The 72,089-nt window shown below is 42.8% G+C and overlaps 3 protein-coding genes and 1 long non-coding RNA gene across 4 annotated transcripts in view; 1 reads left to right on the top strand and 3 right to left on the bottom strand.

Annotated features, from left to right (window-relative positions):
- Positions 1-5,272: 5,272 nt before the first annotated feature.
- On the bottom strand, positions 5,273-17,688 carry LOC308075299 (uncharacterized protein). The gene is made up of 12 exons (XM_080415079.1): positions 17,651-17,688; positions 16,118-16,212; positions 15,822-15,873; positions 15,095-15,205; positions 12,514-12,647; positions 11,538-11,737; positions 11,308-11,413; positions 10,519-10,880; positions 10,162-10,352; positions 9,806-9,965; positions 8,723-8,890; positions 5,273-5,720 (listed from the first exon to the last, which is right to left on the bottom strand). Exons 6-11 carry the CDS (start codon positions 11,722-11,724, stop codon positions 8,733-8,735), a joined length of 1,164 nt encoding a protein of 387 aa, XP_080271205.1. The 5' UTR covers positions 11,725-11,737; positions 12,514-12,647; positions 15,095-15,205; positions 15,822-15,873; positions 16,118-16,212; positions 17,651-17,688; the 3' UTR covers positions 5,273-5,720; positions 8,723-8,732.
- Positions 17,689-25,123: 7,435 nt separating this feature from the next.
- LOC308074749 (uncharacterized protein) lies at positions 25,124-28,082 on the bottom strand (the record flags this gene model as incomplete). The annotated part of the gene is made up of 7 exons (XM_080414250.1): positions 28,052-28,082; positions 27,463-27,761; positions 27,246-27,336; positions 27,010-27,126; positions 26,529-26,604; positions 26,143-26,400; positions 25,124-25,284 (listed from the first exon to the last, which is right to left on the bottom strand). Exons 2-7 carry the CDS (start codon positions 27,714-27,716, stop codon positions 25,124-25,126), a joined length of 957 nt encoding a protein of 318 aa, XP_080270376.1. The 5' UTR covers positions 27,717-27,761; positions 28,052-28,082.
- A 426-nt stretch (positions 28,083-28,508) lies between these two features.
- On the bottom strand, positions 28,509-32,904 carry LOC308074186. The gene is made up of 3 exons (XR_013932069.1): positions 32,848-32,904; positions 28,732-28,878; positions 28,509-28,638 (listed from the first exon to the last, which is right to left on the bottom strand). It is a non-coding gene; the product is annotated as an uncharacterized lncRNA (long non-coding RNA).
- Positions 32,905-61,603: 28,699 nt separating this feature from the next.
- fndc3ba (fibronectin type III domain containing 3Ba) overlaps positions 61,604-72,089 on the top strand; it is a 164,587-nt gene continuing 154,101 nt past the window's right edge. Inside the window, exon 1 of the mRNA XM_080414878.1 lies at positions 61,604-61,686. The gene's annotated coding sequence lies outside the window, so the exon portion shown is untranslated. The remainder of the gene's footprint in view (positions 61,687-72,089) is intronic.

Below are 72,089 nucleotides of genomic sequence, written 5' to 3' on the forward strand. Positions count from 1 at the left end.
ACCACAATCTATACTATAAAATCCTAACTCTGAGAGTGTACAAATGGAACCAAATGTGTTAACTGGACAGCGTGACAACTAATTGAGTGATAACATTTCATGTAAACATACAGGACAAAGGTGAGACAGTCAGCAGGGTACAGCACTGCAGGGACTTGCACCCTGAAACCAACATAAGCTAGAAGTACTAACTACCAGTGCTTGTTTGCTTTGTGACACCACCATGTCCCTACTTGCATGTGATACAGAAAATATTAAAAAGACCTGTGGTCAGGGGACCCCCAGGGGTTCTTAACTCATTCCCTGCCTGGAACGACTAAAACGACTTCTGTCCTTTAAAGGACAACTTTGTTTTTTTACAACCAAGGTTTATGTTTTAGCTTGTAATTAAAGTAAATAAAAGATGAGTGTTAAACTTTTTTTTTTACTGCTTTCTATAGTTTTAGCAATTGTCGCGATCTTTTTTACAGTGGGCGGGGGCATTCTGTCCGGTGGCTAAATATGTATTTTTTTACACAATAACCCGGTGTTTTCTTTATTATTATTTACAGTAGCTCTTCTAGCCTCCAATAACTCACATCTGGCCATCCAAGACCACAGGACCTTTTTTATTGTGTAAAAAAGGCATATTTAGCCACCGGACAGAATGCCCCCGCCCACTGTAAAAAATATCGCGAAAATTGCTAAAACTATAGAAAGCAGTAAATGAAAAGAAAAAAACACTCATCTTTTTTTTACTTTAATTACAAGCTAAAATATAAACCGTGGTTGTAAAAAAAACAAAGTTGTCCTTTAAGCCCTGTCTGCCAAGAACGACTAAAACGACTTTTAATAACAAAAAAAATATATATATATATCTTTTTTATTTATTTTTGTATTTATTTTTTAACCCAAAGACCAAGGAGATATGATTTTTTGAAGGTCTAGACTCCCATCCACTTCCTTGTTAACTTAAAACTTAAACATTTTGTATCTCGGCTCCTGAGTACTTTTTTTTTTCAATGAAAAATCTCTGGCAGTGGGCAAACGCAAAAAAAAAAAGTTCTGGCAGTGAATGAGTTAAGGCCCTTAACTCAGTCAACCCCCTTAACTTAAGGGGGTTCCAGGGGGTCTCCAGGAAAATGTGTTAATATAACATCAAAATCATCAATAAACCCTATAGTCAAATGCATATTCATTTGGGGGTCCTTCACATGAAAACGTTTGAGAACTACTGTAATAGCACACACATATTGGATGAACATTTTATTCACATAAACAGCTTTGAGTCTCTCTCTGTCCAAAGCCTCAACTCTATTACACTAGTGGGGAGCATAATGAACACACAACATCCACAATCATTATTGTAGACTATACATAAAGGCCTACACATAATTAAATATCTCAAATAATATGAACGCATAGTATGCGCTATCACAGAGACCCCTATTTGAACATTTTCTACCTCTGGGACCGCAATCTATACTATACAATCCTAACTCTTAAGAGTGTATAAATGGAACCATATGGACCCTCATGGGTCCATTTGATTCCATTTGTACACCCTCTCTTTGAGAACCACTGCCCTATCATATTATTAAAATAACTGTAGGCCTACTGATGAACTGTACTGGGGTCCCCAGAAAAAAATTGACATAAATAAACAGATCAGATACAGTGATTAGAATCAACATCTACAATACATTACATTGTCTGAAACAGTCAATCACTAATTTGATTTCTCCTCATTTAGCATGTGGGTTGTATAATATCATGCATGTTACACTGAGCAGTTTACAAAACCCACACACCCCAGATGGAGGTAAACATGTCTTGACCAACACACCTTGACCCATGACCACAAAACATTAAACTGTCATGTTAAATAACAGTACAAAAACGGAGCTAGAGCTCTTTCCCTCAAACTGCTATATAATAAACAAAGCTAAAAATATTTTAAATAATATGAAATATAAAATCGAGGCTTTAATGTTGATCAGTGATGTTCTATGAATAATGATATGTGTCTAGCATGGACTGTTTGTTAGCTTTAAGCAGCTCTCAGCCCACATTTAAAATCATATTCAATATAAAATCGGGTCTTCCTTAGGGACTAAGGGGTATAATGATCAATGATTATGTTCCATTAGCACAATTAGAGCCCTTAAACATCTGTTTACAAGGCACCTTACCTGTCTTCTGATGCTGCTGCTGTCTGACATATGCTCTCACCAATGTTTGCAGCCAGGTCTGCTTTATTATGTCCCCCAAGATTTATTTGAAAATAGCAGATCTACAAGCTCACAATCCGTCACGATGTGACACGTTGTGAGCTTGTAGATCTGCTATTTTCAAATTGACTATGTATACAGTAGGTTTAAAAGGGCTCACACCCAGTCACTCGTTTCTCTCACAGAACCTGGCAACGCTGGCTGTGACAGGAGTCTGTGACATAGATGTAAAAATCCACGCCTGGATGTCATCAAAAGCATATAAAACATCAAATATATACGTCATTGGGTTCCAACCAGCACAAAGAGACCATCCGTGGGGGCTCCTGTGGCCCATATAGTCGCTTCTTTTGGGCTTTGTTTTCATAGACCAGGTTGCTCGATTCTCTCGCAGAGTCTGGCAACTCTTACTGCTACAGGCTGGGAGAGAGAAGTCCAAATCCAGGCCTTAACGTCATCAAAAACATATAAAACATAAAATCGAAATGTTATTGGGTCCCAACCAGCACCAAGGGACCATCATTGTTTGGTTGTGGGGGTCTATAATGAATTAAAAAGCATAGAGTGTTCCTGTCCATCTAAATGCAAACAAAGATGGCTGCCGTTGAGAAACTCAGAGAGCAGTGAAGGGGGCGGGGACACGCAAACGAGAGAGATTTTCAGGAAGGTGGGGGCCTCTGGAGACTGGAGAGTGAATGGAGGTCTATGAGGGGGGCGACTGGAGACAAGGGGGCCCCCCCGACGCCTGGAGACCGACTGGAGACATGGCTGGAGACTGTCTCCAGTCACTTGCACCTCTGTAGACTCAAGCCCTGCGGCGGGTCCCTCACAAAAACATGTAGTAATCCTGGTCACTGTACTGCCTCCCCCTGGTCAGCCGGGGCGCCTGATGGAGGGGAAGGGAACTGGTTGGAATAACGTGTTCCTTCCACGCGCTACGTCCAACCAGGGAAACTCCCCCCTGTCAGGTGACAAGAAGGTCAGTTGGCTCTCATGCATTGAAGGAGGCATGAGCTCGGCCCTGGCCTCCCTAGGCTGGTGGGGGGAGTGTAGTGCCCAGGATCACTTAGCAAATTGGCACCGGGTGAAAAAAGGGTTGCAAAATCGAGGGATAAAAATTATAGAGATAATATACTTTTTTTTATGGCTACATTACAATGACAAATATTGTACTTTTTTGGTAGTTGAAAATGACAATTTCAACACACAAATGCCTTTTTTTCACCATTAGTATTGACAGTCCATATAATTGTGTAAAAGCTTTCTTCCAGATAACATTGTGGTTAAGGGAAACCTCAGATTTTGGGACCTAAATCTGTACGGAATGTACACCTAATGATGCAAATGTTTCATGTTAATCAGGCATACACTTCCATATTTTGTGTTGAATTACACAAGATATAGCATTTCCTCCTAAACTATATAATAACACATCAGAACGTGGCATTTTTCCATAGCATCATTCGATTGGCTCGGCAGTTGATTTGAACGGTTAACGCACATATAGGTGTCAATATTGTTACCCGTTTAAACCAGCATCCTTCTTCTGTCTGACAGCGTGGGCGAACCCTGAAGTTGAAGGCTGGGCTACCGAAGATGTTCCCTATGAGCTGCCTGGTGTATTTCCTGGTTCTGTGCAGTTCCCGATGATGTTCCTTCCCCAGCATCACAGTTCTGTAGAAAAATAAATATAAAATATAGTTACTGCATTAAAAAGCTATGACATTGATTAACATCCTCATCATTTTTATATATCTGTCAAAATAACACAAAGCTTGAGATCTTATTTCCATTGAGGTTTAGGCATTTAGCAGACGCTCTTAATCGAGAGCGATTTACAGTAAGCAAGGACACAAGATAATACATCAATAATACATCAAATGCATAGAAATAGTAATCTAGTAATAACTAATACATACGTAAACCAGGAACCTATCATCAGCCTACATTGAAACTATACCCAGGTAGCCAAAATTGTTTGGCCCAATTCCGGCCCAGTTCCGGCAGGCCGGAAGAAATCACTCGGCCCGGGTCCGGTTGCCGGACTTGGGCCAGACCTGTTTGGAATGACTCCCCAGAATCGGCCCGAGTACACTGGGCCGAGTCCGGCTGCCGAAACTGAACCAGCATTGCCAGCATTGGGCCGGAATCACCCCAATAATATTGCCAGAACTGGGCCGTGCAATTTTTGCCATAACTAGCCCATATGTAAGCCAGAGCTACTCCAATATCTGCCTATGGATAAGCTTGTTCCAAGCTCTGCCATAGGCAAATATTGAAGTAAACTCAAACATCAATAAAACAAGTGACACTCAACTATAACATTTAGTATCAGTTTATTACAAATAAACTTTTCAAATGACGCCTGCCAAAACGAGGCTTTCACAGCATTGACATTCATGCTGTTACTATACAGATACTGTAACATTATTAATACTTGGTATTAATGCCTGCCAAAACACATGTCACATAACCAAACAAATGTGTAACATTTAACAAGAACCAGAAACTCAGTTCCACCCGCCCAGAAAACATGAATGAATGTGCATGAAACACTTAAAGGGTAAGACCACTTTGGTAGAGGTTTGGGTTGTGTAGTTACCTTGCCATGATGTAACTCCAAAGGTGGGCAAGAAATCAAAAATAATTGCTCCATTGATTAGAAATTGGTAATTCAAAAATATGCTCCTCATTGACTTACATTGTACGGTAAAACAGCTCTCAAAGTCACTCTTTTAGCACATAAATGAACCGAAACATATTGATTCAGACAATATAGAGCATCACCAAACCCAGTCAACTTCCTGTTGATTTTACTATTTGAAGATCTGGATCCGGATCCGCGGATCCAGTCCAGGTTTTCTACTTATTAAAAATGGCAAAATCAACAGGAAGTTGACATTTTTATAAAAAAAAGAAAACAGTACTGGGTTTGGTGATGTTCTACATTGTCTGAATCAACTTAGTTTGCGTTCGTTTACGTGCTAAAAGAGTGACTTTGAGAGCTGTTTTACCGTACAATGTAAGTCAATGAGGAGCATATTTTGAATTATCAATTTCTAATCAATGGAGCAATTATTTGTTATTTCTTACCCACCTTTGGAGTTACATCATGGCAAGGTAACTACACAACCCAAACCTCTACCAAAGTGGTCTTGCCCTTTAAAGCGAACAATTACAAAGTGAATTGTACCACAGTCGACTTTGCAAGTCCTTCAACACAGCCTCCTCGTCTGGCTTTTTCTTTCTCGTCAGTCACAGTGCAAGATCCGGGAGGGTGGGGGAGAGCGGGGAAGGTCTGGGAGCTGTACCGCATCAAACATCACTTTAAACCCCGGATTTAAGCTTAGACAAATAAAGGTCATATTGTCTCAAATGTCAAATGAAGACAGCTTCAGAAATAAAAAAAAGTTCAGTTGAGGGCTCCAATATCCTCCATGCTCCTCCTTGCTGTTGCAGCTGTTTCACCAACGAATGCCTGTGTGGCACGAAGCCCCCTCCAATAGTGTCCTGTGAAATAAGACAGGTACAACTCGTCAGTTATTTGAATTTGGTCTATACACACAGACTCACAGATTTGCTAAAAAGTTACTATATCGATTTTAAATGATTGAATCGTATCGTCATGAATAAACCAATATCGTGCCCAACTGCCCACAACTACTGTGGACTAGTGTAGACTAGGACAGACTCTGTCCAACTGGATATCCCAGCTAAAATCAGGGGAATTATCTTTTAGTGTATCAGCTTTAGACGGTCCGACAGATACATAGTCAGATTGACAGACCGCCACATAGACAGACGGGCACTTCAGACAAGCACTTTTGGAACCAGGCATGCAAACAGCCCGAGGTGAAAAAGGTGACAACATGTTGTTTTCTTTCGGGTCAGGTGTCACACAATTGCCCTATTTGAGTTCAAAAAGGTGACTGTAGCTGAAAAGTGACACTTTTGCATGTCTGTATACAGGTGGACTATAGGTGGTCTATGGGTGGTATACGGGTGGTATACAGGTGGTATACAGGTGGACTATAGGTGGTCTCTAGGTGGTATACAGGTGGTCTATGGGTGGTATACGGGTGGCATACAGGTGGTATACGGGTGGTATACAGGTGGACTATAGGTGGTCTCTAGGTGGTATACAGGTGGTCTATAGGTGGTCTACAGGTGGTCTCTAGGTGGTCTCTAGGTGGTCTCTAGGTGGTATACGGGTGGTCTATAGGTGGTATACAGGTGGTATACAGGTGGTCTACAGGTGGACTATAGGTGGTCTACGGGTGGTCTACGGGTGGTGTATGGGTGGTATACAGGTGGTCTCTAGGTGGTCTCTAGGTGGTCTATGGGTGGTATACGGGTGGTCTATGGGTGGTCTCTGGGTGGTCTCTGGGTGGTCTCTGGGTGGTCTATGGGTGGTCTATGGGTGGTCTATGGGTGGTCTACGGGTGGTCTACGGGTGGTCTACGGGTGGTCTACGGGTGGTCTCTAGGTGGTCTATGGGTGGTCTCTAGGTGGTATACAGGTGGTATACAGGTGGACTCTAGGTGGTCTCTAGGTGGACTCTAGGTGGTATACAGGTGGTCTCTAGGTGGTATACGGGTGGACTATAGGTGGTCTCTAGGTGGTATACGGGTGGACTATAGGTGGTCTCTAGGTGGTCTCGAGGTGGTCTATGGGTGGTATACGGGTGGTCTATAGGTGGTATACAGGTGGACTATAGGTGGTCTATAGGTGGTATACAGGTGGTCTATAGGTGGTATACAGGTGGTCTCTAGGTGGTATACAGGTGGTCTCTAGGTGGTATACAGGTGGTATACAGGTGGTCTCTAGGTGGTCTATGGGTGGTATACGGGTGGTCTATGGGTGGTATACAGGTGGTCTCTAGGTGGTATACAGGTGGACTCTAGGTGGACTCTAGGTGGACTCTAGGTGGTCTCTAGGTGGTCTACAGGTGGTCTCTAGGTGGTATACGGGTGGTATACGGGTGGTCTATAGGTGGTCTCTAGGTGGTCTCTAGGTGGTCTCTAGGTGGTCTCTAGGTGGTCTATGGGTGGTATACAGGTGGTCTACAGGTGGACTATAGGTGGTCTCTAGGTGGTATACAGGTGGTCTCTAGGTGGTATACGGGTGGACTATAGGTGGTCTCTAGGTGGTCTATGGGTGGTATACGGGTGGTCTATAGGTGGTATACAGGTGGACTATAGGTGGTATACGGGTGGACTATAGGTGGTATACGGGTGGACTATAGGTGGTCTCGAGGTGGTCTATAGGTGGTATACAGGTGGTCTATAGGTGGTATACAGGTGGTATACAGGTGGTCTCTAGGTGGTATACAGGTGGTCTCTAGGTGGTATACAGGTGGTATACAGGTGGTATACAGGTGGTCTCTAGGTGGTCTATGGGTGGTATACGGGTGGTCTATGGGTGGTATACAGGTGGTCTCTAGGTGGTCTATGGGTGGTCTCTAGGTGGTATACAGGTGGTATACAGGTGGACTCTAGGTGGACTCTAGGTGGTCTCTAGGTGGTATACGGGTGGTATACGGGTGGTATACAGGTGGTCTATAGGTGGACTATAGGTGGTCTCTAGGTGGTCTCTAGGTGGTCTCTAGGTGGTCTATGGGTGGTATACAGGTGGTCTACAGGTGGACTATAGGTGGTCTCTAGGTGGTATACAGGTGGTCTCTAGGTGGTATACGGGTGGACTATAGGTGGTCTCTAGGTGGTATACGGGTGGACTATAGGTGGTATACAGGTGGACTATAGGTGGTATACGGGTGGACTATAGGTGGTATACGGGTGGACTATAGGTGGTCTCTAGGTGGTCTCGAGGTGGTCTATAGGTGGTATACAGGTGGTATACAGGTGGTCTATAGGTGGTATACAGGTGGTATACAGGTGGTCTCTAGGTGGTCTATGGGTGGTATACGGGTGGTCTATGGGTGGTATACGGGTGGTCTATGGGTGGTATACAGGTGGTCTCTAGGTGGTCTATGGGTGGTATACGGGTGGTCTATGGGTGGTATACGGGTGGTCTATGGGTGGTATACAGGTGGTCTCTAGGTGGTCTATGGGTGGTCTCTAGGTGGTATACAGGTGGTATACGGGTGGTATACAGGTGGTCTATAGGTGGACTCTAGGTGGACTCTAGGTGGACTCTAGGTGGTCTCTAGGTGGTCTACAGGTGGTCTCTAGGTGGTATACGGGTGGTATACGGGTGGTCTATAGGTGGTATACAGGTGGTCTATAGGTGGTCTATGGGTGGTATACGGGTGGTATATAGGTGGTATACAGGTGGACTATAGGTGGTATACGGGTGGTATACAGGTGGTCTATAGGTGGTCTATGGGTGGTATACAGGTGGTATACACAGGCATGCAAACAGCCCGAGGTGAAAAAGGTGACAACATGTTGTTTTCTTTCGGGTCAGGTGTCACACAATTGCCCTATTTGAGTTCAAAAAGGTGACTGTAGCTGAAAAGTGACACTTTTGCATGTCTGTGGAACACGACTTACTTAATTAGCGTCACTCGGCTTGTCTCTCGGCTTGTCTCTCGGCTTGTCTCTCGGCCCGGCGACTCCTTCCACCGTTTCGGTCTGGTGCAAGCTGCAGCCACCTTTTGACATACATCTCGATTTGGCCATCAGGTGCATTTGCGGTGCTTGTATTGCGGCGCACAGCTCCTTAAAGAACACACACACAAAAGAACAGGCAGGTTATGGCAATTCTCAAGAAAATCCTAATCTTATCGCTGCGAGCGTTTGTGTGCAGCCAGGGATGAAGTCAATTTGTGACCGGCGCAGATCAAAACATCTGACGCTTCCATGATGCACTGCATCAGATACGTTTCCTGTTGGCACCGTAACTCCCATGCTGGATGAGTGAGAACTTTCTCAAACTAAATGAGAATAAGACAGAGGTTCTCATAATCGGTTCTAGAGAGCAGAGAGAATCAATAATAAGTAGACTCGGTAACCTGGCTGAAGAAAGTAACACCTCAGTCAAGAACCTTGGGGTGATAATTGATTCTGAATTGAATATTAATACACACATTAATCATGTCACCAAGATTGCCTTCTTCCACCTTAAAAATATTGCGCAAATGAGACTATCTGTCGCTGAAAGATGCAAAAACACTGATCCACGCATTTGTCTTCTCTTTTTAACTACAACTAAGATGAGAGAACACATTACTCCAGTCTTAGCTTCACTACACTGGCTCCGAGTTGTTTTTAGGATTGATTTTAAAATTATTTTACTTGTTTATAAAGCTGTCAATGGTCTAGCACCTTCGTATCTCTATGACTGTGTCTAGATTTGTTCCAAACCGCACCCTCAGGTCTTCTAGTACTGACCTGCTCAATGTGCCTACAATGACATAAAAAATATGGTGAAGCAGCATTCTGCTTCTACGTACCGACGGCTTGGAATAAACTGTTTTCATGTTTTTCTGCTCTGTAAAGCACTTTGCGCTGCATTTTCATGTCATGAAAGGTGCTATACAAATAGTTTATTATTATTATATTATTAAGAAAGCAAATGCTTTAGAAAATTAATAAACTACTTTAATTACTATATTATATACTAAAACAACTTACTCAGGACAACATCCTTGATGGCAAGTGGCTCAAAGCCACTCTTCCCATTGATCCCTCTCCAGTTCATAGTCTTGGCCAGGTCATTGGTCAATAGTTTTGCCAGTATTCTCCACACGGTTTCCTTTACGGTCAAACCGCCAGCCAGCCCCAAAAACGTGATCTGAAAGACAAAATTGTTCATCGCAAATGTCACTATTGCAAATGTCGAACCGGGAACCTTTCGGGAACCCTCCATGTTCTGATGACGGCAACTCTACCCCTAAGGGAGGTCAATACTTTTTACAGGCATCCATATGACATCTTTAGTGAAATAGTAAAAAAAAAAAGAAGTGACATTGTGCGACAATTTCGCCTACCAGTCTTTCTTTGTTTTCCTGTGTAGCAATGCTCTCCTCAAGGTTCTTCAGATCATCCAGTGATTTCAAAGGAATGCCAAAAACCTCTGGCACCTCGGTTGGCTGATTAGAAGACCGTTGTAAATGTAGCAAAATCATTTGCTGGTTTTGCTTTATAATCTCAAGGGACGTTAAAACCTCACGTAGAACTGCTGTAAAATACAACACGACACACTTATCAAGTTAATATCTGAGATGTGGAAACACAGTGACATCACTACAATAAAAAAGCCTACAAAGCACTAAACACAAAGTTAAGGCTGGAGGTATTTGGTCACAGACAGAAATAATGGTCATAATTGCTTGTCAGACACTTACGATCACACACAGGCGGGGTAGCGGTTGGCATGGCAGAGTTAGGACGGCTAGGCGTAGTCATCCCCAGGTTAGGACGGCGAGGAGTTGTCATCCCCGGGTTAGGACGGCTAGGCACAGTCATCCCCGGGTTAGGTCTGCGGAAACCTGGAGAAATGTCAGACTGATGGAAGGGTCTGGTCACGGTGGCAGCCGGAGTAGACACACGGGTGGTGGCCAGAGCAGGGATGGCTTGTCTGATGGCGACTGGAGCAGCAATGACTGGTGCAGGTGCCAAAGGAGATTGACCTCTGGTAGCTCTCCCTCTGGGTTGCTCATGACTGCTGGGTTGCTCTTCTTCACTACTCGAGTCAAGGATTCTAGGTCTATTAACAAAAATAGTGTTTTCATTACTAGCTATACAAGCAAGCAGTACTAAGACAAGTCTCTACTTCAGAAATGTTTTATCCAATACACAGAAGTGCACAAATTCTAAGTTAAGTTATCCGTTATTTATCCCCACAGGGAAAATCATCCTCTGCATTTGACCCATCCTCTACTTAACCTCACGTAGCCTGGCTTACTCATCTGCAAAGAGAAAAGCCTGGTCACGACCTAAGGCAGAGAGTGGCTAGAGAGGTGGGGCTTCCGCCGTGTGAATTTCTCCAGAAGTTGTCTTTTTTCAAAGTGCGGTGTTCCTGCAAATGTATTCCCTGCTGAAAAAAAGATCTGTTCTACTTCTCCCACTCATTCGGTTGTGCTTGCAATAAACAATATCCAAACAAAACATGGATTCTGACAAAGTTAGATTACCTTCGCTTCCTTTTTTTATGGGCTGGGCGATCGTCGTGCTCATCGTCAGTGAGATCCGAAGTAAGAAGGGCCCTTGGGAGCAGCAGCCGTGCCTCGTTATATGTATCTGAAAATAAAAGTTAACATTTAATTTACTAAACGCTGAAATCAATACTTTTCTCTGTTTATGGTTACCCATAAATTGAATGTGATTTGTGGTTGCCAACCATGAAATTATAATTAAAGCATACCTTTTGACGCCCTGATCCTGACCCTGTAAGCTGTCCAAGATTCCTCTGGAGGGTCTTCTCTCACTATGGCCCGGTCGCATCTGTCCCTGGAATCGTAGGGAGGCCAAAAGCTTTTTCCATCTTGCACCCATGAGGCTGGCACAACCTCCGTCCCTCCCTCGTCCAGGAATTCCACAATGTACCACATTGTGGAATATTATCTTCAAATTGAAAGGGATAAAAAATACAGAAATTTAACGTTTACAGAAAACACATTTTGACAGTATTATTGTATATACTGGGAACTAGGGCTATATCGACAACCATATTGTATCAGCCCATGCTGGGGGGTGTCACGATTTAGATTCTCAATCGAAATTCGTTCGAAAGGAGCATTCGATTTCGAACGTTGTACTTAAAAACAGGATCGCGATTCTCCCAGACCAGTGTTATTTCTGCCTTTCCACCCCACTTACATGAAGCCGAAATCCAAACAAACACTTCTATATATATATTCCAAACAAACACGAATAGATATACAGTAAATAATCGATAATCGAGAATCGCAGTGACCTTAAAATGTAAAGTCAAATTGAATTTGGAGAATCGTGACACCCCTAGCCGATGTCAGTCATTTTAGCATTGGTGCTGCATTGTTAATATCGGTTATCGGTATCAGCCAAAATTTCCACAGCCCTGACATTGACATTTTCTGGGAAACTAAAGGTCAGATCATGATACCTATAAAGGACTATATATTTTCTTCACCCTGAATGCAACGCAGACACCCTTGAGTCTCTACGAGAATATAGAGCCATTTAACACTTATTGTAACACATATAAAATCCTAAAAATCGCCTACTGCAGTTTTAAGGCTTTAACATTTAAGCAGAAGGCTGAAACATCCGTTTTATACTGCTGGTGTCGGATTAAACCTTTTGAAACATTATCTATGTGTCCTGCCATTTCACCTGACTCTTCATGACAGGTAACTCACAGTTACTTGTCTTCTTGTTAACCTCCCGCTGCTTGGCGTGGGCGTTCAAGCTGAGATATGGGACACTCGCTCCACTCAGTTCTGTAGCGTGGCTTTCGGCTTGGAACACTTCAAGCTTGGTCCAGGTTCTGATTCTGCAGTTCAAAGGATATGCACGACTCCCATTTTCAGTGATGATAATAAGGTCTGATATCTTGTTATGGAAAATCCATCAGAGTCCAGGTCTAAATGTTCACTGTGGGCTTGTAACTAGTAACTAGCATTGTCCACCTAGCAATATCCAGGAAAAAGGTTAGGTGCCTCTTCGCTTTCTAACAGCTCCACACGTGTTACATATAATCCAGTGTATTCATCGTCCAGGCATCTGCATTAGTTCATGGCAGCTGTACCATGTTGGCTCAGTGTCTCTGTGAATTAGTCTCACCAGCTGTAGTCATTGGCAGCCAGACTATGCTAGCACTTGACAGAAATATATTTACAAATTTTTCAGATTTCATATGGCCCAAAAGGATTGAGGACGTGCTCAAATTAATATGTTATGACAAATGGAGAAATGGCATGCCCACAAATTTGTTTCTGAATGGAAGGAGTACATACTTTGTCACAGTCTCATCCATCCTAATGCATTTTAGTTCCTGAGACAGGTCTGCAAGAAGGAACACTCCCAGTTGGCATGAATTTATCGGGTAGTCAAAGAAGCTTGAACAATGGGTAAACTCATTATACACCAAATATGGATCCTCATCAACCACAAAGATATTCCGGACGATGCCAACTGTACCGTTAGAACATATGCAGTTATCACCCGTGAATACCTTGACACAAAATTGTGGAAGACGAATCTCTTTGTACTGCATGGCTGCACATGTGATGTGCGATGGCAGCGGACCCTCACTGTGTGGCTTTCTGAATTTGCTTTCATTTTTATCTGAATAACAAACTGCATTGTCAGACTCTGACATTCGCCTCACAACTTGCGCAACTGGGAACTGGGGGCTGCGGACCATTTTCTTTATTTGACCAAGATAATTCTCAAAGGGAAACCCGGATATGTTGTCCAAACATTCTCCATGCTCTTTTACATCATCGCTGAGATGTGTAAGGCCGTGCACATTGTACACAAGATTTTCCCTGCCATAAAGCTGTCCAAAGTGTTCTGCAAAAGACACAAGCAAAGTTTGAGCAAAATCACTGAAGAGCACACACAGCTTTGGACATGCCAATAGTGATATGGCAACATATAACAACATGAAATTGTTGTAGACTGGTGTGCTAACGACATCAAGTAGTGCAACTGGCCCAGTATACAATAGAAATTGTCTGTATTCAGTTGCCTTCCATCTATGTCTCTCTTCAACAGATCTGGGCTTTCGAGCAAATTCATTGGGCATGTGACATTTGAAAGACAAAAGTCTTTCTGACAACAGATTTACTTTCACGGATGGCAAGCGGTAACTAAGACGGCCCTTGCTGCCTGCCCACAGCTCTAAGAGCTTTCTTGTGACTCCGAGGCAGACAAGATGCATATAATCATGGGGAAACATAGAAACCATTCCGATGCCAGTCTCTGTAAGTGGGGAGATGCCTCTGTGATGTTCCTCATCCAATTGAAGTCTGAAACTTTCATCTGTTCTAGCAGAGCTTTTGGTGTCTGGAAAAGTCATTCTGCCATCTGCATGAAGCCCATGTATTGTGCACTTGTCACAGCCTGCATATCCAGTATGAGATTTTATAGCTTTTATATATGCTCGTGCAGGAGCATCACACATTACTGATGCAATTTTTATGAACAGTGTTTTTCCTTTAAATGTAAAGCCGGCTGCTACGATTTGTATCTCTGTCACTAGATCTCTCAAGTATTCTCTCAGAGGATGTGGTTTTGATCTTCCACTAAACAAGCCAATCAAGCAAGGTTTTTTTACACCAAATCCCTGCACTAACCCCAAAATTGGCCATAACTGGATACTTGAACTCTTAAAAAGAGGGAGCCCATCAAAATTTAGTTGTAGTTTGATTGTGTGCCGATCTGGAATTTTCGACCAAGTCTTGTTCAAGAAACATGACAGAGCATTTACAATCCCAAAGTAAAAGTAGGTACCACCCGCAACTTGTTTGATCACATAATTCCTGCTGGTACGGAGGAGTGTTTTAGCATCCTTAGGAAGGGATGGGTGGTGATGCCTCAACACTGACAACAAGGCAGTCAATGCAACCAGAGTGATACTATATTCCACGGCCCAGTTCATCAAGCTAGTAGCTAGAGTCGGCTGTTGAATTTCATCATCATCATCGCTCTCAACCCCATTTTCAAAGTCCCCCACTGTCTCAGGATAAACCTCTGCTGTGCATTCAGTGTCCATAAAATCCACTTCCTCTGAATCCTGACCACTGTGATCCCCATTTTCAACTTGATCACCACACTCAGCACCTTGTTCAACTAAATTAGGAAGTTGATGACCACTTTCCACAGGATCAGCACATTCAGCCGGTTCATCTATAGAGGTGTGAATATTTGCAGAATGTGGTTGTAGACGTGAATTGACTGCAGATCTCGCCTTTTTTCTCCGATTTGATGACTTACTGTACTCCGAGTAACGCTCAGTCATTATGGCCGACAGGTACAGAACAGACCCCGAATTTAAGACCCCGAAAATCTGCAGAAGTCCCTCAGATCACCACTCCCGGGAAAACACTGTAAACATGGAAAAATGGACTGACATACGTTGCAATGAAAACATTCAAATACACCACAAGTAGGTAACAATGGCTTTTTTTTAGGCATTCAAACTGGCCAGTGTGATCACCATTTCCATGCTTCGAAAACACCCCCTCATACAGACCAGTTTAAAATCTTTGTGAAACCAGTCCCACTGGGGTGAATTGTAGACTAGCACAAGATGGCTGCGACATGTACAGTCGGGGTCCACCTGCTGTACCGACAGCCTGCGGTGCCGACGGTTCACAATGCCGATGGGGTCCGCTTAGAGAGCCTGTGATGCAGGGTTAGGATCCACTCAAGACCGCTGCCTGTGAAGTTAGGTTTAGGCTGAGGGTAGGGGTTAGAGGTGAGGCTCTGCCACCTGGGAGGTTAGGTTTAGGATGAAGGGTTAGTCTGCCCAAGGTAGCGAGCCATCGGCACTGCAGACTGTCGGCACCGCGGCCCATTGGCACACAGATGCTGCCCCATGCAGTCACCGCTAGTATGAACAGTGCAAATCAGATAAAATCCATAGACCCTTCTCACTTCACTGCAAGAAAAATCTAAACCTAGGATCAAAGGGTACATTGAAATCTAAATGTGTACATACATACCAGCCAAAATGGGCCCAGGATCAGGTGCAGTCCCCACCAGAAGTGGACCTGGAAAGAGGGAGAGATTAGAACAAGCTAGGTTAACATTGATTAAACAGACAGAAAACCAAATTAACATGATTTTGCAAATGTATTTTAGTGAATTAATGAACTGTTGCATATCATTGGGTAAAGTAAATTTTGCCATGTTGGCTCGCATTTGAAAATGTCGCCTATGGGATTTAACATGGCCTTTTTGCTTAAATGCATAAAATAAGGTCTGTGGTTAATAAAAGAGCATGAACTTGCGAACCTGGATTCAGCAGGTTAACAAGGTTTTCCACAGTCACTTGGTAGGGTGGCGCTGTAAGCGGGCAAGGTTTTCCACAGTCACTTGGTAGGGTGGCGCTGGAAGCAGGCAAATTAAATTAGTGTTAGTGATATCACAAAATCACAGAAGTCAAACCTCATTTAGAGGCATTTTTTCCTTACTGCCAGCTGGAGTGGTTTTATCTGAGGACCATGTGCTTCACATGACGTCTCTATAACACGCCCCCCAAATACCTAGCAAGCATCTACAAGCTCACAACACTCACTAGCACACTGTAGATCTGCCATTAATAAAATAGAATTGATTCTATGACATTCAAAGTATACCATCTGTAAACATCTGAAGTCATCATTGTGAAGTCACCATATTATGGTGACTTCACAATGAACACATCAGCAATCAGCCTGGCTGCTGCAACCTGCTACCTCCAGCATTATATGCAATTTAGAAACAGGTGGTACACAGGACACTTCCAAACTAATCACTTCCAAACAAAATCACATGCACAGCATTTCATAGAAAGTAGCTCATTTTTTTCTTTTTCTTTTAATCGAAACACTTTGCAGATAGAAAGAGGACCATTTAAGCTTTCATACAGCTACAATGTTGTTTAATACAATAAGATAGGACTTTTCTGTTTGGATGTATGGGCTGTCAATGGTTGGTGTTGCAACTCTGTTCAACATTCAATCGTTTGTCACTACCAAAAGCAGGAGTTAAATTTAAGTCCTACACACTTCATGACAAATAGTAACCTCACAAAGCACTGTAAATCTGCTATTAAAAGAAAACAAAAAACGCAAGAAATAGCCATCTACAAGCTCACACTCTGATAGTTTGACATTGTAGGCTATAACACCAAATTATGCCATTAGGTTTAAACCATAAACACTGAGTGTATTAATATAAAGAGGAGAAACACTTACATATATGGGTCTAAAAGAGCCGATTTGCGAGCTCGTCAAACAACGTGGTTTGTGTTGGTGAAAAGCCTTGTGTCTATTCAACTTTTAATGCGTCCTATCCGGTCTAAAGCCCGCGTAATCAAGAACTGTATCCGGCCCCATTTTCACATACACATACACGCACGAACACATTCTATTTCCGTTTCCGATACTAGACAGGAAATAACCAAATAGGCCCCGTTTACAATACTTTGTACAGCGAACTAAACTATTAAACAAACAAAACTATCACAACACACAAGTTACGAGCCAACTCACGTCTACACCACTAAACCAATGTAATACACAAGTTCTCATTCACAACACGCACCGTGCCGTGCTACAGACAGAAATTCTGTGATTCGAGCTACCTATGCGACCAGCTATGCTAGCCAATGCTAGCGTTAGCATCATCCACGCAGCTGTAAATTTCAAACAAGTGAACCTTAAAATACTTTGCAAAAACTTCAGTAAATACTGGGGCATGCATATAAGATATCCGACGCTGCGGCCACAGTTCAGTTTAATTCTTAGAAGTTGTGTGAGTGATATGAATTATAGTCATTATTACCGTGCGAATGTCCGTCCGTCTTCTTAGCAGCAACCAACCAACACAGAATGCGCGCTCTGGGCTGACACGCTCTGACGTCATGACGCATGGATACGATACAAATCCCGCCTGTGTGTGTGTGTGTGTGTGTGATAATGATGATTATCACAATCATACTCATAACAATAATGATTATAATAACGATAAAAGTAGTATGAACAATATATAATAATATGAATAAATGATAAACAATAATGATGTTGATTATAATAAATTGAGAGTATGTTTGAAAAATATATTTTATTTTGCACATCAAAAATATAAATAGTTTACTAATATACAGTTTATTTTTATGTTGTCCCATTTTAAAATAAATATCACATATTGAAGGAAATATCAATTAGTTAATACAGAGAATGGAAATCAAGTCTATTTAAATCTATTATTTTTATGTGCCAATCTGCCAGAAGTTGACCAAAATCGGGCCGATTGCACACATCCAAAACTGGGCCAAATCTGGCAAACAGATCTGGCCCAGATCTGGTTCACTTATGGCAAACCGAAGCCGACAGTCAGCCAGAACTGCCATAACTCAGCCGGAATCGGGCCGAGTCGGCTGGCTACCTGGGTACACACTATAGGATGCCAGGTCAACAATGACCTGGCATCTATCTACATAACATGCTATCTAAGTTACATTTTAGCCGTTGCATAATCTTGCAAGGTCATCAAGGCTAGGGCAAGTGCTACGGGCTGAGGTGGAATCTGAAGAGGTGAGTCTTCAGATTACGACTGAAGATTGGGAGTGAGTCTGCAGTTCTAATTGCAATGGGGAGTTCATTCCATAGTTTGGGAGCCAGGAGGGAGAAGAGTCTGGGACGGGCGGAGCGTTGGCCCGGATGTTTTAGCGAAGGTTCTTACAGCTTCCCTGTGTTAGTTGATCTGAGAGAGCGGGAGGGCTTGTAGGAGGCTTTGAAGATACGGGGGTGCCATACCTTTGGTTGCTTTGTAGACCAACGTCAGTGTTTTGTACTCTGTGCGGGCAGTAACTGGGAGCCAATGGAGGGAGCAGAGAAGGGGTGACATCAGAGGTCGCGTTAGTCCGATAATTGCCGGTTTTGACCGTTTTTTTATGACAAAGACCGGAAAAAATAAATCTCTTCGGACATCCTGACCGGTTGATAATGACACGGCAGTTCATTAATTATCACTGCAAATTAGGCACATTTCAAATCCTCTGCTTTGCTCTCTCTCTCTCTCTCTCTCTTTCAACAGCGTGCGTGTGTTTCTGGGAGAGAGAGAGAGAGGTAGAAAGAAAGAGTTTGTCACACGCTGTTAATTTACACCTATTTCCTGTTAATAATAATCAGTGTAAAATGTGCTGCATTGGGCGGTAAATGGGAGAAGGTACAACAGGAAAAAGAGAGTTGTTGCTGCTGCTGCGTAGTTGTTGCTGCTGCTGCGTAGAGACTGCGGTCTCGGCAGTCAGACAGCGACCGCGGTCCGGTAACATTATATAAAGTTGTGTATTTAACAGTCAGTCACACACAAGTTGTATCATTACGAGTTAGAATATGTCACAGATACTAGGCTACTACAAGGGCACTTGTGAGTAAAGTTGGCAAGTTGCCCTACAGTTTAACAACAGTGCAGGTTGAAGATGAAATATCCAACACTGTAAATACTCTCCACAACAGCTATAGGCTACTGCAACTATGGCATCGAGGTGAAACACGACGTTAATCATAATAGTGGACCTATTTTTAACTCTATGAGGTGGACACGTTAAAAGTAAACGTTACCACTTTGAACTGAATAGCTCTATGAGGAGACCACAAGATTCTCACAACTCATCAACTTTCCCACGTCGGTCCTAATTAGACGCACGGACAGCATCCACTGTCTAACTATAAAGTAGCGCTAGCTATAACCTCCTGTGAGTGAGTAGTGGTCTATAATTTATTGCCCTAACAGGTCAGCTGAGCCACGTTATGAAGGATTAATCTGAAATGCCCAATTTTGTGCGGTGCCCTTTGATTAGAAAATGCATTCAAACGCAATTGATTATTGAGAAACCATTACGCATGCAGCATGCGCAAATGGTAATGTAGTTAATTAATGTGTTTGTGTAAGATGACCCTGCTATATAAAATGTGTATATTATGATGGTTCATGTTCAAATAGCTCAATCCAAAATATAATGCTGTAGGCCTAAGTGTTAGGCTGTATTTACACACCTGCTTGTCATTAATGCATACAAATTATTATGACCGTTATTTTTGTCAGATGTCCGATAAATTTGAATCCTTCCGGACATTGGGACCGGCAGATTAAAATCCTAGCGCGACCCCTGGGTGACATGTGAACATTTTGGCTGATTGAAGACCAAGCGTGCTGCTGCATTCTGGATCATTTGGAGAGGCTTAAGTGCACATGCCGGGAGGCCTGTAAGGATATGACTGATTCCTGGATAAGGAGCTGGGCTGAGGAAGGGTCTAATAATCCTTCGAATGTTATAGTGTGAACCTACAGGAACGAGTGACGGGGTCTTTTGACGTGTGTTAATGGTGGTATAGCAGAGGAATATTGCAGAATAATCTAAAACGTGTAACCTTGTGCCCAGTGATGTTTTAGGTTAAATGTGATGAGTGAGACCATTTTTATAAATGGAAATTACATATTTATGTCTTATTTTTCACAAATGTCAACATGGTCTTCCATCAGTGACATGGCAATTATCTCTGCACAATACACGCACTCCACAAATGGTTCCTTCCTGGTTCTGGTGATGTTCCTTGCCCCACGTCACAGTTCTGTGAGACATATAAATATCAAATATAATCAATTCATTAAAAATCTAGGATATTGATTAACCAATTAAAATAACTAAACCATAAAGTTTGAATTATTGATGGGTTGATTAAATCAACGTAATTGTAAAAAAAAGTAATAGAAATACAACCCAAGCGTAACAAATAGATTCCAGGAGTGCAAAGCAGGCCAAGCACATAGCCAAAGGTCAAGTTTACCAAGTATTGAGGGTTCAAGTAATTAAATGTCTGGAAATATACGTGAATCCAAAATATGAATAGATTATGTATAAACAAAAAAACACTGATGATAGTGCTGTCAAACAAGTCTATGAAACCATCGATGAAATCTATGAAAAAGTTTAATTTGCAACACATTTATACAATAGTGGGGGTCCCTGCTTCATCTCTTTCTCAGCTAAGGGGTTCTTGACCTGAAGACCCCTGGCATATGCCAATCTTATGGGGGTGTCTACAGTGGTGTTAAGTAACTAAGTACATTTACTCAAGTACTATACTTAAGAATACAATTTTGAGGTATTTTTTACTTCACTGGAGTATTTCCAATACTTTTACTTCTACTCCACAAACCCAGAGCGAGGGCATTAACGTGCTACTCTACGGGCGCTTTCGTTTAAATAGTTTCAGTTATTATAACTCTCCCGAGTTCCATTACTTCAACCTTTTATTTATTTATTTCCTATCCTCTCCATTTTCTCGCCACGAGGCGCGTAGCTACACGCTAAGCTAACTGCTAGGCTAGGTCGCTAACCTAGCCTTTTGTGTTTGCCTCGTGTAGGCGCCTCGCCCGTGTGCGATACGAGGATGCGACGTCCTCGTTGCTGCGGACGATGACCACCGCCTCTGCATCTCGTGCTTGGGGCCCAACCATGCCTGGCTCGCTCACTACCGACGCGAGGGCGAAGACGGAAGGCCTGGCGCAGCCCATGGAGCCAGCGAAGCTGTCCATCGGGGTCACCATACCGGGGTTCTAAGGCCTGACTCCCCTCCCCCCCCTCGAGAGATCGAGTCCAAGTTGCTTCCGGAGGCCAGCGGCTTCAAGATCGCCATCCAGTTCTCCTGGAAGGAAAGGAAGGAGCCGGACAAACTAGGGTTTGTTATCGACATCCTGACTGGGGCCGAGATGGGGGTTGCGGGCCTCCCGCCCATGGACAGAGAACTCGCCGCTGCCATCGAGAGGGCCAAAGTCGGGTCGGTGTCAGGAGTGGGCCACAGGAGTGGGCCCGTTATCACCGACCACGGTAAGAGGTCCAAAACCGCGACGCACGCCACGCTCTACAAGGCCTCGGCAACGGCTGCCAAGATCCTGAACATGGGGTCGCTGTTCCAGGGCTCAGCCGCAGTCAAGCTTAAGGAGCTGATGACTCGGCCCCTGGTGGAAACTAAATCAGTGGCGCAGATGCACTCCGACTCCGTCGCCGATGCCGTGGAGCTCACGAGGCTGGTCCAGCTCGCAATTCTCTGCTCCTGTAACGCCCTGATGTGGACGGGCCGGGCCATGGCTCTCACCGCAGACATGGAGAGACTCCAGTGGCTCGACCTCGCCTCCGGATGCAAGGCCATATTGACCACGGGTCTCAGGGGCCTTCCACTCACGGCGGACAACTTGTTCGACACCGCAGCCGACCTGATCACCAAGACCAAGGCAGCGGAGAAACAGCTCGAGGAGACAGCCACAGGCCTCCTCCCCCCCCCACCGCCCCCACTGTGGCCAGGCCGCGTCAGCAGGGGGCTACGGGCGACAAGCGCACCTCTGGACGCAAACGTGGCCGGGAATCCTTCAAAGGTCCTTCAAAGAGCCCATCAAATCAAATGCATAGTCTGAAGAGAAGAGAATATTATATTGAAACACACACATTATAAAAGTATAGCAGTATTTCCAAATATGCAAATTGTTGATAATTCCAAATAGTTATTGAACACACACCGTAAGATGGTTTGTCTTTGATGGGATGCACAACATGTTGCCCTTTACGGAACCTAGGGTAGGACACTGCGTAGCGTGGTTCTCCAGCACTAGTAGTGGCCACTGTTCTGTTCCCATTGTGGTTGTAATGCATAGCTGCTAAAAGGAGCCTATGGAAAGGAGAAACATTTTATGAGAATTAATTTTATGATAATTAATGTCAGAGATGAGGATGAAAACTGAAACGCTCGCACACTGTGGGCTCCAGTTGTAAGAACAGTGCTGCTGTGACGTTTCGAGAGCCCGAAACATCACAGCAGCACTCGGGTGTAATAAAATAAATCCTACAACTGGAGCCTGTAGTGTGCAAGCGTTCTCTTTCAGTTTTCATGTTACATTTTTTACCAGGTTGCCAAACCTGGTCTAACAAGAGGCAGACCTACTACTCATCATTCGACACCTTACAGATCATTCGACACCTTACAGATTTGCATTCGACAGATTCATTTGCATTCGACAGATTTGCGTCATTGGCTGTCCTTTAAGCCAATGGGGATATTTCCCCATTTTCCCATACTCTGCACGGGGCGGCCTCGTCCTCCCAAGCTATGGGACTAGACACGCCTCTCGCCTCTATGCCTACTCTGCACGGGGCGGCCTCGTCCTCCCAAGCTATGGGACTAGACATGCCTCTCGCCTCTACGCCTAGTACTACACACGCCTGCTGTCGGATGCGCGCTTATACAGTACTTGAGTAAATGTACTTAGTTACTTTACACCTCTGTGTGTGTTGTAGTGCGCGCGGGGGGGGGGCTGTGGACAAATAGATATTAATCTAACGGCGTTCTTCTATTTCGCCGACTGTGTTGTTGACGGACAATGGATGCACGCTTATACAGTACTTGAGTAAATGTACTTAGTTACTTTACACCTCCTCTGTGTTGTATGCACACAGACAGAACATTTATTTTTCGCCGACTTCACATCGCCCGTCCCCGCAGGGAAGGGGGTTCCCTGCCACAAAATAGATATGGGGGGGGGGGCCTGTTGACAAATACATATTAATCTGGGGGTCCATGAACATGTTTGAGCACGCGATCGGCGTTTTCCTTTCGCCTCCGAGGCACCTAACCCAGTAGAGACGCGCAAGGAGGTGGGGAGGGAGCCTGGCTGTGTTGTTGACGGACAACAGAAGCACGCTTTTATGCGAAACAACAAAAACACAACCTGGCGCAACAGTTGCGTGCATTAGCGCAAGATGAGGACAAAGGAAACGTATGAAAAGGCTACTACAGCAGGCTACAGTCAAGTTGGACTGAATGACTGAAACGGCTATGCCGTCGGTTTCAATCACCGTCACACAGAGTACTCACACGCGCATACTGAAATACTCTGAAAACAGCCGATCTACAAGCTCACAATCATTGTACAGTACTGGAGTAAATGTACTTAGTTACTTTACACCTCTTAACAGACGAGCATACGTGTTCAGGCTCCGAAAATCTGTACGAGCCACAACTCTGCGACCGTTTCACTATCTCTCGCCCCTAAACACGGTCGCCCCTGATCGCAACGGTCTGGGGTGAGCGATCAGCGCCGTTCTACCTCGCCCCTAAACACGGTCGCCCCGGATCGCAAAGAACGGTCTGGAGTGAGTGCTGCTCTGCCCTTCAGTGCATATTTGCATGCACATAATGATATTGTTGTTGTGGTTAAGTTGAAATAATAGTTGCACAACTTGTAACAACAGTGCGGTATCATTAATTTGTTGCAGTAATCAATTCATTATAATATACGTATAATGAATGACAGAATAGATTATATATATATATATATATATATATATATATATATATATATATATATATATATATATATATATATATATATATATATATATATAGATATAAATTGACTTTACCTGTAGTTCTTAATCTACTACATGTATAAGGGTACATTATTAATTAACCAGTTGAGGTACTTCTACTTTACTGGAGTATTTCCAATTATCAGTACTTTTACTTCTACTCAACTACATCTCACAGGCAAATATTGTACTTTTACTCCACTACAACTATTTGAAAACTTTAGTTACGTGTTACTTTGTAGATATACATTATTATAAAACATACATTTACCACTTTAGACCTCTTTCATACCTACAAGCTCACAACATGTTGTGAGCTTGTAGATCTGCTATTTTCAAACATTTTAGAACTTTTACTTTTGGTACTTTAAGTACATTTTGATACCAATACTTTTTTTGGTTGCATTGGAATGGCTGAGATTTCATTTTAAAGACCACTTTCACATTTTGTGCTGCAGATTGGGGCAAAAAAAACCTGCCGCAACCTGGTATATTATGACTTTGTCATTTCTTGTTTGCTTAGCACCTGCCCAAGTTTGGTTGTGGATTGCGCATGTCTCTCCTCCATTTAGAGATGAGGATGAAGGCACAGTTACCAAGGGTGCAAGTGCACACCAGTCCTTGCAAGGTGCCAGCCAACGAAATAAACACTGTGCGATAAGAGTCGCCACACCCTCGTAGCTGCCGATTGCAAAAACGTATTGTGTACACAGAGGAGTGTGCGGTGGTGACTCTTTATTCTACTGTAATGAGGATAAGATCTTTTCATTCAGAATACATTTACTTAATCATTCTGAAATTTCAATGTATTGAAATTTCTAATTTTGCATTTTTACTGCCAAAACCAAATTATCTTACGACACTGATCCTTAATAGTCTGACTGTACCTGCTATGCATTCCAAGGAAGGAGCTGCTTTGGGGCAAAGCGGATCACCAGGGAGTGGAACGCCTCGAGTGAGTAGGTTTGGTTCTGGGGAGATAGCTGCCGTACATCTTTGATGAACAGTTTTTGACTCACAAGAGCCTCCAGTTGAACAGCTGCTGATGAACCTGCACACACATACAACATAAGCATCAACTGATTTTCTCTCCCTGATCATATGCTTTTTTTATACAACAGGTAGTTCCGACCAATCTGATTGGTTGAAATAGCTATCTAGCCGTGCTTCAAACCAGCATGATAGCACAGGCCTAATCACATTAATAAATCACTCCGCACTGCAGTCCGCACCTGATTAGACCATATATGGCACAGCTGTGCTGTGACGTCACGCTGTCCCACGGTAGGAAAACAAACAGCACGGCGAAAATTGCCGATCTACAAGTTCACAACGCGTCGCCAGGTATCGCACAGCGAAAACAGCCGATCTACAAGTTCACAACGTGTCGCCATCGCGACGTGTTGTCAGCTTGTAGATCAGTTATTTTGGCCACGTGACACGGTCGTACGACGGAGCATATAGCCTACTGGAATTCATTCCACTGCGCAAGCATTGATAGCTCAGCTGTGTTGATGAGACGGTGCCTCAGAGCGCTGCTACAGGGACTATTTAATGTCTCAGTCAAATAAACTCTTCTCTTTACAGGGAAACGGATAATAGCGAAACATTTTTATTATGAATTGCCCCACAATATGAATACATTTGGATGTGTTTTGTTGGTAACTGTTGTATAATCGCAATATTACACTCGAGGGTGTGCTTTACCTTACATTATTGGCACTTCAGTGATGCTCGCGGAACTCGGCTTCGCCTTGTTCCTGACCGCATCACTGGCGTGCCAATAATGACGGTAAAGCACACCCTCTCGTGTAATATTGCTTAATTCACATGGATATTCATTCAGACCATCAACAAACTAACAGATCATGAAAAAGTGAACTTGTGCACATTCCTGAGCGATAGATACCTGGTTCAAGCCACTCCTTGTTTCTGTCCTCTCCTTCCAATGGCTCATGCTGACAGGCAGGGAATGCAGGAGTGTCATGCTCATGTATGTCTTGAGCATGATTGACCAGGCTTCTCCACTTTGCCTCCATCATGTCTGCATTGCCACTGGGAGTAGAACCGGCGGTCCAGTAGAGGTGGTTCACAAAAGACTGCTTCCAGAGCTTTATAACCTCACAGTCACGTTCTCTTGAAAGGGCATCCAACTTCTTGCCTACGGCTGTTATTGCACGCACACACACGCGCACACACACAAACACACACTTTAAAATCGCACTGACAAAATTGAACTACTGTGATTGGTCTTGCCTTCCATGTAGCCATGCATTTTCAAGGACAAATACTTACATTTGGCAATATGCCAGATATCAAAGAAGTGTTGTGTTCCTTCAGCGCACAGCACATCTCGCACCCATTTTGCTACCTGCAGAATTGGTTGAATTGTACAGATATATGCCAGAATTTATGAGTTAACTAACCCTTCAAGTAAACTTGAAATGCATTCACATTCAAATATTTCTATTTCTAAAGTGAAAAAAATACAAAAAGTAATCTATCACCACAGAGCCCCTCTCAGTTTCTTGATCGCCACAAGTTGATCGCCACATGAGACCCATTGTAACCAAATTGCCATCTTATAAACACAGGAGACTTTATTCAACAGCTTTCAGAGGTAAATATCCCCAATTCCATTGCCAACATTTATTTGGTTAGCCTTGACGTGGCCTCCCTTAGTTTACACCAATATCCCCCCATGATTTTTCTGCCAATTCAACTATCACCAGAGAAAGTGTGTGTTTGTTTGTGTGTGTCTGTCTGTCACTTGTACCTGGCGGTTTCTGTCGGTGACAAGGACTGCGACTTTCAAGTCCTGCTCCTTCAGTAACTTGATGCTGCGTTGCAGGCCCTCTATCTCACACCAGTTGCTGTTAGCAACTTCTGAACTCTGGAGCACAATCAGAGAAACAAAAAACAAACCTAAACAAATGGGAATCCCAAACACAAACAAAGTAGAATGTAGCCGCATAGATATGGCAGAAGGTACATGAGGCATGAATAACAGACCTGTACAAGCTGAAGGTCAATGACTTTATTCAGCCGGTCCTCAATAAGGGAGTATGTCCCGTATTTGGCACAGTGTCCTGGACTGTCCGATCTGTAAAAAGCACAAGGCAAGAGGAAAATTATGGATAGATGCCAAATGTCTTAATATACAAATTATTAATGTTGTACTTATGTGTATATTCTAATGATGAATATAACAATGAGCATGGTAACCAACCTGCAGTCTCCAGACAGAATCAATCCTCCTTCCATCTCTTTCAGCTCACTGAGGATACTGGCTTGCTGGCTCTGCCAGGCCTGGATGACGGTGGGAATGGTGTAGTAGCGCTGATGGCGGAAGTAGGTGTTCACGCTGGTGCACTGTAGGCCAAATAGCTGGAGCATTCTGAAAGTCTGCTGGGGCATACACCCTGAAAAGTGTACAGCTCCACTCAGCTGCAGGTTGCACTCAGGCATGTTTCTGTGCAGCATTGACTGGTTTCGCCAAACCCTCTTGAATCCACATGCTGAACAGACCTATGAAATATATTCAAATGATCAGTGGTGTACTGTCTGTGTGTACTTTCTTATGGCTGAGGAATAAAGTGAGAAAGTGTTTGAAGAAGAAAAAAACATTCAGCATAAGGTTTTAAGCTGAAATCAGATTGAAAGCACTAGCATAATGCAAAGTGATAACCTGCTTCAAACTGCACTAAGATCAGACAAAACACATGAAGTCCACTATGCAAAGTGAATGCATGACATTGACACATCCCAAGAGGGTACACACCACCAGAGCTTTCTACAGGTGCAGGATAAAATTTTACCTGTTGGATTTTCACAAATGTCCCCTCCTGTCTCTGTATACAGCTCCATGAGTTGGCTGTGACACACTATATACTTATCGATATAGCTGAGAAAAAATTAAGGAAAAAAAAAAAAGTTTGATTAAGACTGAACAGTCAGTATCGTGACATGAACAGATTAGTGTAACTGTGTAGTGTGTCTTACCAAGGGGCAGAGGATGCTTCAAGGTGTGGCGAGTCATCAGAGTTCTCAGAGAAGAGCTTGTCTTCAGCCTCTGGAACCCAATTGTCATCACCTTTCTTTGGTGCTGAAATGATTAGTCGATACATCGATTAGTTCATCAACATAATTAACACATTCTGATTTTAAAATCAATTAATATCATTCATTTGGTAGGGAAAAAAATGATGGCTTAATCAAATCAATAACGATTATAATTGGTTGCACGGCCCCTCACCTGACTGCTCGCTATCACTCTGAGAGATGGTGCATTGGCTTTGCATCGGACTGCCCTCAAAGCTTGAAATATCTGTCTGTGTTTCCACAGACACCATTTGGGGGACTGCCTGTGTCCCTAAGGACAACATCTGGGGGAAAACCTGGATGCCTGTAAAAAACAACAATTGATATAATTTAAGGGTAACCGTTCTCTATAAAAAGACTGTGTTGGCTAAAACGTGCAAAGCAAATTAAAACCTACCCAAAGAACGGTGTGGTGGTCTCCGGTAGCTATACTGAGTGGCTCAGAGGGTGGAAGAGAGGGTACAGATGATGGACCAGCTTCCTCCTCCTCCATCATCATAGGCTCCTCTGTCACGTCAGGAGTCGCAGAGTGATTTTGAAGCGTCTGTTGTTAAAAAAAAAAGGAGAATTCAGTGTTTACAGTGTGTCACTAGTGGTTCTCATAGTGGGTTCCAGGAGGTACCCATTACAATGAGAAAACGTTTTATTTCACCATGGCACAGTGGTTCGGACTGTGGACCTAGCTCACTGCTCAGTGGTTCTCAACCTTTTCAAATATTGGAAATAATTGTATATCTTCAACCCCTACACTACAGTAACAGAACTAAGGGATGCTCATATGCAATCTACTTGATCTGATCATAACCTTGCTTTCAATGAATCAATCTCACTCTGACCTGTGCTCTTAAACAGTGGTAAAAAACATTTGCTGCCTGCTCCAAAGAAACGCCATGAAAAACACCTATCATTACAGAGTTTACATACTTGTGTAGGAACCCTGATTGTACATGACAAGATAGTCTACAGTACAAAATATTTTCAAATGGGGTCTGCAGCCTAACATGTCATTGACATTACAATGAGAGCCACTGACTTAGGAAACAGCTTGCATTAGATAATGATATTCTTGTACCTCAAGCATTTGCATAACAATTTGTAACATTTTCATTTGCACATGAGCCTGCAAATAGATCACATACTACACATGATACTAAATGTACATAGGATATCAGACATTGAATAGCAGTGGTGTAAAGTAACTCAGTACATTTACTAAAGTACTGTACAAATAAAAATGTATGTAACAATTTGAGGTATTTTTTACTTTACTGAAGTATTTCCAATTTTCAGTACTTTTACTTCTACTCCACTACACCTCAGAGGCAAATATTGTACTTTTACTCCACTACAATTATTTGAAAACTTTAGATACTAGTTACTTCATAGATTTAGATTATTATACAAAACATACGCCACTTCACCCCTATGATTATTTGAAAATAGCCGATCTACAAGCTCACAACTTGTGACCTTGTATTGAACTGTACTTCCCTGTGCTTGTCTTTGCAAACTGTAATAAAGTATTCAATCAATCAAAGGTTGTAGATCTGCTATTTTCAATATATATATATATAATTAGAAATATGATAACGTGTGAAATGGGACATTCAGCATAATGAGTACTCTTACTTTTAGTACTTGTATAGTAAGTATATTTTGACGCCAATACTTTTGTACTTTTACTCAAGTAAATTTGAATTACCTGACTTTTACTTGTAACAGTATTTCTACATTGCAGTATTGATACTTTTACTTAGGTACAAAACTTGAGTACTTTTCCCACCACTGTTGAATAGCATTATAACTGCTCAGTTTCGCCTAGCTGAGGGCTCATATCACCAACATTTATACTACATACTATATGTGTATACTATATGTTCAGGGAAATGCTGGCAGCTTCTATCCTCCCCCTCCCCTTCTGTTTTGGCATCGCTACAGACTGCTTACCAGTGGTGTAAAGTAACTAAGTACATTTACTCAAGTACTGTACGCGTTGTGAGCTTGTGGATCGGCTATTTTCAAACATTTGCGTACTTTTACTCGCGGTGTACGGGCATGTACGGCTCTCCCGTGTTGCCTATCATGTGCGAGAAACAAGCGCTGGTGTTACCACATCTGAGCAAAACTAACCAACCATCATCGGGTCCAAAACACGAGCAGGACGGGGACACACACATCCCTAGGATTTTCGTGGCCCTAAGCATTTTTTTTGGGGTGCCCCCCCCCCCCCAAACACCCCCATTATAAAATCATTATGTCATTTTTTATTGCATACTAAAATAATAACGCTAGTTGTTGGATAGGAGATACATGACATAATTACAATATGAAAGTAAAAAAAAAATATATATATATATATATATATATATTTTTTTTTTTGTGGCCCTGTAGTGGTTGTGGCCCTAAGCGACCGCTTATATTGCTTATGGCAGCGGCCGGCCCTGGCGGGGGTCCTGGGACCACTAGGGGGTCCGGACACCACCAGGGGGTCCCGGGACCCCCACGAAAACATTACAAACAACGTCATATGGGCCGGATTAGCACTGTCACGGGGCAACCCGTGCCCTATACATAAAGACATGGGTTAAGGGCATTACACGCACACACACACCACACAGCTGCGTCCGATTCATAATCAAGACCACCAGCCGGTTTGGAAGCAACTGTTGGAAGTGTGGCAGATATGTCCTAACCAAATGTCAATACTATAAACTGTTGAATGCATTCATTCACAAATTCACAAGTAATTCACACAGACTTTACAGGGATAAAACATTCAGTTTATTGTGTAACCTGTGTTAAAAGGAGTTGCTCATTGTTGTAACTCCTCTGCGGTATTGGCACTGTGGGTTGAACTGCTAAACAGAGCATAGACCAAACCATGTAGCTTAAGTAGGGGAGGTCCCAGTGGAAGGTGCCATGTACTGTAGAGGAGGAGGGGTGTTTCACAATGTTTATGGGCAAAGTATTTTATGGTCTTCAGAAATGAATTCAAACACAAAATGGTGTTCAGTCTGAAAGTACAATATCTATTTATGTGTTGGGTTATTCATGATATATGTGTCAGCTTGTAGATAAGCTATTGTTGAAGGTTAATTGCTGCCTCTGTTGTGGTAGGATCCTCTCCTATAAAAAGGAGACAGCAGAGTCAGAGCTTCAGTGATGTTCGGGTAGGCAGAGAGCTAAGAGCCCAGTCAGAGCTGCCAGGGCCCCCTCATAGGGGTGTAGCCTATTGCGCTTTGTTTTGTTCTTTTTTGTTAAGTTTTGCATTAATTTCCTGAGTTCATTATGTTCGTATTTTTTGGCCAGTATTATTTTTGTTATTCTACGTCTGCACTGTAAAAAGCTACACGGACTTTGGTGGAGGAGAAGTGGGGAGAAATAAAAACCACAAAAGAGCAATTTCTGACTGTTTTTGGAGTCTCGACCTCATTCTGCATAATGAGTATCTTACTTTTAGTACTTGTATAGTAAGTATATTTTGACGCCAATACTTTTGTACTTTTACTCAAGTAAATTTGAATTACCGGACTTTTACTTGTAACAGAGTATTTCTACATTGCAGTATTGATACTTTTACTTAGGTACAACACTTGAGTACTTTTCCCACCACTGTTGAATAGCATTATAACTGCTCAGTTTCGCCTAGCTGAGGGCTCATATCACCAACATTTATACTACATACTATATGTGTATACTATATGTTCAGGGAAATGCTGGCAGCTTCTATCCTCCCCCTCCCCTTCTGTTTTGGCATCGCTACAGACTGCTTACCAGTGGTGTAAAGTAACTAAGTACATTTACTCAAGTACTGTACGCGTTGTGAGCTTGTAGATCGGCTATTTTCAAACATTTGCGTACTTTCACTCGCGGTGTACGGCTCTCCCGTGTTGCCCATCATGTGCGAGAAACAAGCGCTGGCGTTACCACATCCGAGCTAAACTAACCAACCATCATCGGGTCCAAAACACGAGCAGGACGGGGACACACACATCGCGGGGGTCAGGGCCGGCCCTAGGATTTTCGTGGCCCTAAGCAAGATTGCTCCCCCCCCCCCCCCAACACCCCCATTATAAAATCATTGTCATTTTATTTCGGTTTTAGGGTTAGGGTTATGTTAAGGTTATGTTATTAAATTCTTATTCAAAAAAAAAAAAAAACCCAACGGCCTATGGATAATCCGGCCCAAACAACAGTTCTGCATGTCGGTGTTGCCAGGTTTAGCGAGGAAAAAAAAGCAACCAGGTTTATGAAAACAAGCCCTTCACCCCGGTGGTCCCCCGACCCCCACTTCGGCAGTGGCACGTAGGTGTCGAATTCTTGTTCATTTTGATACCAATACTTTTATACTTGTACAAGTACATTTTTAATTCCGGACTTTTATTTGTAACAAGAGTACTTTTACTTTTACATTTGAGTACTTTTTCCACCGCTGCTGCTTACATGTACTTTTGATAGTCCTGCAAATCCTAACACATGTTAGCGTCAAAAAGATAGTTAGATCCACACTTACCCGAGACAAACCAAGTTTGTTTACTGCAGCAGCAGATCTTGCACCCACAGAAGCTTGTCACCTTCCATAAGTCTCACCCGGTCCAAAGTCCGGAATCCCAAACTATGGGAGATGAGATCCCCTTGGATATAATCCTCCTCTCTGAAATGCGCTCCACATATTACTGAGTGCCGGTCTTTCACCGACGACGCAGTAAAATCAGCCCTCTTTACCTGCACGAACCTCACCCATGATCTAAAGGCTGGCGTGCCTTTCTTTGGAAAAGCATGCACTTTATGTCCAGAAAGGGTGGAATTGGTACACCCACCACACGCACAAATATTTACCATTCTTGTTGCAACTAAAGTCAGGCTACAGAAGAAAAATAGCAGATCTACCAGCTCACAACGTGTTGCCTCATTTAGTCAACAAGTGCAACCAACCGGATGTTGTAGTAAGACGTAGCTGAGGGCATCTGTGTTCCGTTAGCCTCGGTCCCAGCCTCACTTATCTGTTCCGTGAGCAGAAATAACGGAGCAGAAATAAGACTTCCGGTTGACCATCTCTTCAGAATAAGAGTACCCTCTAGAGTAAAAAGAAACCATTGAAAACCATTGAAAAACGGTTCATTTGCACATTAAAACTATAAATTAAGCATTTAAACGAAGCAATATAACACATATTATGTTTCTGTGTAACAAAAACGGATTTAAAACATTAATAATAATTTATCTAAATGGATAAATGCTGTTCAAAGGAGTGCATAGCCTATACAAATTGGACACTGGACAGGAGACGGTGCTTAGTGCCGTCTCCTGTCCAGTGTCCAATTTGTATAGGCTATGCACTGAAAAAGGCCCTTTTCTGACCCCTGACCTCACTGGACGGCCCGCCACTTTTTTCTACACCTTAGTGCCGCTTAGCGGAGAGTGTGGCGGTGTAGAGGGGGTCTCCCTGAACGCGTGCGTACCTCGGAAGTTCCGGCACTAAGCACTGTCTCCTGTCCAGTGTCCAATTTGTATAGGCTATGCACTGAAAAAGGCCCTTTTCTGACCCCTGACCTCACTGGACGGCCCGCCACTTTTTTCTACACCTTAGTGCCGCTTAGCGGAGAGTGTGGCGGTGTAGAGGGGGTCTCCCCGAACGCGTGCGTACCTCGGAAGTTCCGGCACTAAGCACCGTCTCCTGTCCAGTGTCCAATTTGTATAGGCTATGCACTGAAAAAGGCCCTTTTCTGACCCCTGACCTCACTGGACGGCCCGCCACTTTTTTGTACACCTTAGTGCCGCTTAGCGGAGAGTGTGGCGGTGTAGAGGGGGTCTTTTTGATAACATTTAGATTGTCACATTTATAATATTTTTTTCATTTTACCTTCCTTCAGTGAATTTATATGATTTTGTTTTTGTTTCAAAGGTAGGGTAAGTGATTTGCAATTATTCAAATAATTGCAAAATGGGTCTATGTTCTGATAGTGCTCGTTACTATAGAGTGTCCTGTCCATATAAGGAGTCTCCAATGTCTCTCCAGCTCTTTATTAAACAGAAAATGCATTTTCAATGCTCTCTCCTGATTGGCTTAAAATGTGTCACCTACCTGAAAATGTACTATATTCTGTTTACTAAAGAGCTGGAGAGACCCCTGTGACCGAACAAACGCTCTGTAGCAATGATTACTATCATCAAAAATCACTTACCCTACCTTTAATGTATTTATTTATTCATTCATTTATTTTGTGCCGACCGAAATTGCGTTGCAATTGTGTTTAATTATTAATTATTTAATGAGATCGATAATGTAATTTGGGCCATCGTGTTTATTAAATGATACAAATCTTAACCCCCCCCCCCCTTTTGGTTTTTCCAATAATATATACTTACTTCCATTATGTGTTCTTCTATTCTATTTAATATTATCATACTCTTTTTTATTACTTTTATTACTAGGGTGGGACGAAAATGGGGGGGGGGGAAAGATAAATGGAAGTATAATCATGCACTAATTGTACAATAGCTTAAATTGACACTTGTATACCTTGTCTTTCCTAAATAAAATAAAATATATATTCACCTGTTTCCTAGGCTTTTCACTTCCTGTCGATTTGATCCAATGAAATCCAATGAAACTGGTCAGATGACTAATGATATCCAACAGGAAGTGTAAAACACACAGCCTAGGAAAAGGGTGAATATTTAAAAAAAATCACCCGGAAGAAGTTCAACGGGCGGAAGTTCCAGGAAGTGCCAGGATGAACGAGCTCCGTACCGTGGCGCTGAGCTCCGTTCCGGTAGCAAATATAACACATCCGGTTTCTGAGCTAGCAAATATAAGGTTTCCGGTTGCCTTCAAAGTAAGAGCATCGCATTTAATGTTTTATGAAAGACATACATGCATTTCGAAAAAGACATTTATACAGTGGTGGAAAGTAACTAAGTACATGTAATCAATTACTGTACTATGCATTTTGAAAAATACACGTATACAGTGGTGGAAAGTAACTAAGTACTACTCCACTACATTTCAGAGGCAGATATTATACTAGTTACTTGTTACTTTGTATATTTTTGATTATAATTACAAGACCACTTCAGCCCTATTTAAACTTTGGAAATTTGAAAATAGCCGATCTACAAGCAAAAGATTTTTATATTTATACAAGACCACTTCAGCCCTATTTAAACTTTGGCAATTTGAAAATAGCCGATCTACAAGCAAATATTTGTATATTTAATTACATTTTGATACCAGTACTTTTACTTAATTACATTTAGAATTCAGGACTTTTACTTTTGCAGAGTATTTCTACATTGCAGTATTGATACTTTTACTTAAGTAAAACAGGTCATACTAGTCCTGGGCAGTCCCCTGTACACAGGCGGTCACGGCAACTGTCAGTGGATAAACAGAAACTGATGGCCTTTGAGGTACAGTATGTTTGATCAATGTGATTCACTATAAGCGGATAATCATTATTATTATTTCTCATGCGGATTACCATCTAATTTAAATTTGTACTTGTATTACTATATATTTATATAGTGTCAGTTTCATCACTATATACAATATGTTTATGTACAGTATTCATGTAATATATAGTATAATTGGCTCATTTCTGAATGAATCGCTATAAGCAGATTTCACTCTACATACAGTATGTTAAGGCCTTTTATTTATTTTTTCTTTTAATTTTATGTTTATTTAAGGATGCTGTACACAAGGGCAGCATTGTGTATGTCCGTTCTGTTGCTGTCGTCTGTTCTCCTTCCTGCTACCGGGCCTCGACTGCACCAGTTCATGATGCTCCCACCATCCCTTCAATGCGCCAGAGGGTCAGATGGAGGAAGAAGAAGAAGACATCTCCGCTCACTGAAAAGCTAAGTGCCAGGGATTTGGATCAGGGCTGCCTTGGCTTAGTCTCAGTAGAAGTGCTGAACGAGGGAAATGTGGTTGAAGTTGTGCAGATGGGAGAGAGTAGGGGGGAAGTAGAAATAGGCAGAGCGAGGCAGGGGGAGAGAGGCAAAGCTTTAGAAGTGCTGAACGAGGGAAAGGTGGTTGAAGTGGCGCAGATGGGGGAGAGTAGGGGGAGAGAGGCAGAGAGAGGCAGAGAGAGGCAGGGGGAGAGAGGCAAAGCTTTTGGAGCTGGGGTTAGTGATATTAGTGATATTGCCAGTGATAAGAAGGACAAAGTCACAAATCGTACAGATAACAAGTTGAAATTATGTGGTGGCAGCAAAAACTTTGCTTTGAAACAGACAAATAGACAGAAAGACATTACGAATTATCTTCCCATTGCTAAAGCAATACACGCAATGCAAAAACAACACACAGACAGAGACAATGTCAGCTTCTGAGAGATGTTGCAATAGAACTTGGTTGGCCAATTAGTACACAAAAAAGAGAGATGCTTTCTGTTAAACATCTCCGTAAAATTTGGCAAGTAAATAGAGGTGATGTGAAAGGCCTTATTAATCTGTTTGATGAGGGAGACCAAACTACTCTTGCTTGTTCAGTTGATATTGGGAACATACAGGATATGGATGACAATAGTGGATGTCCAGATATTGGTGATACCTTGACCACAGAGAAGAAACATATTAGTGCATATTCAGATAAAGCTGACAAGATAGCTGCAGAGGGTCTACAAGCTAATACATCTGCTACACCCATGAAAATGCGTGTGGGCAAAAGACGTGCCAGAGATCCACTAGGAGGTGATGAGTGGGTGAAGCCAAATAAAAAAACAAAACAAAAAATGTCTATTGCATTTGTGAAACACCAAATGACCCAGAAAGACCAATGCTTCAATGTGATCTCTGTGGAGGCTGGTATCATATGGACTGTGTGGGAGTTTCACCGAGTCGAGACGTTGACACCCTTACGTATGCGTGTTTATCCACCACTTGCAATCATGAGACATTGATACAGGGGATTTTATATACAGACAAAAATAGCCGTGTTCAGGTGCAGCCAAAGCCAGTTGTTGTGCACCAGGAGGAAAAGTTTGTTGTGCAAGACAGCCCTGTAGTTGAACAGCCTTTTGTGGAACGTGAAATAGAAATCACAAATCACAATCACATCACAGAAATAGATCACCATTCCCCTGCACTTCTTGACGAAGACGAAGAGCCTTTTGTGGAAATAAATAACTCTCCTGCACTTCATGAGAGCCCTGTAGATGAAGTTCTTGTTGTGGAAATACCGGTAGATCACGCCTATGCACTTAGTGAGAGCCCTTTAGATGAACAGGATGACATACAAATGCAGACTCTAGATATTAGTACTGTTCAGAGTGTCATGGGACCTGGTGCAACATTAGGACCCTTCAAACACGATGCCCTTGAACCTGCTAGCTTTACTTTGCAGGCTTCTGATTGGAAAATGTTTCACTCCTACAGACCCAAAGGAAGTAAACATTTTACGAGGTTTGAATGGCAAGAGTTATTTGCCAGAAAGCTGAAGGAATCAAATCCTTACTGTATAATACGTTTTGCTAATCACAACTTTTCTATTGCTACCACCAGAAAAACATACAAGCCATGTCTCACGATCAATGGCTCCTGCCGGCATACTTCATGTGAGATGACTTTCAAAATACTTCTCCATTCAGTCGAAGAGGGCATATTTCATATAGTTTACACTGGCAACCTATATCACACAAAGGACAGATTGAGAAGTAGATATATTAGGGCCCAAGAACGTAAGGAGTTAGGGATATCAATGAAGGACAAATCGCCATATTGTGCTTACGTCGATGCAGTAGGAAAGGCAGATCCTAGGTCTTTAATAGCTGGTAATCGAAGTGGAGTGGGTAGAGACTCCGCTCCGTTTAGAAAGGTCAAACATGAACATCGCAAACTAAGCTGGATGCATGATGATGAGATTACAGCTCTGCGCCTACTGAAAGCTGACTGGGAAGATGAAGACACAGAAAGTGTAGTTGTAAAAGGATTCATTCAACTTATTAAAGTTAGTCCCCTTAAGGTTATATGTTTTAGTGAAGCAGGAGTGAGACTGTGGCACGATGTGATTAAGGACAGCGCTGCATCATGGGATGCCACTGGGGGAATCATTAAGAGTAAACTAACAAAGAAAAGGATTTTGTATTATGAGATTGTAGTAAGTTCATCCACTTCGTCCGCTTCAACTCCTGTAGCATTTATGATCAGTGAACAACACACCCAGACTGCTGTAGAGGAGCTCCTCACGGAATTGAGGAGCTTGAGAGAAGGAGATATTTGGTGCCAACACAACACCCATGCAGATTAATAGTGATAGGTCCATAGTGCTTTTGAAAGCCAGTATGCATATCTTCAATGGAGATAGCATGAAAATGTACTTGTTACGCTGCTGGAGAATAGTGAATGGAAAGGCAGATAGCAAAGATTTGAATTTTTGTACCATAAGAGCATGTAAGAGTCATCTGATGAAACAGGCAAGTCACATTTGCAAACAACAGTACAATACTAGAGATTATAGGTTTAAGTTGGCTATGTTCATCTTCAGCGCTTTAGTTAATGCCAAAACACTGAAACAAGCAGGTAATATAGTATCTGCTGCTTGTATTGTACTTGGTAGCAAAAGGAACTCCAGCGAGGTGGCAGCTAGTCTTGGCCGCATTGAGGATGAAACACAGAAGCTGCCAGGAATTGCAGGAATTATTGATAAAGAGCATGATCGACAAGACAATTCATATGACACTGCGGTTGATGATATATTTGACTTGACTGCTGATGTTTGTGAAGGTACATCTCCCTTCAAAGACTATTTTGAACAACTAAGGGCTACAGCCAATAATACAATTAAAACCAGCAATGACACAGGTGAAAATCAATACCATGGAGAAACTATTTTAAACAAACTGTTCTCAAACTTCCTCCCAACTATTCCAATATGGTCAGATCTACTCTCAGGTGATTTGCAGCGATTCTCTGGAGCCTATGCTGCACAAATAAACCATGGTAAGAAAAGCACAGCTATTAGTGAGGCCATGTTCAAAAACACAAAAGTGTTGCTTTTACGAAATGAGAAACACAGAATTGACGAATGTATACAGCGCATACGCTCACTATACAAGCAGTCAGCCATAGATTTCATTGCCAAAGTAGGCTACAGGATATCACAGGCATCACAGCGTCCACACCCACCACCTGTAGAAGAGTGGAACAAAAAGAGAACTCTGCCGCCACAGCTGAGACGCTCTTATCAAAATAAGCCACAAGCAAATTCAAAGATTTTCTTACAAAATGACAGCTCAGCAAGTGTGCCAGACAAAACAAAGGCACAAAACAGAGGCACAAATGAGGAAATATGCAATAGTATATGCAGGTTTGCAAATAATGAGAGTAATTGTTGGCTAAATGCAACCCTACAATCGATACTGCATCTGCAAGTAGTACAAGATAAATTGAAACAGTTGACACCTACTTATATGGTTGCGATGTCATCAATGCCAGGGAATTTAGCAGCTCTCATCCAAGCGTTTTTTCAAAATCCAGGGCACACATTTGATGCTAAAACAATCCATGGTGTCACTCAAGAATTAGTCAAGAGCATCCCAGCGTTGTCCTTGTCAATGCACAATGACCCACTAGATTTGATACACAAATTATTAATCTGGTTGCATGATTGTAGTGTCCAAACAACTGCTATGGCAAAACATACAGACAACTGTAAAAAATGTGCATCGAAAGTTGAAAGCATTTCATGCGCGCCTACTGTTTTTGCATTACCGCTGACACAGAAATGTGAGTCCCTCAATTCTCTTTTCGAACACACAATCATGGAAGGTGAAGGTCAACAGAGATGTACAGCATGTGGTTCAGAAATGAAGAGACAAATATGTTGGATTGATGCTCCTGATGTCATTACTCTTTCTGTGTCCCGTGTTGATAATGGTGGGACGGTGCTCCACACGCCTGTAGTCCCATCTGATATAATCGAAATTCCCATTCGTGACAGCAGTAAAATTAAGTATAAGTTGGGCTCAATCATTTGTCATGTAGGCTCAGTGGCCAAAGCCGGACACTTCTGGGCACATTTGCTTTATGACAATGTTGTAATTAGAGCAGATGATACAAATATAAACATCCTTCAACCAGCAAATGCATTGCAATTGGCAAAACCACATGGGTACATTTATTTCTATGTGAAATGTAATGATGCATCACTTAATGCTGTTATCACAATAGAGGACAATTTGGAAGATATTGGCCATGGTGTGGATGTGTTTTTTTGCAATGAAAGACCAAATCACAATATGTGTGAAGCCATACCATTACCAATACTAACATTTCTAAAACAGACATCTGCTTTCCAAAAATGTCACACACGGCTTGCAGCAGCAGCAGCAGCAGCGCAGTCCCCAGCATTGTTTAAAAGAGCGCTTGAGAAACTTGCCAACACTCAGGTGGTGTCATTAGTGTCTCGGCAATTTTCTATGACAGACGTGTACCACATATTAAACAGCTTTGTGAATGACACACTTGGGGCTCCTTTCCTTGGAAATGACCTGCTTTGCCTTAAAAGTCTTGGTCGCTATATTTGTACTCAATGTGGTGACCAGGCCGTACCATCTAGAAAGAACATATCAGAACTCATAGTGCAGCCACTTGAAGTGTCACAAAAAGGCATCTTGGACACAGTTGCCAAAATATGTTCTGCTCAACTTGACCAATGTGAAACATGTAAGCAGGACTTAAGCTTATCAACCTATCAAGTAATTCACAGCCCACAGACTTTACTTCTCCTGCTAAGATCTGGTGCAGAAATTCCCAAAACGTTCACTCTCTCCTGTCTGTACCACCAAAATGATTATGCTGTGTCCAGCATTTGTGCATTTTTTGACAAGTCACCATATGTGTCATTGTACACGTGTAAAGACCAGCAATGGCATATCATGACAAAAGCATCCAATGACACAGCAGGCTATACCTTTGAGCTGATGCTAAAAATACTGACCACAGCTAGTTGCTTTGTCGTGTCATACGAGAAAACTAATAGTGTGAAACTAATCAACTTTCAGCAGGTCGAACAAAAACATAAATGCACAGACAGATGCAAACAACACAAGCAGACAAGGGCTAGAAAAGGGAGATCCATTCCAACGGCAGCTGTGGAGAATAACGAGTGGCTGAGTGATAAGATGATCGATGAGTACCATAAGCTCTTGCTTTCGAGTGTTGAAAGAAAAAAAAATGCATTTATTTGTCCCAGCACTTTTGTAAGCCAACAGTTACAGAGTTTTTGGTGTGATGACATCAGTGTCCTCCCAGATGTACCACGAGCATCACGCAATTGGTGGAACTACGAGTTGGTGATATTGCCCGTCAACGCAAATAAGTCCCAATGGGGAGCCATCGCGGTAGATTTCACCAAAAAGACAGTGAATGGTGATGTTATAGTATTAGATGTTGTGATAATGGATTCACTACGTGTGCATGAGCAAGACCTGGTTAAGGCATTTTTTCCACTGCAAAGGTACTTAGCATTACAGTACTTTGCATTGTATGGTAGAGGTATGGGTATTACATTTAGATATGAGTGTTATCACAGTTGTCCCAATTTCATAGAACAAACTGACGGCAGCAGCTGTGGTATTTTCACTTGTTTGTTTTCCAAAGCTGTTCTGTTTGATGTGAGCCTCAACACTTTCAAAAGCCACCGTGAAAAGCGAGATTGTGTTATGCATGAGTTGTCAGGCAAAAAGATATTTATCTGAGTACAAAGTTAAAGCATGTACTGTGATTTACTGTATCTTGGACAAACTACCTAAAAGGCTCTGTTGTGTCTGTTGTAGGAGAACGTCACAAATGGAGGATGCGAGGGACCAGAACTGACATGTTCCCAAGACACCAGGAGGGAACGTCATTTTGGTCTTCCTTTTTTTCCTTTAGGTTTTGATTTAATCAAATGTTTTCTTCTTTTTTTCTTTTGTCTTTGTGCTTACTGTGATCATCTAAAAACAAACATTAGAGCACAGGACTATGCAATGTTTGGACTGAGCTAGTTCTGCTTTATATACGTACATCTATCTATTGATCAATTTGTGTGTGTGTGTGTGTGTGTACAATGTTTGCACTTTAAGTTTGCTGTGTTGCACTTTTGAGTGATGTTTGCACTTCAGTATATTGCATGTTATACTTTTTTATACATTTGAGTGATGTTTGCACGTTGGTACATTGCATGTTGTACCCGTTTATTATACATTTGAGTGATCTTTGCACTTAGGTACGTTGCACGCAGTACCATTTTATACTTTTGAGTGTGGTTTGCACTTCCTAGAACTTCCACATTTTTACAGTTTTGCATGATGATTGTGTTTGAATAATGTTTGCTGTTATTAACACACACACATATAGTAAATTGATCAAATCTGTGACTACTAAACTACTAAAGTAGCCTCTCAGTCCACCTTAAGACAATTGGCAATGTTTAAAAACAAATATTGGAAAATGTATTTATATATATTCTGTTTTTGATAATTTGTACACTGTTTTATTAGTAAAGAGTAATTAAAAGGTCTTTTTTTAAACTTTCAAAGCCTGTCTGTATTCTTTTATGGTGTGGGGTTGTGTGGCCACTTGTATACACTATTGGGTTAGGGTATGGCCACTTGTATACACTATTGTCTGAAAACGGCCCTTTTCTGACCCCTGACCTCACTGGACGGCCCGCCACTTTTCCAAATACAGCTCTCCCGCTTAGCGGAGAGTGTGGCGGTGTAGAGGGGCTCTCCCCGAACGCGTGCGTACCTCCGAAGTTCCGGCGCCAAGCACCGTCTCCTGTCCAGTGTCCAATTTGTATACACTATTGTCTGAAAACGGACCTTTTCTGACCCCTGACCTCACTGGACGGCCCGCCACTTTTCCAAATACAGCTCTCCCGCTTAGCGGAGAGTGTGGCGGTGTAGAGGGGCTCTCCCCGAACGCGTGCGTACCTCCGAAGTTCCGGCGCCAAGCACCGTCTCCTGTCCAGTGTCCAATTTGTATACACTATTGTCTGAAAACGGACCTTTTCTGACCCCTGACCTCACTGGACGGCCCGCCACTTTTCGAAATACAGCTCTCCCGCTTAGCGGAGAGTGTGGCAGTGTAGAGGGGCTCTCCCCGAACGCGTGCGTACCTCCGAAGTTCCGGCGCCAAGCACCGTCTCCTGTCCAGTGTCCAGTGTCCAATTTGTATACACTATTGTCTGAAAACGGACCTTTTCTGACCCCTGACCTCACTGGACGGCCCGCCACTTTTCCAAATACAGCTCTCCCGCTTAGCGGAGAGTGTGGCGGTGTAGAGGGGCTCTCCCCGAACGCGTGCGTACCTCCGAAGTTCCGGCGCCAAGCACCGTCTCCTGTCCAGTGTCCAATTTGTATACACTATTGTCTGAAAACGGACCTTTTCTGACCCCTGACCTCACTGGACGGCCCGCCACTTTTCCAAATACAGCTCTCCCGCTTAGCGGAGAGTGTGGCGGTGTGGAGGGGCTCTCCCCGAACGCGTGCGTACCTCCGAAGTTCCGGCGCCAAGCACCGTCTCCTGTCCAGTGTCCAATTTGTATACACTATTGTCTGAAAACGGACCTTTTCTGACCCCTGACCTCACTGGACGGCCCGCCACTTTTCGAAATACAGCTCTCCCGCTTAGCGGAGAGTGTGGCAGTGTAGAGGGGCTCTCCCCGAACGCGTGCGTACCTCCGAAGTTCCGGCGCCAAGCACCGTCTCCTGTCCAGTGTCCAATTTGTATACACTATTGTCTGAAAACGGACCTTTTCTGACCCCTGACCTCACTGGACGGCCCGCCACTTTTCCAAATACAGCTCTCCCGCTTAGCGGAGAGTGTGGCGGTGTAGAGGGGCTCTCCCCGAACGTGTGCGTACCTCCGAAGTTCCGGCGCCAAGCACCGTCTCCTGTCCAGTGTCCAATTTGTAGACACTATTGTCTGAAAACGGCCCTTTTCTGACCATTTATCCATTTAGATAAATTATTAATGTTTAAAAAACCGTTTTTGTTACACAGAAACATAATATGTGTTGTGTAGAAACATAATATGTCGTTTAAATGCTTAATTTATAGTTTTAATGTGCAAATTAACCGTTTTTCAATGGCTCCTTTTTGCTCTAGAGTGTACTCTTATTCTGAAGAGATCGTCCACCGGAAGTCTTATATTTGCTCCGTTATATTTGCTGACGGAACACTGCTGTGGCGCTGGCTGATTTGGAATACTTTGCAGAATTTCTGCGCATCAGGGAACTCGCACGCACACGCGCACGCGCACTCGCACCGTAAGTATCGAATTAATTAATTATTTTAATAGCGATTGCCTAAGCATTTAGTTTTATTTATGCACAATGGAAAACGTTAAATGATGCTACCAACGTTAGCTATAGCTAGCTAACAGGTTGTTTAGACCATGTTTAGACACACACACACACACACACACACACACACACACACACACACACACACACACACACACACACACACACACACACACACACACACACACACACAGGTCACCAGAGAATTCGACCCAGGACAATTCGACCCGGTCAGGGTCGACCCGCTTGGACCGGACAATTCGACCCGGACCGCGAGAGAGAGAGACGGAGAGAGAGAGACATAATAATAATAATAATAACGCCCCATTTTTTTTGTATATAACTATTTTTGATAACTTGTTTTTCTATGACTGAAATAGTGCACATTCGATCAGACTCAGCCTTTTTGTAATATACATTTTATTTCACATTTTTTTGTATATACTACTATTTTTGACTTTTTTTTTCAATCATTGAAATTGTTTTGCACTGCCCTGTTTTGTCAAATAAAATAACAGTTACGTTAATTCATTTCACCTCTTGTGTTGTGTTTAATGATGGCGACTACTGTAGATCTGCTACTTTCGAATTATTTTAGAGTAGAGGAGGACAAAACAGACAACATTACAATAAGGCATACATTATTATTTCATTTAGAAAAGAAGGTTTACAAAAAAAAGTATGCAACTGGGGGAGCATGATTACAATATTTACTCTTAAATATACTCAGGACCTCACCGTCACCTTGTACCTTCAGGACCTCACCACCGTCACCTTGTACTCTACTACCCTCTAGGGGTTACACAGATAATTCGACCCGGTCGATTTGGGTCGAGCTGACTCAAATTCGCGGCTGGGCGAATTGTCCTGGGTCGAATTCTCTGGTGTGACACACACACACACACACACACACACAGGAGGTTTTCCCCGTGACAGACAGGCGGACATGCATTGCACATTTTGTGAATTGAAATGAAGCACTACTGTTGTGTTGTTAGTGTGTGTTCATCGGTGGTGACCAGTTAGTACTCATTCATGTATGAAATAAATAAACTAAATATGCGTGGAGTCCATTGAGTACAAGTACAAAAGTATTGGTATCAAAATATACTTAAAGTACAGAAGTAAAAGTACTCAATAAGCAGAATGTCCCATTTCAAGTTTTCAAAATGTGTAAAAACCATTGGAAAATAGCAGATCTACAAGCTCACATTGAACTTGTAGATCTGCTATTTTAAAGACAAATCTGGGAAATTGAATAGCCCAGATTGTTGTTTTATTGATTTGTCTAGAGTCTTTGATCGTGTTAATCACAAAAATCCGAACAGGGGTTCCTACATTTTTAATAAGAATCCTGTTTTTTTTTGGTACGCACATCAGACAATGTGTGTTTACATGAGTGTTCGTAAGTTTAGTATGTGTTCAGCTTCTGTGAAATGCACACTATTCAAAGCTTTTTGTACACCTATGTATACTGCCCACTTGTGGCGGCACTGAATGAATAGATGAATACTAAATTAATAATAGTTTTCCTGGTTCATAGCATCTTGTAGCATTGACCTCCTTTTATCTACTTTCATAGCATCCGGCTGGGTGCTTTGGCTGCAGACGCTCTGCGCCGCTATGCCGACGTACAGTAAGTATCGAATGAATTAATTATTTTAATAGTGATTGCCTAAGCATCTGAAAATATCTGATGCTTTAGTTTTATTTATGCACAATGGAAAACGTTAAATGGCTATGCAAAGTTAGCTATAGCTAGCTTACTAGCTAACAGGTTGTTTAGACCATGTAGCCATGCACGGTTGTACCACGAAGAATTGGGGGAAAAAAAGAGTTTAACGCTCGTCTGTCACAAGCGTCATGGAACCAGGTTCCTGGTTTGAGAATATTTGGAGGCAGGCGTTTCTTCGGTAAATGTACTTAGTTACTTTACACCACTGTAACACCACTGTTGCAACTGTAACACAAACCCTCCAGCCGCCACGAATAAAATACGCAAACAAAATTTAAATAGCTTTATGAGGGTCAAACGTATTAACATTTATTATTAACAATGCATATTTTTGCGCTTCAAAAGAACATTTATTTCAGCCTGTAACAGGCAGTAACACACAGTGGTGTAAAGTAACTAAGTACATTTACTCAAGTACTGTACTTAAGTACAATTTTGAGGTATTTTTTACTTTACAGTAGTATTAGCTACTTCTACTCAGACTCTACATCTCAGAGGCAAATGTTATACTTTTACTCCACTACAATTATTTGAAAAGTTAAGTTACTACTTTGTTGATTTAGATTATTATTACAAAACCTACATTAACCACTTCAGCCCTATATTGCGGCCATTCGAAAATAGCAGATCTAAGCTGACAGATCTTATAGATCTGCTTTTTTCAAAAGATTTTCATACATGTCATACATTTGAAAACTTGTGATTTGTGAAATGGGACATTCTGCATAATGAGTAGCATACTTTCTAGTTTTGGTACTTTATTTTGATACCTGTCTTTTTACTTTTACTCAAGTACATAAGTACATTTCCAACCACGAGGTTAGTGCCAGGAACCACCATATAATATTTGGTGTTAAAATGTTTGCTAAAAGATTCCAAGTTGTTCCCATTTTGTCAAAAGTTTTTGAAAATAGCAGGATCTACAAGCTCACAACGCGTCGCATCGCAGCGCGTTGTGAGCTTGTAGATCTGCTATTTTCAAATAGCTGATGTTGGCTATATCTAACTATCTAACTATAATTTGACTAACCTGTGGCCATGGTGTCTCGGTATCTCGGTGTGTGCCCGTTTCTCCTCACTGGCTGGAGCACTTGATCTGATTTTGCACATTCTTTCACGGCATCTTGTAACATTTAACTCCTTTTACCTTCTTTGCAGACTTTTCACTGGGCAGCCTGACTTTTATACGAGAGTTCACGAGAGCATCAAATATGTCAAAATCGAGTGTAAAGTCTCACACTCGCTTAACTTTACTCCCGACCTTCACAACAATGAAGTAACTTTTCACCAGGACCCAACTGGCGGCTACAAGATTAGTGCGCAAATAAGGTTCGACACTCGTGGTAAGGATGTGTCAGAATAATCAAATATTCAAATAATCGTTTTTAGGATAATGATTAAATATTAAAAAAATATTAGTAATGTCGTGGGCGTGGTCAGATATTGGAATAATCGTTATTAATGGTCCCTTCCCCACAGTTTATTTTCGAAATACTCCTATTCAAGTCGGTTGGATGCAGTTCTTGATTGAAGATCCACTTACACCAGGGGAGATCCTGCGTCATATTGCTTGGTATACCGCCCACGGTGACGATTCTGGCGATACTCTTGTGTAAGTGTTGTTACAGGTGCAGAAACAAAACAATGGATTGATAAAACCGAAGTGTATAGACCCTCCAGAAAACGCGGGCAAAAAAGTTTATGCAAGCTAAAATTCTTGATTATAAGGGCTAAAATCCTAGATTTTGCTAGATGATCTTAGATGAAGTATGCAGGGTTTTTATGTGATTTTATGCGGTGAAGTTACGAAAAGTTGCGATATATGCAGCGCATATTATGCGATGCGATGCGCATATTATGCGATGTGATGCACATATTATGCAATGGGCATATTATGCGATGCGATGCACATATTATGCAATGGGCATATTATGCATGGATGGCATTGCGCGCAGCACAAATCATTGTCTTTGAATAATAATAATAAACTTTATTTGTATAGCACCTTTCATGACATGTAGCTCAAAGTGCTCTACAGAGCAAGAATACAGTTAAACTAATTTAACAATAAAGCAAAAAAGAAAAGCAAAAGTGTGCGTGCGTGTGCATACAGCATCCACCACACACACACACACACACACACACACACACACACACACACACACACACACACACACACACACACACACACACACACACACACACCGCCAGACAGAAGACCTGGTAGCACTGGTTGTTTATTGTCAGTGAATCTCTCTGTCTGTCCTGCTCACTCTCTCTCTGCCCTCTACAGATTGCAGTATTACCTTCCATCACCACCGAGGCCCATCCATGATCAATCACCAAAATACCATACCCAGCCCCCCCTTGGGCATCGAACCCCCTGGGGCTGCCTGACCGGTCACATCGAGATGAATGGGCAAATGCAGTTCCTCGAAGGAGAAGACTATCCTCAGGTTATTCTGCCTACTGAGATATTTCGGTGTCAGGATGCAAAGGATGCAAGGGCCTTCAGGTGAACTTAAGAAAGACCCAATGCACTCCGTTCAGTTGAGTTTTTTAAAAAGCCTTTATTTTGTCATGGCTTGCTTGGCAAAGTTAAAAACACAGGTGACCAGCGTGTTTCGGCTCAGGGGCCTTCATTAGGGTCCAATAGTTATGACATGCACACACTCCTCACTATATAGAGACCACAGACTGTCAATCATCATTAAAAACTCATTATAAATAGAGGTGTAACGATACAGTAACTGCATCGATGCATCGTTTTTAATTTTCAACTATCTACTATGTCGATTTGCAAACAACAAAATATGATATCGTTTGACTTTGTATCATTGTTGGGAAGGACCCCGTGAGCCACTGTATGGTTACTCGTTAGGTGGGTTGTGTTCGCCCTTGTGCATTCATTAGACACTAGGGGTGTGCCGATACACTAATTTCACGAAACGATACGATATTGGGCTCACAACTTAGATACGATTTTGATACGATACGCACTTTTTTATTATGAAAATATATGGGGGAGAAAAAAAGCTAATGCAAACAAATAATTCTGTTTTTGCATTATTCAGACATGCAAACTTGCAGCTTTTCAGCTACAATAGCCGTTTTGAATCCAAATAGGGCAATAGTGTGACACCTGACCGAAAAAACAACAACATGTTGTCACCCTTTTCACCTCGGGGCTGTTTGCATGCCTGATTATTATTATTGTAAAAAAAAAATCCCCCAAAACGATGCATATCGTAACGAAAACGTATCGCGATATATCGCGGGACGATATATCGGCACACCCCCATTAGACACAGATGACAATGGTGGAGAGCGAGGTCCATTTATTTCCTTATTGAACAGCTGATACTACACAGCAGGGTTGTGTGTGGTTTCTGTAATAAGCAGAACATAACAGGGAATGATTGCCCTTGTAAGTTGTGCATCATAACGGTCACATTTACTGTAAACAGGTCTAATTTGTCAGATTAAACCTCTCTCTGAAGAGGGGCTCTAAACTTCACAATTTAGCTTATAGCTGCTCAAATTACATTCATACAGTATATGAAACCTGTATCTGCCCAACTGGGGTTAGAAATACAAATGCAGTTATCCAATAGTTATCCAAACTTATCACACTGGTAGTTCTAAGAAACAAGTGCAGTGACTAGGGCTGGGGCGGTATGGCTTTTTATTTTCCGCTGTGCACTACGTCTTTGCGCGCTCGTAAAGGTTTTATAAAGCCACCGTCGTCATTATTATTATTATCATCACCTATGCTGCTGCATCGTCTGAAGTAAGCCGAACAAAAATTGTTGTTAAGCAGTGGTGGAAAAAGTACTCTAATCTTGTACCTAAGTAAAAGTATCAATACTGAAATATGAAAATACTCTGTTACAAGTAAAAGTCCGGAATTCAAAATGTTCTTGAGTAAAAGTACAAAAGTATTGGTATCAAAATATACTTAAAGTACAAAAGTAAATGTAATGTCCCATTGGTACAGATTAGGGCTGAACGATTTTGGGAAAAAATGTAATTGCGATTTTTCGGACTGATATTGCGATTGAGATTTGATTGCGATTTTTTTAATTTTCTTAAAAAAAAAGAAAGTCTTTAACATTTTTTTAAAGGGATTGTTGGCAACATTAAAGGGGTATTTCACTTTCAAAAAAACTTTTGGTCATTTTATCGTCTATTCAGGCTTTTGAGAGCCCCCCAGACCGTTTTTAAGTTGCTTGATTTAGTATTTAGATATTTGATATTCATTTTATCAGACACGCCCCCTTCCTATACAAACCCATTATAACTTCAAACTCCATTTTAACCCGTTAGATTCATGAAAACCACCCGTCCTTGGCTCTGGTGACTCACCCTGCCCTCCTAATACATGAGGGGGCCGTGTTTTTTTGATTACTTTTTTCATTTATTTTATTTAATTTTTTTAATGTATTTAATTATTTTTATTTTCCCAAAAAAATATTAAAAATAAATGAAAAAAGTAATCGAAAAAACACGGCCCCCTCATGTATTTGGAGGGCAGGGTGAGTCACCAGAACCAAGGACGGGTGTTTTTGATGAATATAACGGGTTAAAAATGAAGTTTGAAGTTATAATGGGTTTGTATAGGAAGGGGGCGTGTCTGATAAAATGAATATCAAATATCTAAATAATGAATCAAGCAACTTAAAAACTGTCTGGAGGGCTCTCAAAAGCCTGAGTAGATGATAAAATGACCAAAAGTTTTTTTGAAAGTGAAATATCCCTTTAAGCCTAAATTTGAAAAATACCTCTATATATATTTTTTGCATTTTTTCCCCTCTATCAGCCACTATATAATGATGCTGGGGTGTTTTCCTGCATTGAAAAACACTCCTCTTTCTGAAATCCGTATTTTCCCTACTATTTAGGTTACACATCCGGGTATCCGGGCCGTAAATGAACGCACGCATGTGCGCATCCGTGCGCGTCCGTGTCCGTGTGAACTTTTTACTTTCGGTTTTAAAATGCTCTCAAACTTCGTTTTTGAGGCACATAATTTACTTTTCAGATAGCGTTTGGATAGAATTTAGTTGTTTAACTTCATATGTGGTCAATTTGTCATGAAAGAGCCTATTTAAAAATAAAAATTCAGAGAACCGGCAGGGGCGGGCAGTTCCGTGAATTGTATCCGAATAAAGTAACCTATATTCGGCATGGCCCGTTTAGAAGTCTCCTTAACTCTATGGAAGTCCTCCGTGCGTCACCCCCTGGTGGTCGGGGAAACGAACTGCTGGATTTTTCTTTTCTTTGTTTATCTCTGAATCGCCTACAATCCCTTTAAAGTCAAGCTTCAGTTTAGTATTCACTGTTTACGTTTAAAAAGTAATTGGAAGTAATGGAACATTACCATATGGCATACCATTTATTTACTGTTCTAGATTCTAATAAATAAGGATGAGAACTAAAAGATATGAATTGCTTCATTGCTTCCAACATGTATCTTCCAAGTACTTTTTTTTCCATGTATATATTTAAACATTTAGCTGGAATAGAAATAGCTTATTTTTGTAAACAACCCAAGTCATTAACTTATGGCACAAGAAGAGAAGCTTTTTCTGAAATGAAGTTCAATAAATTAAAATTAAATTAAAATTAAACAAATCATTGCCTTTTTGTGTAAACAATTCACAGCAGTGAAATAAGTAGGTCTTTCACTTATGGCTCCAGAATCATATTTACTGATATCCAGTATTTAGCTTATGTAGATTAACATTCAACTAAAATGTAACACTTTTTTGTCTCACAAGGCAAAGTCCTCTCCTACTGTACATTGTATTACTACTAGTCCTTGGAAGTGAAAAACTCAGAATACATAACGCAGTGGTGGAAAGTAACTAAGTACATTTACTTAAGTAGGCCTACTGTAAGTACAATTTTGAGGTATTTGTACTTGAGTATTTCTAATTTCCAATACTTTAACTTCTACTCTACTACATCTCAGAGGCAAATATTGTACTTTTACTCCACTACAATTATTTGAAAACTTTAGTGACTAGTTACTTTGCAGATATAAATTATAATATTATAAAACCTACATTAAAGGGGTAGTTCACCCCCAAAATAACTTTTTTTCTATGTATTCCTCACCACATGGAGCCTTGAATTCATAGATATTTTTTTGTTTTTGTCACATTCCTAAGCCAATAATTTGATTATAATAAATTTGTCCCCATTGATTCCGGTAGGAGACACAAATGCATTTGTGTCTCCTACCGGAATCAATGGGGCTAAATTTATTATAATCAAATAATAAAGGAAGGAATGCGACAAAAACAAAAAAATATCCATGAATTCAAGGCTCCATGGGGTGAGTAATCCATAGAAAAAAAGTTATTTTGGGGGTGAACTACCCCTTTAACCACTTTAGCCCTATTTTATACCTAGGTTATTTGAAAATAGCCAATCTACAAGCTCACAACACGCCGCGATGCGACGCGTTGTGAGCTTGTAGATCTGCTATTTTCAAACATTAGTACGTTTACTTTTGGTACTTTAAAGGTATATTTCACTTTCAAAAAAACTTTTGGTGATTTTATCGTCTACTCAGGCTTTTGTGAACACCCCAGACAGTTTTTAAGTTGCTTGATTCAATATTTAGATATTAGATATTCATTTTATCAGACACGCCCCCTTCCTATACAAACCCATTGTAACTTCAAACTCCATTTTTAACATGTTAGATTCATCAAAAACACCCGTCCTTGGTTCTGGTGACTCATACCGCCCCCCTAATACGCGAGGGGGCCGTGTTTTTTCAATTACTTTTTTCATTTATTTTTCATATTTTTTGGGGAAAATGAAAAAAATAAAATACAATAAAAAAATAAAATACAATAAATGAAAAGAATTCTCTGAAAAACACGGCCCCCTCACGCATTAGGAGGGTAGGGTGAGTCACCAGAACCAAGGACGGGTGTTTTTGATGAATCTAACATGGTTAAAATGGAGTTTGAAGTTACAATGGGTTTGTATAGGAAGGGGGCGTGTCTGATAAAATGAATATCAAATATCTAGATAATGAATCGAGTAACTTAAAAACAGTTTGGGGGGCTCACAAAGGCTTGAGTAGATGACTCTGGTTGGTCTTGACGATTCTCCCGATGGACCAAAGGGCTCGTGGCAGTTGTGGTTGTGGACTTCAATAAGGACGGTTCGTAGAACTTCCTCTGTAACGGGCTGTGCGCCGACGGTGCTGTGTAGAGGGCTGTATCGTATTCCCATCACCTGTCAAAGTGTGGAGCAGCCGGCGGGTTGAAGAGGAAAGCAATCTTACGTCTAGCAAGCTGCTGCTGTATGTCAGAGGGCATAGCAGCGAAGGCCTCGCATAGCTCTCTTTGTGCACCTCAGAAGTTCGTTCCTCGGTCTGACACCAGCTCCGCTGGTATCCCTCTTCGGGCCATGAATCTTCTTAGTGCCATTAAGAACGAGTCGGTGTCGATGCTTGTGAGGAAGTCTAGGCCCTCGTCGTTAAGCACTTAAAGATGACACCCCATCTTTTCTCTGTGCGTCTACCCATCTTGACCAGGAAAAGCCCGAAGCAATCCATCCCAGTAGAATGGAATGCTGGCTTGTAGAGGCGTAAACGGCTGATGGGAAGGTCGGCCATTCTTGGCACTGTGGGTCTGCGCTTCCATCGGCGGCGCTCAGGGCAGCTTGTTTGGTAACGGCGGACAGCTTCCCTGCCTCTCAGGATCCAGATGTTTCGTCGGATCTCTGCGAATACTCTTTCGGGTCCGGGATGACACAGCCGGTTGTCATAGTCTTTTATCAAGAGTGTGGTGAAGGTGTGTTTAGGGTCCAGTACGGTTGGGTGCACTGTGGCCTGGTCTAGGCCCTCCACCCTGCATAACCTCCCGCCTACACGGATAAGTCCACTTGTATCGTCGAGCTCCGGGGAGAGGGTGAGCAGACGGCTTGTGGATAACACCGGCTTCCCTGACCTCAGCAAGCGCAGCACTTATGAAAAGCTCTCCTGTTGAATTCTCATGAAGATAACGGTCTCGGCATGCTCGTAGTCAGCCGCGGTTGGTGGTGTGCTCTCGCTGGCCGCCCCATGTTGCTCTTGGACTGTAGTCTCCACAAGCCCTCTCCAGGTGGTGTGGGTATTTGTGTCGGGTTAAGGTTGAGTGAGCGCTGTCAACAGGACCCCGCAGAAGGTGGGCTTCCTGACCTCTGACTCGTCCTCTTCAGGCACGGTGTCTGGCTTCACTGGCTAGTGCTGCGGGCTTTGGAGGAGAAACTTTGGGCCCTGGCTCCACCGATTGGGCTTGATGAGGTCTTGTAGAGCCTTGCCTCTTGTGACGTCGTTTGCAAGGTTGTTGGTCGTATCCACGTATCGCCATGCTCTGGTGTCGGTGAGGTCATGGATTTCAGCCACCTGTGTGCCGACGAAAACTTTGAAGCGACAGGATTCAGATTTGAGCCACATCAACACCGTAGTAGAGTCACTACACAGTGTGGTCTGGTCAATCTACAGAATCAGCTCCCTTTCCACCAACTTAGCCAGCTTTGCCCCTGTGACGGCTGCAGAGAGCTCCAGTCGTGACATGGAAAGGACTCTTGGGGGCCACTCTTGATCTGGCCATGACAAAGGCCAGATGAACGTTGCCAGTCTCGTCTTCGGTCCGCAGGATGAAGCCCAAGGGGTCAAACTGACTCGCTAACACTTTATAGAAGTTTCTCATGGTTAGGGCTGCATACTCGACTGCTCTGTGTTTGTACCCCAGTGTATCTATGTTGCAGTGCCATGTGAGGCCGAACATCTGGTGAATCTGGCGCCTCTTGAGTAAGCCACAGTTCCTGGGTGTCTGACTGTCTTCCTGCGGCAGATGGGCGATAACTGATGGTACGTTACTGGCCCACTGTCTCAGGTCAAACCCGCCGGACGCCAGTAGATCTCTTAATCGGTCGACTAGCTGTCTGGCGCTCTCTGGACTTGGAAGGCTCTGTAGACAGTTGTCTACATAGAAGCAGTGCTCTACAGAGAACCGGACAATGTCTTCAGGCGTGCTGTGGGCTGTGACGTGCTGCTGGAGGGCGAATGTGGCACAGCATGGGCTGCATGTCGTGTCTAAGGGAAGCACCTGCCACTCATAGATGTCGGGCAGGTCTTCCCTCCTCATGTCTCGCCACATGAACCGGAGGAGCCGCTTGTCTTCGGGTAGCAGGTGAACCTGGTGGAACATACTTTTGATGTCACCTGAGATAGCGACGGCATGTTCCCGAAATCTCAGCAGGACACCGAGGAGAGAGGCTCCCAGCGTGGGTCCGGGCAGCAGGTACTGGTTGAGATTGAGGCCATGAAACTCAAAGGAGCAGTTGAACACGATGCGTTTTTTGTTGTGGTGCGGAATAAACCAGGACTCTTCTTGTTCTGTCAGTGTGTCTGCACTGATCTTCTTCACTCAGCCTGCTTTAATTAGCTTGTCAATCTCTTTGCAGTAGGTGGTGGCGCACTCAGGGTCCCTGGTCTGTCGTCTTTCTGTTGCTCTTAGGTTCGACATAACTGCTTCCTTTTGGGGCTCGGAAGAATGGCATGTCGCTCCTACGGAGTAGGGGAGTGGCCTAACGCTGAACACAGTCTACTTGGGTGCGGGTCGTCTTGGCGCCGAGCAGGTCCAACGCCTGCTGGTCCTGGCGTGACCTTGTGACAGCCTTTTCGTTCTTAAATGGTAAGAATGCCAGAGTTTCTCCACATTTCTCATGAGCTCAGTGGTCTGGGGTTCCGCTATGGTGAGCAGACATTGCCGTGGTTGGAGGTTGGCTTCCAGTATTCTAGTGGACCCTGCAGGGTCCATCCCACTCTTGTGTGGACAGCTGCTGGCCCACCCGGGGGCCCCAGCCTCACCGGCTCGGTGGATGTAATTAGGTGAGGTTGGTCAGCCCCGATCAAGATGAGGGGCTCGACCCTTTCAGACGGTTGAATTGGCAGTCTGGCTAGGTGTCCATACTTCTTCTTAAGGTTAGACACAGGGTATGACTGTTCGGCTAGCCCCAGGCGGCTTGAGGTGAAGGTTCCTTCAATGTGGAAGCGTTGCTTTGGCTGTGAGGCTGGTGATACGGAGAGTGAGACAGATGCCCCTTTCAGTGTCGGCACGTCTTGCCTGATGGTTCGCAGTGCCAGGTCTTCAGGCTTGTCGGGGTAGAGCACCTCAGTAGTGGTGTTTGCTAGGCAGTTTTCCTCTCTGACTGTCTCTCTGAGTCCTGGCGTTCAGTTCGTGCAGGACCTGAAGGTGTTTGCCTTTGCACAGGCCACATGGCTTCTTGAGATCGCACTGGGCGGCTTGGTGTGATCTGCCACAGCGCCAGCACTTCTTCGTCCGGATCCATTCTGTAATCTGGTTCTTTGTTCAGGTCACTACACTGGCTAGGGAAGTGCTCAGAGTTCTCACAGAACGGACAGTAGGCCTTGGCTTTCCCTTTCTCTTCAGGTGGGGTTCTTCAGCCCCACGTCGTCTCGGCTGGTAAACACCTCTCCGGTTTCGAAGGACCACAATGTTGGGAAGGACCCTGTGAACCACTGTATGGTTACTGGTTAGGTGGGTTGTGTTCGCCCTTGTGCATTGGTGGAGAGCGAGGTCCATTTATTTTCCTTATTGAACAGGCGATACTACACAGCAGGGTTGTGTGTGGTTTCTGTAATAAGCAGAATATAACAGGGAATGATTGCCCTTGTAAGTTGTGCATCATAACGGTCACATTTACTGTAAACAGGTCTAATTTAACACATTGTGTGCCAGAGGTTTATTAAAATAACATTGGAGCGGCTGACCGGAAGCATTTTTGACATGGATCCACATCCGGCCTCTCCTTCTTAGAGACTCCTTGGATGATCCCAAAGTTTCGTTAGAGCGCCCCACGTGGGAAAAATATATAAAAAAATGAATGTGCCAAAAACGGTCCGGACCGTTTATGGCACTCAAGCTGTTAACATAGATATTAAACCAAATGAATAAGGGCCTCTCTCTGAAGAGGGGCTCTAAACTTCACAGTTTAGCTTAGCTGCTCAAATTACATTCACTAGACCATACCCGTAGGGGGATATGAGCACCCAAAGTGTGCAGTTTGGCTTATGCGCTGTGTAACAGAAGGAGCCGTCGCGCGAGCACACACCCACCACGGTACATCCTCATGCGGCCAGAGCCGCCCCCCCGTCGCGAACACACAATGTACATTCTGACATGTGTCTCCCCAACGTGCATGCGCACGTGCGTGTCCGCGCTTACACGGCCGCGGACCCGAGTTGTGGTGCGATCATGTGTCACACACACACACCACGGAGACGCGACGCAAACGACAACAGTGTAGCAGAATGGGTGTTTGGATTGGATGCGACACATGCACAGTTTGATCTCCGGTTGTTTTTTAAAACGCTAATAAACAGCTGAGATTTGATGAAATTGAGAAACGGGCTTCGCAGTTGAGTTCAGATGGTAATGGGCAATGGCTGTGTGCAAATTCAGAGCAATTGCTCCAGCCACTGAGGAGAACCGGGCAGCTTCACCATGAGACCACGCACTACAGACATACAGAGGTACAGAGGTTTGTCAAATTATAGGAGGATACAGTATATATGGAATCTGTATCTGCCCAACTGGGGTTAGAAACACAAATGCAGCTTAGATTATAAGTAATGGTTATCCAAACTTATCACACTGGTCGTTCTACGAAACAAGTGCAGTGACATTACTTTTCCTCATCAACATAGGGGATGTGTAAGTGCATACAGTAACAGTACAACGATACCAACAAACCATCGATAGCATTTCTCTGACCGTCGGTCACTATTACAGAGTGACGAGGTAATAGTTAGCATTAGCAACTGCTAACTGCTAGTTAGCATTAGCAACAGGTATTTAGCTTGGCTACAAGACCCGTAACGGGACAACAGGTTATATATATCGACTTCATGAAGAACTTACGTTTATCATACACACACACAGGCACTCTGGTGTGTAGCAGAACTAGGTAAACAAGACTTAATATGTCTAAATAGTGCAAGTGTGTTAACTTTACAAACGGACGTCTCTTGCCTCGAGCTTCTAGCTCTTTGTTCTTTCTTCTCGCGAGATGAGGGACAGTCTTACTAACGGGGCTCGCTGTAGTCTCGCTAGTGGCAGAACAGTCTCTCGGGCAGAAGGGGGGAGAGGGGGGGGGGGGAGAGGGCGCAGTCTTTCTAACAATCATACCGAATCGTTTTACAATGCAAATAATCGTATCGACTCGTTTTGCAATGCAAATAATCAATTTTATCGATACTAAGTGCTTGTGCGTTGTATTTAGCAATTTTAAGAAGAAGAGAGAGGGGTTTAATTACTTTTCCATTATATATTGCCTAATTTGGTTTATCGATAAATGGGTGTAATTTCTATGTTCATGTCAAGATGTGGGTTTGTCCATATGTGTTCAAATTTGCTAATTTTTCAAAAGAAAGTTAATTTCTGATTTCCTCTACTTTCCCAGGTTGACCAGGTTGAAGCAATTGAAATTGACGTTCGTGACCTGCCTGGTCGCCATGAATCCGAAGACACAGGTAGGACTATAGCCATTTACACTGAGCATGATAAACTATAATATATAATATATAACACAATAATTTATAGAGGTGGTGCCATGGTTTTGCACTTTTTCTGTTTTTCATGTGTCTGAGGTTGATAGAACTTCATTAAGCCCCCTGGTGGTGTTTTTATGGTGTTTTATGTCTTCTCTGACTATTTTGAGTTTCTACCTGGAGGCTGAAACCTTGAGGGTCAAACATGCCTATAGAAAAACAGTGCTTTAGTGACATAGTAAAACCATACCCTCCCCCTCATTATCATAACACAACAGGTGTGGGCATGAGGAGGAGGAGGGACTAGGACAGGTGGGTGGTGCTAAGGTGGTGGAGGAGGTGCTAAGGTGAGAACCAGGTATATTTAATGAACTGGAGGCGTGTCCACATAAAAACATAATTTAAACAATTTCTGTACACTTTTTTGAAAAAAATCTTCCTCCTAGTATAACCATAATACCTGATGATTATGTTTTAGGGGGGAGGAAAAATCACAGAAAATCACGGCACCCCGTCTTTAATTACTGTATGTGAGCGTCCACACCTCATAAATCCAAATTTCAAAACTATTACTTTACAGGATCCAAATTCAGAAACAGCAAAAGTAGCTGATCTACAAGCTCAAAACGCTTGGGCCACGTTTTGAGCTTGCGGATCTGCTACTTTTGATACTTTTGTGTGATGCTGTAGTATGATCAAGTAGGACACTCATTTACGAAAAAAACACACAAAAGGTTAGAATATGGCGATGAGAGGTTTCTGCCCGACAGCAACAATATATCAAATATGCTAACGTTACACTTTCCTCTCTCTCAACCCAAGGAAATCGCAGTGATTAGACGGATCAATTGGAATTGGGATATGGAGTACCGCATGCGACAGGACCAGGCGGGGATGCCCATTGGACTTGAATTTGTCCATGAAGGCAACAAGGCAGCCGAAGTTGCCCATGATCCTGACTTCGTCCTGTCCCCATTTGCGCCAGATGACTATACCCATTTTATTGATTTGCAAATGATTTGTTCAAAACATTTTTATCGGGGAGAGCCACCTCAGGTAGGGTCACCTCCGGGAGAGTCACCTCCGGGAGGGTCAAGTCCGGAGGGCAGCTTCCGGGTGGGCCAGGTCCCGGAGGACGTCAGGGAGGGCAACAACGTCAGGGAGGAGGTTCGCCGCAGGGAGGAGGTTAACCTCCTGGCGGGCAGGAAGGGTAAAAAGGGTAAAAAGGGAGGGTAAAAAAATAAAAAATGACGCTTCATACCTATAATATGTTCATTCCAATAAATTGCTGACAAACTTCCAGTACCACTTGTAACTGCTCACTTCTTTCTGTCATCACTTCTGATTTAATTTGTTTATTCTGTAACCTGTATGAGTTCTCTCTCTTGATTGAACAAAATTGGTGTCCCGATTTTCCATGGCCTCCAGGGTGTGTGCGTGTCACGCTTAGCGATCCAACGCTTTGCCCCTTCAAGTAATGTGTTACCGGACTGGCAAAATGACCTGGGACCAGACGAATCTGCAAGTGCAAAAATAAAATTGCCCTCTGCGATTTGGGTCTGGCACTCTCTGTTGTGAATCCATATCCTGCTCCCGAAGTCTGGGGTGACCAATCAGGGCCCAGTATTCAAATATGGGCGACTGTAATTGGTAGTTGGTTGTAGGTCTAACCAATTGCGTCCAGAGCCATTGTTTTGATCCTGCCCCCTTGGAAAAAAAACTTCCTCATAGAAGCACCAGACTAGCAAAATGACTGTCCCATCGCCATAGTCCTGCCGAGCTACTGAGCCTAGTCTTCTTCTGAAATATCATGGCATGGCATGATAACAGGTAAGATGGGACAGCTCCAGTACGGTAGACTGTAGAGTAACTGTACAACTGTACTGTACAAGTACTGTACTTAATTACAATTTCGAGGTATTTGTTACTTTACTGGAGTATTTCCAATTTGTCTGTACTTTTACTTCTACTCCACTACATCTCAAAGGTAAATATTGTACTATTACTCCACTACATTATTACAAAACAATAAACATAGGCCTACATTAACCACTGCACAGCAACTTTAAGCACATTTACTAGATACATCTACTAGGTACTGTACATAATTACAATTTTGAGGTATTTGTTACTTTACTGGAGTATATCCAATTTTTCAGTACTTTTACTTCTACTCCTCCACACTACATCTCAAAGGTCAATAATGACATTACTACATTAACCACTGCACAGCTATACATTTTGGTTATCTGAAAATAGCCGACCTACAAGCTCACAATGCATCATGATGCAACGCATTGTGAGCTCGTAGATCTGCTATTTTCTAAATATTTGTATATATGTATTTTGAAAACCTGTGAAATGGGACATTCTGCATATGAGTACTTTCCATTTTTTAAAGTACATTATTGATACCAATACTTTTGTACTTTTACTTTTTTAAATTTTGAATTCCGGACTTTAACTTGTATCAGAGTATTTCTACGTTGCAGTATTCTTTTTTACTTAAAGTAAAAAAAAAAGGTACTTTTTCCACCACTGGATAGCTCGCTGTTTTGGCTTTTGAAGTGCGCAAATGGGCTGTTATTACGGTAAAAGGAGGCGGGCTTTGAGTTCCATGTGCGTCGCGTTTTGATTGACATCCTCACAGAACGCGCCGCGCAAGCAGACAGGCAGGCAGGCAGGGAGGGGGACAGGCCACGTCTGCTGTTTGAAGATTATTTTTTATTGCAGCGAGGTGAGTTCTTTTCCACTTTTCCACTGATATTACGTTGAAACGGTAGACACGAGTGAGTTGCTGTTCAAAAGTTTCGTGTGTGAGAGTTGAGAACTGACGCCGGCAGTCTGGGCTAGTTGGCCAGCGTAAAGGAAAAAGGAAAAGTGCTCCTCTCCTCTCCGGAGGGGTGAAGAAAAACTTTAGAGTATTTCTTATTTCGGCGTTGACAAGGGGGGGAAAAACTCCAAAGCGGTGCGGATTATTTAGTTAAATCTTCCTTGGTTCGAAGCTGAAGGGGTCTGGTAGATGCTTGGGACGAATTTCTGCCGTTTACGAAAGAATGTGTTTTTGCCTCAGAGGACTAACAGATGCAGTGAGTGTTTCAACACAAGAAAACCTTCTCTTTCGCTGTTTACGCAGCAAATCACGGTGGCTGTGTTGCGAGTTTGCATTACTGGGAATACTCTTTTGTGTTATAGCTGCTCAAAATAGGGATTTTGTTCTTTCTTTATAGCTGTAAAATAACTTGGGAGTGGAAGATGCCGAGGCAGTCGATTTGACGGGAGTTACGAAATCGTTTAATTGACGCTTTTTATTGCATCGGGTGTCTGTTTTGAACATGTTATTGTAACGGACTGTAATGACTTTTTCCACACAGTTTTGTTATGTGCAGTTACTAGTTAGTGACGGGTGCGAGAGGGCTTTCGAGGAGAGTTCTCAACTCCAGCATATCCTAGCATTCCAGCCTGTCTGTCTGTCTGCCTCTCTTTCGCTCGCTCTCTGTCTGTCTGTCTGTCTCTCGCTCGCTCTCTCTCTCTCTCTATCTGTGCGACCAGGAGCTCAGAAACGACTACGTGTCTGTTTGTGCAGGAAAGATCTCTCTCTCTCTCTCTCTCTCTCTCTCTCTCTCTCTCTCTCTCTCTCTCTCTCTCTCTCTCTCTCTCTCGCGCACACAGCCCTCCTCCCCCTCCCATCACTTTGATGCAGACGTGGAAATCAAACATTGGGCTCGTGGTTGTACCGATCGATTGGCCTGGCTTCCACGTTCCACAAAAAAAACACACACACACACACACACACCTTTAAACGCGCCAGACAAGAGCCGAGTCGCGGTGTATGACAAAGTTGTCGGAAAATGTAAGATGCGCTGAGATCCAAACCCAAGCGGTCCTGTCCGTATTATTATACTAAACGGGCCAATTATCCCGCTGTTGTGATGCGGGGGTATTCAGAATACAGAGGAACCCACCGTCGCCGTGGTGGTCTCTGGATTCAGTGGGCACGTTGGAGAGGAGAGGGGGGGGGGGGGAATAACCGAACTCAACACAATCCACATTTTTTCAGTGAGAGAGGAGAAATCCGATCCTAAATACATGACGTCATATGACATTCCTTCAGTGAAAGGCTTATGTGGACATCCAGTTTTTCTGCAGGAAGCTGATATGTGACTTTTTTTTAGCCCAACCACGCAAATTACAGCCCAAAGGTGTGCTTGTCTTTACGTGATAGCTCAAAGAAATGCTCCCTTCAGCAAAATCCTCTGTTAATTTAACTCTTGACAATGTGTACAGGGGTATGCCTGTCCCGCTGCCCCCATGGGTCCATTTGGTTACATTTGTAACTGAGTTACAGACTGAGACATATTAAATGTATACAAATGTATACATTACATTTGAATGTGATAGGTGCAGGAATAGCAATGTATTGCTCCTCCAAAAGTTGTGGGTTCATGAAAATCCATGAAAATTCAGATAAAGAATTCTAGCCTTAAAGGCCAGGGATTAGGGAATACAGTGAGAAGTTGGCCTAGACACGTTGTTTGGCAAGGATCCGTTCAGCATATTTACAAGTCAAAATTCACTGCCATATTTTTGTATATCCCTCAGGGTTGTGGGTAAATGCTGCCACATAATTAGTGAAGACACTTACATTCACTTTTTTTTATTGAGGCCTGTCAAAGTTCCCTGGGGGTCCTTTGCCAAGTTCAAGAGCGCCCCAGAAAAATCTATGCATACATTTTGTTGTCAGTGACTACTTGGCACAAAGTATTTCAGCTCTCACATGTGGGGCATCAAATTAATTACTTTCTTATATTTAGGAATGTTTTTTTCAACTTCAAGTTTATTGTCACATCACAAGTTGTATAATTCTTGTGGATAATGTAAACATAAGGTGTAGTAGGTCTGAATACCTGTATTCCTATCTTTAAAGCCTCTATAGCCAAGTTTCACAGGCTCGTAGTCAGATACTTTGTCTGTAACGGCACAAGATAGATATTTTGAAACATAGTTTTTTAAATTATTATTATTATTATTATTATTATCATTATTATTTAATTATTATATCCATGATATCCTGTTGGACAAAGGTTGTTGATGACTTATGTCTTTGCATGCTGCTGTCAAAGTTTAAGCCTCTTTGGCTTCAGTGTTTATACACAATGAGAATGTAAACAAAACTTATACTGTAGGCCTGTGTTTGAAGAGTTCAGAGGCTGGTCAGACACTATTGTTGGATTTTGGTGATTTGTCTGACATTTTGACATGACACATTTTTATTATTAGTTAGCTGTTATTTATTTATATATATCTTTTTTCTTTTGTTGTTTTTTGTAAAAGTTGGCACTGAAAAGAGACCGGAAAACCTTTGCTTGAGAAGATGTAGGCTACTGCCACACAGTGGGAGTTGGGACTTGAACCCACGCTGATGCAATCTCAAGCAAGTGACTAGACCACTAAGCCAAACGTGGAATTCCTTCTTTTTGCTTTTTTATTTTTATTTTATTTTTATAGAACTGAATAGAATGTTGTTGTACTACGCAGTACTGTTCAGATGTAATAAGCAATCTAATTTTCCCTTATTTTTAAGGTGCAAGCATAGAATCAAAAAACGAAAGTGTACAATTAAATAGAAAACATGTTGCGCACAAAAAGACAAATATATATACAGTACAACACTTGCTTTTCCTTTGCTTTTGCTCAGGGAAGATGTTTTGGCACACTTTATAACGTATTTATTTAAAGTAACATCAACTTACACACTTACAAATGTACTTCCATAATATAGGTCCTTAATATTCAACATAGGACAAGTTCCATTTCTGTCTGCTTGCTCTGCGTCTCAGAGGCAGTCTGTGGATAGTTTGAAAATGTACCTGCCGATGACATCACTGGTGGGGATTGCAAGCTTTAAAAAAGAAAAGAAAGGAAGTATGCATCCATGGCTACTAGTTTAGACTTCAAAGGTTCAAGGCTGTAGCTTCCATTAGCTTGAAAACCCTGCCAATTATGTCATTGACAGATACATTTTATAGCAATGCAGAGCCCTCTTATGATACACAGAACAAGTAAACGGGAATGGTTAGGGATTAATTGTTGTTAATTGAACAAATCAATTTAAAAGAGATTATTTTTTTCTCTCCCTGTTTCCTTTCTCTCTACACTGTGGACTATCAATAAATGCTCAAAAAGCCAGAAAACAAAAAACTAAAAGCGCTTCTCTCTAACTTGATTAATCATAAAAGTAATCAATAGAATAATCGCTACAAGAATAATTGATAGTTAGCCTGAAAATGGTTCCCTGCACACCATCTTATAGTGAGCATTACTGAGAACCGAGATATGGTTGAAAGGAGAATTTCCTCTTTAAACGTAACATAGAACACACCAGTATAGAGAATCGATGCAGTCAGATGTAGTCATAGTTCCCCCCAGCTACAAGCTCACAACGTGTCACATTCAAGTGAGTTTGTAGATTGGCAATTTGTTATTTTTTTTTGGGGACACATTTTGGCCTATGACATGCCTTAAATAGGGCTGCCAGGTTGAAATGAAGGAAAACAAAGCGTTATGTTCAAATGTTATTTGACCCAGGTAGATTGGGTCACATGGGTGTGTGTGTGTGTGTGTGTGTGTGTGTGTGTGAGTGAGTGTGTGTGTGTGTGAGTGAGTGTGTGTGACACTGCGAGTTTGCATGCCCTCAATATTCTGGGACGGGTTATTCTAAGCGCAATGAGGAAGTTTTTCCCATGTTTCATGAGGGCTTGTGATGCCAAGCACCGTCTGAACTAACTAACCTCGGACACAATCTGGCATCTCCTCTTTCTACCAGCACTGGCTCCTGTCTCCCTGTTGGCCCAATAAAGTATTCAGGTATGCTTCCTTGGTTTGAAAAGGGGTCAGGGAAGGGGCAGGACACTTGTCATTGTGTGTTTGTGTTTGTGCATGCGTTATGTGTGTGCCTGCCCTGCACGTGTGCACAATATGTGTGTGCGCGACCGTCTGGTAACCTAGAACATGTTATCCCAGGGCTAATGTTACTGAACAGCGCTTGTGTCTCAGAAACAGAAGCTGTTGCAGCTCTAGAATTACACAGTCAAGACAATGCAGCCCTGGAAACTGCGAGTGTGCATGCATGGGTGTGTTTGTGTGCACATGTGAGAAAGTGACTTACTAGTCAAAAGAGGTCTGAGCAAGGTGATTATGAGATGCAATATTGTCCTTATTAATCCTTATTACACAGTAAAATCCTCTGTGTTCATTTCACAACTTAGCCGTATTTTACACTTATGCTTACGAGAGTGTCATGCAGCGATAATAGCATACATGCCCAAAATAGGTATTGACGATGGTTAACTTGAGTCCGGTTTATTTGGTGTCCTCTGAGGGTTTTACTGTGCAGGCCTACCTGTTGCTTGTTGAGTTGGTGATAAAAGGAATTTCAGCTCATTTCCCTGTTGCACAGACTCTAAATGGCTCAAAACAAGAACGTTGGTCAAATATAAATCTAGAAATGTTAAACTGACAGGAGATTGAGAATAAACCTGGGAATATTACCGTATTATTTCCCATATCCTTATATCCCAGACATAGCTGAGTGGGTAGGGAGGCCGTCTGGTAATCAGAAGGCCAGTGGTTCGCCTCTTGGCCCGCTCATGTCTACATGTTGGAAGTGTCCCTGAGAAAGACACTCAACCCCTAACAGTTACCCCCCCCCCCCCCCCCAAGCGCTCATCATGACCATGTAAGCAGCATCAGCTGGATGAAGTTGAATCTGAATTTCCCCCATGTGATTTACAAACGTCTCTGCCCAGATGCAGTCAGGTGTCTAGCAGAAAGCTGTATTGGTCGTATGCTGGTGGCCGGCCACCACATTATAGATAGTTTTTTTTGGGTGGTGTTTGGAAGAGAAACAAGCTGCAGTTTGCCCCTTTTTTCCTGTATGTAGAGGTGAGCGGTGGTGATTTTGAAAATACAGTGGATGCATTCATGTGCTAGCGAGGTGAAACACTAGAAGCAACACTGGAGGAGAGTGATGTTTTTTTTCTTTTCTGGCAAGAATAAAAGGATGGAAAGCCCCTGGATTACATAGAAGTAAAAAAAAAAAAAATCCTTAATACTAGAAAATAATAATCAATCACAGTCATTGCTCCCCAGATGACCAATATTTTAACCACATGAACCCTGGCGTCCCTTTTCTGGGCTTGTCATAATAGGCAAGCATTCAGCGAAAAATAGACAATCTACAGGCTCACAGCGCTTGAGCTTGTCGATCGGCTATTATTGGCAAAGAGATTTGGTGTAGAGTGAAAAAAGGAGAGGCCTAGTTAGTATAGACTCCTGTGGGACCACGGCTTCGCATAGCCTATTGCTTTTCTAAAACGGTTACCAAATATGGCAACATGAAAATCATAGTCATATCCCAATTAAATCAGTTTTTAATGACAAATTTAATAACGACAATTTCCAGAAAGTATTCCGTGCAAAGAAAGAAGTTGCTGTGCAATTGCATGGAAGGTACTGAACGCTACATGTTGCGGTATCTGCCTTGTTTTAAAGTGATTGTACTGTACTCAAGTACAATTCTGGAGTATTTCCAATTGTCAGTACTTTTACTTCTACTCTCACCACATCTCAGAGGCAAATATTGTACGTTTACTCCACTACAATTATTTGAAAACTTTATAGTTACTAGTTACTTTGCGGATACAATATTACATTATAAAACATGCATTAACCACTTCAGCCCTGTTTATATACCTAAGCTATTTGAAAATAGCAGATCTACAAGCTCACAACAACGCGTTGCGATGCGACGCGGCGTTATGAGCTTGTAGATCTGCTATTTTCAAACATTTTAGTACATTTTGAACACAGGCCTTTTTACTTACATAGCAGAGTATTTCTACATTGAGGTATTGATACTTTTACTCAAGTAAGAAATGTGAGTACTTTTTTCCACCACTGCTCTACTGCTACCATAGCTATGTTCTAGGCAGGTCCAGCCGCTCGGGCAGTGAGCTGTCTGGAAGCTTCCTGTGAAGGGGGGGGGGGGCGCCGTTGGTATTGATTGGTCGGCCGGTCTTGGAGACGCGTTCTGGCCTGTGAGGTCGTAGGATCTACACCTGGAATGCAGAAGGATGGCGTCTCCCTTCATCCCTCTAAGGCAGTGGTTTTCAACCCTTTTCATGTCAAGGTCCATTATTTATTTGCCATTTGAGCCACGGACCACCGTTTGATGAGATCTAGACTCTCAGACTCAAAACGTAAAATATTTTACAATTCTTTAATTAAGTAATGCAGATGTTCAACAATAATGTAACTCTTGAGAGCGTAAAATGAAACCAAATGTCAAGAGTTAAGTTGACATTCAGGATTTTGCACACGAGTAACAAAACGGTGATTGTTCTTACGCGATGGAGCAGTTGTTATTGTGTACGTTGTCTCTGTGAGGGCGGGCACGCGGATGCATTTTGTCGAGCTTTGCGCTTAGTCGTTTATATGCACAACCATCGAAGGGATGTGATAAAAATACAGAACAGTAGCGCATAAAGGACACAAAATCCTCTGAAGACTTCAAAACAAACAAAATATAACCAAGGGACAAAGGCACGGACACGGCTCAACAACACCGTCTGGCTCTACGTTGTCGTTTTTGTGCATTAGCAAGTTGTTAGGCCTTAATTCACCACGCTCCTCTCTTTGGGTCTCTGCAAATAATGCTCTTTCTTTGTTCTCTGCGTATTAAAGTGCTGTTGGCTGGTCATTAACAACTGGTTCAAACTGATGCTTTCAGTTTCCATTCCCTAGCTTTCTCTCTGTTGCTGTCTGTATGTTTGTCTGACTCTCACTCTCTGTTGTTCCATCTCGCTCTCTCGCTCTCGCTCTCTCTTCATCTCTCTCTCACGATGAACGGTGGCTCTTTGTTGAAGTATCCCAGCATCTCATGTTTGCTTGGCACGGAGCTGTAATGTTTACCCTCCTTCTCTCCCTTTTTTCTTTGACTCACTGCCTCCCTCCTTCCTTCCCTCCCTGCCTCTCTTTTTCTGTCTAGAGAGCCCAATCTCCCCCTGCCCCCCTTTTTTTTTGCCTCTCTTGATAATTTCCTGCATTGTTGACAGTTGATTTAGAAGAAGATGAAAGAGGCCTTTCAACTTTTCTTTACCCTCTTCCTCCCTCCCTCCCTCCTCCCCTCTCCTCTCTCACCCCTCTCCCTCACTCTCCACACCGTGCTTCCCTCTCCTCTCCTCTCCTCTCCTCTCCTCTCCTCTCCTCTCCTCGTCCCCCATTTCTATTCTCTACTAAAAGGAAAGAAGTGAATGTTTTTCGCCCTCATATTCTATGTATGCTTTATGCTTATGTCAGAATGTGTCTTCATCAAGACATTCCAAAATCCTTATCAAATAGTTAAATGAGTACACTTTCTGAACATTCCAGAAATGCGTCCCGGTAGCTTTCTTTTTTCAAACGTGACGGTTAGCAGCACATGATACGACATGGGACTCTATCGGTACAATAGTTTCACTTTTCCAGTTGTTGGATCGGTCCGACTTATTGTTCATTGTGTTCAGAATTCGTCTCTCTCTCTCTGGGTCCGTCACTCAACACAGGTCTCTCCCCCCAGGCTCTGAGAGGGAAGGCCAGAGACTCGAGAGATGTACTGTATAGCAGGAGAGAGAGAGAGAAAAAGACTTAGGCTGCACAGAGAAAGAGGAGTTGGAACAGAAATACATACACAAAAGAATTTGTAACTCTGTGAATTCAGTCAGCACTTGAGGATTTTGCAATGTATTTCTCAGAACCCACCATCGAGAGCCAAAGATCCCATCAGATGTTGAAGTTATGTGGCACACGTATTCTATGACGGAGGAGTTTAAAGGCTTGTGCAAAGTTACTGAAGTGGCAGGGTTTTGGTCACGTAGCACCCTGCTACCCGCACACACAGTACAAATCCTCAGTGTTAATGCTACTCTGAGAGTGTGCAAATGCTCCCCACTCATCATGTCCTTGCATGATTCCCAGGGATATAAAACATAGAAATAGCGTGTTTATGCATGCGTGTGTGTCTATGTGCGTGCTTGTGTGTGTGCAGTCAGCTGGCCGGTGGGATCGAGCGGGCGTGTGTGTGTGTGTGTGTGTGTGTGTGTGTGTGCGCGCGCATACACACACACACCCACTCACACTTAAGTTTACGTGCCTACATTAGCATGCCAGTCGTGTTGGTGTCGCTAGTTGGCAGCTCAATGGAAAGTTCCGCCAGTCGTTAATGTCTGTTTTCATGCCCGACTGCAGTGTTTGAGTGACTATCTCAAGAGCTCTGAGTCTGGCTAGTACCGGTGTTTTTGTGTGAGTCGGCATGTTGTGCAGGTGGTATTTGTGTGCGCAAGTGCGTGTTTTTTTTTGTTGCACGCGAGTGGGTATTAAATCAGCAACTCTGGTTTTTCGATCGGACCAGAGGCAGCACTGTTGCATGTGCTGTGTACGTGTCTGCAAACAGCCCTGTGTGTGCGTGTGCGCGATTCAGGCATGCTTCTACCCAGTGAGGAAGCAGAGCCATATGTTTTACTATTGTCCCTTCCTAACCCCCCCCCACTCACCTCCAGGACATGCAGACACACTTGCAGCCCTCCCTTCTTCCCCTCCCCTTCAACCCCCCAAAGCCCGGCGCTACATACCTGTCATTTCTCCTCTTTCTTTTCTGCCACTCGTTTGCCCCATTTTTGTTTCTCGTCTCCTCCTCTTTGCCCCCCGAGCTGGACCCCACACAAATCACCAGCATCATCCGTACCACACAAAAATGCGGGCAGTGACAAACGCGCACGCACGCACGCACGCACGCACGCACGCATGCACACTTAAGCCTGATTCATACTTCGTTGCATACCGGTGCTGCAAACCGAAAATGGATCTGCTACGATGCATTGTGAGCTTGCAGATCAGCTATTTTCTGTGCACGACACTGGCGCACAACCAAGTTAACTTGTGCTACTAGAAGCTACACACACACACACACACACATACACACACACACACACACACACACACACACACACACACACACACAAAGTGCTGTAAAGTAACTAAGTACATTTACTCAAGGACTGTACTTAAGTACAATTTTGAGGTATTTTGACTTTACTGGAGTATTTCCCATTTTCAGTACTTTTACTTCTACTCCACCTCAAAGGCAAATATTGTACTTTTACTCCACTACAATTATTTGAAAACTTAAGTTACTAGTTACTTTGTAGATTTTGATTATTATTACAAAACATACATTAACCACTTCAGCCGGAGTATGTCTACATTGCAGTATTGATACTTTTACTTAAGTAAAGTATTTGAGTTATTTTTCCACCACTGCGCGCGCACACACACACACACACACACACACACACACACACACACACACACACACACTGGCACCCCTGGTCCGGTGTGTGAAATCCTGAGGCTGATTGAGGAGGAGGAATGTGACCCTGTGACCCTTGGCTGTGGGGAGGGACGTTTGTGCATGTGTGTGTGTGTATGTGTGTATATATATATATGTGTATCCATGTAGGTGAGTGTAACATACACTTTCCACTGGCTCTCATTCCCAGAAGTTGTCTGTGCTGTCCGATCTTTGCCTAATACCGTATTATTGTAATGGATTAACACCACTACCCCGCTTTTGTCCTGAGCTGTACCACTGCCCTAGACACACACACACACACACACACACACACACACACACACACACACACACACACACACACACACACACACACACACACACACACACACACACACACACACACCCCCACACACACCATTGAGCCGTGGGAATCGGCCGTGGAGGACCTAAGGGAGACCAGGCATCCATTCAGGAATAATTTGCTCTGTAGTGCATTCAGACTGTGTGTGTCTGTGTGTGTGTTCAGCCATGAATCTCCTGGGGGCTAGTTGTTGTCTTGTCTGTGAGAGAGGAGACAGGTTTCCCATGTAGGTGTGACTAAATAGTCTCTCTTTCCCTCTCCATACACACACACACACACACACACACACACACACACACACACACACACACACACACACACACACACACACACACACACACCACCACCACCACCCAATATGCAGGCTTGTGATCTTAATGTGAAAGTC

Source organism: Gymnoscopelus braueri (genome assembly GCF_963280865.1).
Source record: "Gymnoscopelus braueri genome assembly, chromosome: 19".
Lineage (NCBI taxonomy): Eukaryota > Metazoa > Chordata > Actinopteri > Myctophiformes > Myctophidae > Gymnoscopelus > Gymnoscopelus braueri.

Excerpts from the sequence above, each read along its gene's own strand:
- LOC308075299 (XM_080415079.1), bottom strand. The coding sequence starts at position 11,724 with ATGTGGTACATTGTGGAATTCCTGGACGAGGGAGGGACGGAGGTTGTG. Across the intron at positions 11,414-11,537 it reads CAGGATCAGGGCGTCAAAAG|ATACATATAACGAGGCACGG; the intron begins GTATGCTTTAAT and ends TTTTATTTTCAG. Across the intron at positions 8,891-9,805 it reads CATCAAGGATGTTGTCCTGA|GAGCTGTGCGCCGCAATACA; the intron begins GTAAGTTGTTTT and ends GTGTTCTTTAAG.